This window comes from Salvia splendens, chromosome 3 (assembly GCF_004379255.2).
Source record: "Salvia splendens isolate huo1 chromosome 3, SspV2, whole genome shotgun sequence".
NCBI classification, from domain to species: domain Eukaryota; kingdom Viridiplantae; phylum Streptophyta; class Magnoliopsida; order Lamiales; family Lamiaceae; genus Salvia; species Salvia splendens.
Window position 1 is genome coordinate 3,648,098 of NC_056034.1, and position 72,089 is coordinate 3,720,186.

Genomic DNA, 72,089 nt, shown 5'->3' on the forward strand with positions numbered 1-72,089 from the left:
AATTTCTATTCTCATCAAAATATAATTTATATAATTAGAATAAATTTGAAATATAATAATTTTGGGTTTATGGGTACCCGATCAGTTGGATACGGGTACCCGCATCGGGTATTAGGGTACCCGAAATCACATACGGGTTGGGTATTGTATATGATATTTTTGAGATTTTGGGTTCGAGTACCCGAATTTTCGGGTTTGGATACCCGCGGGTACCTGAATTTGCAGGCCTAAGCCACACCCATTAAATGAAGAGAATAAAAAATGTACTAATAGATTAAATAAACCTATTTTAACACCCATTAAATGAAAGAGAATAAAAAATGTACTAATAGATTAAATAAACCTATTTTAGCATATTATTTAAAGTAGATATTCATATATGAGGGAGTGATCAATTGCTAACTAATTAGCGAACACAAATTAAGACTAAATCTCAGCCATTGTATTAGAAGATCTAGTGGTTGAAATAATGTCACATGGATTATATTTTAAATTAAAGAAAATATTAAATAAACTTAAAGGGTATTAATGTCAATTCTCTATCCCAAAATCATCTTAAAACTTTAAATTTACGTAGCTCTCTCGATTTAAATTATTATTCCGCAAAAAAATTATTCATTTAATGATAATTTTATAAGGATTCCAACGAGATCTCAATTGCATATGTTCCGACAATATTCGGCTGATGAAATTTGATAAATTATACTTCATTTGTCCGCCATTAGGAGTCTCATTTCTTGACGGCACGAGTTTTAAGAAATGTTAAAGAAAATGAGGGGAAAAAAGTTAGTGGAATAGGGGTCCCACTTATATATATTAATTTTAAATGAAATGTGAGTGAAATGAGTTAGTGGAAGGTGAGACTCTATTACCATTTATGGTAAAAGTGAACTGTGACTCCTATTTGCGGACGGACTAAAAAGAAAAAACGGGACTCCAATTCGCGGACGGAGGGAGTATTTCAATTTTCGTACATGTTGATAAGCAGGTTTTATCAACAAATGCAAAAAAAAATCTCAATATAGTCTATGCAAAATCTCAATATAATGTAGGTAAAATATCAATAAAACTGTGTTGATATTTTCTTGTGCTTCTATTGATATTCTCATGTCATATTGTTGATATTTGTAATACACTATGTTGATATAAAAAAACACCCATGAAAATTATCATATGATAACATAATGACGATATTACCCTTTTGTTGATATTTTGTCTACTATTTATTGAAATTTGTGAGTTTTAATCCATCCACTCATTTCAAAATCTAAAAATGTAGATTTAGTCTTAATTTTAGATTATGGTGTTATAAGCATTAGAAGAGGGCCATTCATATATATTCAAAGGGCGTACAGTATGATATGTTAAACATCAAGTCAAATTTACAAGCTTAGTAATAAACTAATAATGAGCAACAAATTACTAAAAACTTGATTCTTTTTTGTTAAGGTATCGTGAGTTTCGTAGGTAAAATAATTAATAAAAATACATTATGGGGAAGATAAATCTCAAAATTTGTTTCAAAAAATAATACTAGTACATATTTTTTGCTTTACACTAGTTATGTAAATACACAAAAATCAAACTCCATATTAATATGTATATATAGCAAAATGATATATGTATCCATTGTAGATCTTCACAGTTGAAGGGATAGAAATGATTGGTACTGTATTAACAACGAGAAGAATATCAATGTGAGCCTCTTTTTTTTTGGATGAATTCAAGACCTTTAACCTTAGCTATTAATCATTCTATTAATCATTCTATCACTAGATCAAGATACGCACGTAAATTTAAACCACAATCAATTTGTCAGTATAATACATGTACAATAATACAAACGGGGTAATAGATTACTTGATCTTATGGATTATGGAGAGATAGGGCAAGAATTTGACTAATTTGACTAAGCATTATTGTAAAGAGATTAGAGATGGAACCAGCTATATCTGAATCAAATCAGAAAAAAAAATGGTGGCCACATATGATTATATCGTTATCTTTTTATGTAATCCTTATCTTAAATTTTGTTTAAATAAAAGACCAGTACTATTTTAAGTTTTAACAGCAGAGTTGATTAGTTGTCATGTGTGTCGAATAGCAGGGTAGTAGAATTTATCTTGTACTTGACCAGATTCAAGATCCCATTTACTGGATGTTTACCTAAAATCATAAGAACATTTCATCGATTTCTTAAATACTTATTTAAAGCTCGTTTCTTAAAATACGAATTGGTGCACAAATCGGAGTATAACTAGATTATGGATATATTAACAGCTGCGATTTTGCTGGAAAAAATAAAATAAAATTCAAGGCTATATGAATTCTCTGTACAATTTGATTATATTCCTATTCAATTAAGACATATAACTGATTTTTAATATTTAATTTCTAATGGTAGCTAATCACCATAATCAGAGTATATAATACTGTCAATTACAATTAGAACCAATTATATGTGTGTTTTAGTAATTTTTATTACTTTTTAAAAATATTTACAGGAATATTAAATTTATCGTAAGACACATAAATATTGTCTGGAGCGTTAAGATTGATTAGCGTAATGAGTCTTTTTAATAATATGAAATTGAAAGGCAATTAATATAGTATACGTTAACACATAAGATAATGAACAGAAAAGGAGGACAAGAAAATTCGTATACAAATATTAAAATCACAACATATGTTACTTTATTTCTACCAATGGTTTGGGCACGTGAAGAAATATTATTTAAACCAAGTGACAAAGAAGAAGCCAAAACGCTTAAGGTGTCACAACACTTTATGATCATGACTTTAACCCTTTTTATGTTATATCTTGCTTTCTCCAATCACGTGAAATATTCAATTAGCAGTGTTAATTTATGTTATGCACCATATATTCTCTCTCTTCGGAGTGACATAGGAGTATAATTCATACTCATTCTTATTTAACTTATTGCCTAATCTCATTATTAAGTGAAGTGAAATTATAAGAACTTATCATCAAAACTAGCGACGGTTGATTTCAAAAAAAATTGCGGAGAAATAAAAAAATTATGTCAAGCTTGCTGATGTGAGTCTTGAATGTAGTCCCAAAAGGTCAACTTTTTCATGAATATAGTCTCTTCTCTAAAAAGGTCATTAATTATAATTTTCTGGATTTCTGTTAAAATATATAGTAAACTGCAATTCATTACATTAGAAGAGTTTATTTTTTCGAAAAAAAGCATAGCTACAAATACAATAGAAGAATATGCATAAGGCTCACCATTTTATTTATTAATAGTTGTGTTGTAATTATTTTATAGGCTATCGAAGCCTAAACGTCATTTAAACTAGGAGAACAAAGCCATACATATATAGATTTATTGAAAGATGGAATAAAAACATTCCAAATTGAATCCTTTATCTTTCTATTCCATGTAGGTCTTACAATTTCTCAAGCTATAAAATATTAAAGAAATTAGGCATGCCACTATTTCCATAATATACTAGGCTTTGTCTCTATTGTTCCCAATATTTTACTGACATATTTTGTGTCGTTTTCGCACTTAAAATTAAATTCACGGACCAAAAATTTAATAACTATCGATAGAATAATTTTTATTTGTTGAATATAAGAAGGGATTATATTACTTTAATTAATAAATAAATTAATACTTTTGTATTTAAGAATGTTAATCTATATTCGTAAATCTTACTTGGATCTTTGTGTTTCAACGGTTTTGGTTAATAGTTTAGGTCTTACAAACACAATACTAAAGATTACTATCTATTAAAATTTGTTTAGATTTGCTCTCTAAATAGAGGAGGTCTATATATATCAGAAAGAATTAAAAAGGACATAATATTGTAAACTACACATATATTGCAATTGTTACTTATTAAAAGTTACTCCATCCGTTCCTTATAATTTGTCACCATTTGAACCGACACAGATTTAATAAATATAAAAGAAAATGAGTTGAAAAAGTTAATAGCACATGAGTTCTACTTTTATATATCCGTTTATAATAAAATGTGAGTGAGAATGAATTAGTGGAATATGAGGTCCATTCCAAAAAAGGGTAAAAGTGAAAGGTGATAAATTTTTAGGGACAGACGAAAATGAAAATAAGCGATAAACTTTTAGGTACGGAATAAATATATATATTAGTATTAATATATAGTGCCCAGCTCATTATAAGTTACTATCACTTTCACGGAATCGCGGCATTCATATGTCTACATCAATATCCACCTTATGGGTACATTGAAGTAATTTTATTTTTTAATAAGAGTGTTATTCAGTGAGTTTCTTGTAAAAATAATGTCGAATTACAAAATTTATGATTGTTCAGTAATTGTTTATAGTTCTGATGATTTATTTTTTGTTATATTTTTAACAATAGTTAACATGTCTTATTGTGATAATATATGTGGCCCATGTCTTTAGGCCCAATACTCCAACCCAAGTACCGAAATCCAATAATTTTGGATTAGGTTTGGGTTGCACTTGAATTGGAATAACCTGCTAAAAACAATATTATTATTATTTTAATTATTTTAAAATGTTGTAATATCAAATTGTACTGATCAAGTTTTATTCTCTAAGTTCGTTTAACCAGGTTTGAATTGTGTAGATCAAGTTTAATGTTGTAATATCAAATTTCATTTATTTTATCAGATTTCATTCATGTAAACTAAGATTTAAAAATCAGGTCGGTTGTATAGAACATAATGGGGTCAGTTATAAATAAGGGCAGTGTTGTTATCGTGTTGTGTCAACTCATAATATTACGTGTCATAAACAGAAATCTATCGTGTACGAGTCGTGGCCGGGTTTGAATGTGACAGGTTGGGTCTCTGATCGAATAATAATATTCCTTAACTGATCAGGTTCAGATTTGGCTTATTAGATTAGATTACTATTAGGTTGACCCGATAATGACCCATCCGCACAATTTACCACTTCATCACATGTTAGTTGAGATGTTTCATTAGGCATAAGATAAATGAAAATTGACGTGTATAGATTAAAATGAAAATAGAATAAAATATGAAAAAAGAGTAAGTGGAATAGAAAATAAAAATTTTCTGTTATAAAGAGAAACGACTGAACAACTTTGAAATTACTCAAAAATAAATATGTCTCAACTAACTTAGAACATATAGAACATTAAATAGGCATAACGACCGGTCATACATATAAACAAATAAACAAATTTTTTAGAATTAATGCTTATTTTAGGATTATTTATCCTTATATTTGATATACTACTATCCTTTTGTAGTATTTAATACACCAGTGTAGTGATAGTCTTTAAGTTTTACTATTCACATCTCTAATACTTTACCTACTTTTATTTTCTATCTTTCTTATTTTATTCACTTTTTCTCATCGTCTCTCTTACTTTATCAATTTCACATTAAAATCTATGTCGTCCACCAATGAGATTATATTTTGTTGACAGAGGGAGTATATTTTATTATGTTTTAAATTGTTATAGTAGTTCATATATACCTATATATAGGTTTCATTTTCATTTTTATTTAATTTATATTTATTACATATTTAGTGGTGAATTCAACAATAATTTATGAAGTGTGATATTATAAATAGCCAACCAATATTATTATTTTATTATTGAATAATAACATAATTCAATAGTAATATTTAGTTATGATAATATGCATTGTCTTAAAATCTATTAACAGTTTATAAAATTTAATGTATCCTATATACTTCATTCGTCCTACAAGAGTATGCACTATTTTCTTTTTAGTCCATCTAACAAAAATATGCATTTTCTAATTTTAAAAATTATTTTTCTCTCTGTATCCATCCCTATACCAATATATAGTCCTCCACGTCAGCATATTATAGTACTACCTCTTCACCTGCACTAGGTGGACTATAGTCTGCCCTATAACCCGCCCTATCTTTTAACAACCATTTTGTATTTATTTTTATTTTTATGAATATAATAAAATAATAAAATATTCATAAATTTAAGACCACAATATGAAAACTTCATTTTAATAAAAAGCCGAAAAAGTACTAACACAAAATACTAAAAAAATTACAATTTCAACGGTTACATGACAAAATTTCTTTGATGAGAAGTGAATTGGGAAAAGAGATTGGAAAGCATGAGAAATGAAGATAAAATGTGGTGGATTTATAGAGTGCAAAATAAGATAGAAAATAAAAATAAAATAAAAAATTAAACACCATAGTCTGGGCTATAGTCCGGGTGCCCGCCAGTGGACAGACTATAGCCCGGACTATAGTTCGGACTATACATAACGCATGACCTTAGGGCGACCATCTGCAGTGGCGGACTATAGCCCGTACGATGCTATAGTCCGAGCTATCGTCCGCCCACTGCCAATGCCCTAATGAAGTGAGACACATTCTCCACTAACAATACTTTAATTACTAGACACTATCGCATGCTATAAGACATACTTTACCTACTTATCAAGCTGAACTATCATAATTACACACTATTAACGCATGCTATAATACAAGAGTAACACTTTACGATACCAAATTGAATTACTATAGTTAATCATCATATTATGATGAATAAATGAACCATGGATTAGTGTAATTTAAATTTGAATTACTAATACAGTTACATATTATATGTAAGTTATTTAAAAATCAATTAATTTAATTTCAGCATAAATAAATGTAATTATATTTATAATGATTGATTATTGGAAGTAATTAAACAAGCATGTCTAGTACTAAGGGCATATTTGATAAGCGATGTGAATATAGCTAGGTTGTTTAGTGACCAAGATTTAGGGCCAATAATATAAATATTATATTTTCTCTTTTCTTTTCAGTTTGTCCCACTAAAGATGTCACGTTTCCATTTTAAGAAAAAACTCTCTTTCACAATAATATAAATATTATATTTTCTCTTTCCACTTAACACACAAAATAAAACCTCCTAAAATCTCGTGCCGTCCCACAAGTGTGACATCTTTTGTGGGACGGAGGGAGTATATGATTTTAAAAACATATGTTTGATACCCTAGTTAATTTTTTTCTAATAAGCTCAATATGTTTGATAGGAAAGTTATGAAATCAGAAATAAATATGCAATGATAAATTTAACCTAATTAAATTCAATTATTTCCTAAATCGTCCTTGTGTATTGACCTAATCAAATCTTTTTTAATCCCAATGTAATCTAGATAGGAACAAAAATAATATCACATTTAGCTCTCTTTTTCCCTCCTTATTTCTCACGGCGGCTCACTCCATAACACTGTCACGTAAAATAGATTGTTGGGTGTATGAATTCAAAAACAAACAAAAATGATTGTAGAATAAGTAATGCTTTAATATTTGACAAAGAAATAGAAAAGTGTACAATTGTGTGAGAAGATAATGAGTTTACTTCAATTGTGGGAAGAAGATAATGTTTTGGTGATGTGGTGATGAATGAGCACCCAATAGAAATTTTGGCAGTCGACTTTGAATTTGGTTGTTTATTTGACGCAGATTTAATTGGAGGAAGAGTTGATACATATTTACTTGGAGGAAAAATTGACGCAAAATTTCTTGGAGTATATGGTTAAAGATTGACACAAGGGTATGAAAGATAAATTTTTTCTTTTCTGGATAAATAAATTGAGGGAGATATACTATCCGGCCAAAGTTGTGAGACATATATTGATGTATTTTGAGGGCAATCTGCAGGCTGGATGGGCCATGGAGATAAAACACAGACCGAGATAGTAGATTAAATATGATACCAAACACTTGGAAGTAGCCGCATAAGTATTTATACATAGACGTTACTAGCTTATCAAACGGGCCCTATTTGTCAATTTGTCTTAGTTTTATACCCGATTTAAATAATTTTTATTAATATTAATGGTCCCAATAAAAATGTTGCAACCATAATTATATGAATATTTATTACTCCAGTTAGTAAATACTGAAATATAAAAGTAAATAAATAAATTAGTAAATAGTAAATAGATTGTGATTTTTATTCTCGTAGGCACTACATATAGCGATTTTTACTATGTGATATGTTGAAACAATAATTATTGAATTAGACAAAAAATATAATAAGGCTCTCAAATATTTAGTGTTATTATCGTACATTTCTAAGGATAGTAAATCTGAGGAGTAGGCCTGGGGATTCGGTCGGTTCGGTCGGTTAACCGACTACCATTTTTTTCCAAAATCTAGAATCGAAACTTCTGACATATAGGTTCTTCGGTTCCACTGAAGGAACCGAAATCAATTGCAATTTTTAATTAAAAAAAGAAATTTTGTGTTTGCTAGATCTCGATCCTGGATGGAGGAGAACAAGGAATGATAGGTTACCAATTGCGCTAGAAACTGATTTTAACATAAATTAGGTAGAATATAAATTAATATATATATATTTCGTGTAATTGAAAAAAAAACACCCTACAATGAAAATGGATTAAAATGAAAAATTGTAGAGTAAAACAATGCATATATGCACAATTACCAAACTACGACAAATTATCCAAATAACATCTAAAAGATGTGATAGAAACTATGACAATATATCTATTACTCTCTCTGCATGAGCGAAAATAATGCAATTTAAATCAACTATAATTTTAGTTTTAAAATTAAATCCTAAACTATCGGTTCTTCGGTTCTCGGTTAGAACCGAGAACCGCCTAAATCCTAAACCCATTAACCGAAACCGAACCTTGACCTTATTTTTTCGGTTCTCGGTTAACCAAAAATCGAAAAATAAGGTTCGGTTCTCGGTTAACCGAGAACCGAAAACCGTTTCCCCACCCCTACTGAGGAGCTATGACTAGCTAGAAGATGGATTCATGACTTGGATAATTAAGAAAAATTTAAACTTAGTAATTAATATTTTGATTTTATATTTTATAAAATTGATCAATTTTTGATCAAAATTTAAGATATAAATGAATATCATCCTGTTATTAGCATAATAATGAAGGGAGATATATGTTTTAATGATGATTTACTTTTTTGAATGTTTTTGTTAGAATAAAAGATAATGAACATCCTTTATGAAGCAAAGAAAATACAAGGTGAGGTCTATTGAGCGGGTCCAACTACTAGTCAATCGGGCACGTTTAACTAATACTTTCATCTATTTTTATAGGTTAGTTGTAAAAAGAATTTATTTTAATTCTTTTTTTACATTTGATTATATATTAGTATTTGTAACATTATATCTTCTCCATAACCGTTCCCTGATTATGTAATCGATTGCCACGTGCTCCAGTTTCTAACGCGATGGTAATTTCAAACAAGAGTTTACTTACTAATGATATACTTATTTTATTTTTGGGAGGACTTTTAGTTCGTTGAACACATCAACTTTCTTGTGTTTACTTTGGTCCGCCCTGAGTGTTAGGGTAAGATAGTGTGGGAGCTAAAAACTAGTAAAAATCAATATCGCAAAAAATTTATTTTATTCTTCTGTCAAAAAAGTTTGTAGTACTGTATTTCCGTTTATAAACACCACTATACTATATAACAACCTTCAATTTATCAATGTATTCTTCAGTTATACTATAATATAGTATATACTACTTATTAATTATTCTATATATATACACTCGTATGTAGGCCTGTCAAATTGGGTACCCGCGGATATCCGATCCAAAATTTTCGGGTACCCCATCCCGAAATTCCCAAAATCCAATACTCGATACCCGACCCGAATTTGATGTTGGGTACCCGGATACCCGACTCGGGTATCCAGTCCCGATTGTGATTTTTAAAAAAAAATTAACTATAAACTTTTAGAAATTATTTAATATTATTTAATTCAAATTTATTACAAAGTTGAAGTAGTATTCAAGAGAAAATAACTACAAATTTTTAGAAACACAAAATTCTTGTAGTAGTTCGAATTTAAAAGAAAATAACTACAAGCTTTGAAAAATACAAAATTCATAAGTTATATTAACATCTTTCATCCATCCACAATAAGTCAATAACCATCAAAATTCATAAGTTCAAACATCCATCCCTTATAAACATCAGAATTAAAAAATTCTTAAGAATCAAGATCTAACAATAACATCATCAAAGATTCAAAATTTAAAATACCACATGTTAATAAAATTAAAATATATTTAAAAAATTAAATTACATATCTTATGCACTAACTATTAAGTATTAATTAAAATGTAGTTAAGAAATTAAATTATATTTAATTATAATAAAAATATAATTTATTAATTTTAGAAAACAAATTGGATAATTCGGGTATACTCGATCGGATATCGGGTAACCCGATACCCGATAATCCAAATTCTCACTACCCGACCCTGATCCGATATCCGAAAAATCGGATTTCGAGTATCCAATTATCCGACTTTTTTGGATTTGGATATCGGGTATTCAATACCCGACATCCATTTTGACCGACCTACCGTATGCATCCACAACATATCAACTTTTGATCAGAGTTTCGTATCACATTATATTGAGCCTAATTTACAGAGACGAATGGAGTAAAAAAAAATACTGAAATAAAAAAAGTTGGTTGTGATGAGAAATTTATAATTCTGAAAAAAAATTAGGGGTGCTGAAGATTCCCCTTAGGTTTCGATATTATTATAGTGGAGTAATTCAATTATGAATATATCACGGAGTATATGTGCATTATACTAAGTGTACAATATGTAGTAACTTATTTATATTTTTATTTAGAAAAAAAATATATAGCCAAGTGTAGTACTATCAATTATCATAGTATATACTACCTCCGTCCCATAATAATAGTCATATTTCACTTTTACCATAAATGGTAAGTATGCTCCACACTCCACAAGCTTATTCCACTAACATTTTATTATAAAGCTAATATATATAAAAGTACACTCATAGTCTACTAATTTATTCAACTTATTTTTCTTTACATTTCTTAAAAGTTAAAATCTATGCCCACACCGAATGTGACTCTTGATGGATGACACCGAATGCTACTCTTATCATGGAGGTAGTATGTATTTTTACAATATGTTTTTTTAACGTATTTGACATATATATAGTGAGAGAATTTTGATGCATGGCGTGTGCGACAAACTAGTTTGTAAAACTAAAATCTAATGCACCCCTATTGTGACGATAGGGTTTTAGGTTGACTAATTAGTTCAACCCAAAAATAAAATCTTGAATATGCTTAGCTACAACTTGACCGCGTTAAAATTAAGCTTCATTTGGTCAATAATATTAACGACATATATAATATTTGCTAAATTATACGCATGTAATTAGCTAGGGGTGTTTACACTACAATAATACAATGTCATTCATATTTCTATGTTTAAAGCCTTTTTGGTATTGTTTTCTTATTATTGTTTTTTAGTTACTTTTTATGGACAATTTATAAGTTTAAGTAAACATGATTTCTCCCACTCTCCCAAATCCCCACACACAGTATACCCCCTTTTCATGACCCTGCTGTTCCTTTTATTTTTAACCGATTAATGATTCGTGCTTCACACCAACAAAATTGAATACTTATTTTATTTGTAATGACAAAATATAATAAATGTTAGTACTAAAATAACTTAAAAAATATGGATCGGTCTGTAAACTAAAAATAAAATAGGCTTAATTTTGTAAGAACGAGTTATTTTTGGGCAGTTTTATAACAGTATGTATGTAGTAATTAATTTATTTGGAGTTAGATTTAGGATGAGTAAAAGGGAATTAAATTCCACTGAATTCAAACGTTGATTTTGGACCCAGTTCCAAATTTCTTTGAGAAGCTTCAGTCTTGAATGTTGAACACAAACATTTTCTCCCATAACATTGTTTGACCTTTTCCACCTTTTCACATGAATTTTAAAAAAGCGTGCCATTTATTTATTAAAAGTTGGCAGAAATTCAGCTCACCGTAATATATATACATATATATTTGTTCCAAACTGAGATCTCTCTATCTACTTCCCTTCTCCACAAAAATCTCAGTTTATTTTTTAAAATTTCAGAAATGGCTGATGCATTGACAGAGGAGCAAATTGCTGAGTTCCGTGAGGCTTTCTCTCTCATCGATAAAGATTCCGATGGTGAGTTTTCTCATAAAACTATGGATTCAAATTAATTAATATGTTGGAATTTTTATTTAAACATTATTTTCAATATTTATTTATTTATGAAGGGATGATCACAGTGGAAGAATTGGCAACAGTGATTCAATCTCTGAATGAACATCCAACAAAAGAAGAAATTCAAGAAATGATGAATGAGGTTGACGCAGATGGAGATGGCACTGTGGATTTTGAGGAATTTTTGGGTATTATGGCAAGAAAAATGAAGGTATTTAACTATGTCATTTTTATTTTCTATAACAACAGATTAGTATTATTGTAATTTTAGACTAAATTACAAAGTTTATTTCATAGGAAAATGTTGCAGAGGAACTGAAAGAAGCTTTCAAAGTTTTCGATCGAGATCAAGATGGATTCATATCAGCAATTGAGGTTGGTGTATTTTCCATGTGCTTTTGACTTTTTTTTTGCGTTGGATATCCTTCCAAATAGGTTATCTTATTGGGAATTTAGTTAATGATGTCTTAATCTAACATTTCAAAGTTGAGGTGCTAAGATTGATTATGAGCCGTTGATTCATCATAAAGCTTTCGCACATACTATTAGAAAAGATGAATGTGCGAATTGAAATGTTGGAGGCAAAGTTATGATTTAATTTGCAATAAACACTTATTTTTATTTGAAAATATTAGGAGGTCATGGAATGAAATGAGGTATAGTCATTTTTATATTGGCATAAATGTAGCTAGTTCATATTATGTTGATTTAGAGACTGACACTTAATTACCTTTCACTTTTAAGTAAAAAACAAATAGTAGTAATAATTTTTCACACTTTTTGCTCTCATAAATATGAATACCTCATTTTTCTTAATTTATAATTTGCAGTTGAGGAATGTGATGCTGAATTTAGGAGAAAGATTAAGTGACGAAGAAGCTGAACAAATGATAAGAGAAGCTGATTTAGATGGAGATGGGCTTGTTAGCTATGAAGAATTTGTGAGGATGATGATGGCTTCTGCAGCTAATTGCTAGTTAGATCATGTCTCCATTTTAATTTCTTTATTTATTTACCATCTAATTTGTTATATTTCAAGAATTTCGATAATTTGCTTACTATCTCAATTCTCAATAATGTAGAGACTATTAATAAGTTAATATGGCATGTGTAAGCCAGAATTACGATATGGCATTTATATTACTAGAATCCTAATATCGACCTTTATTTGTATATTCAAGTTTAATTAATCAACTAGAACCGACATATAGTAATTGCATAAAAAAAATCTAAAATTCGAGTAAATTTGGGGTTCATATATAAATGTACATAATTGCATCATCAGTCAACATCAAATTATCAAATTTAGATTGATTTAATTGAGCACCACATTTTTAAGTGTGAAATTAGCTACGGAGCAAATGAATTAAGTCAAAGGCGTGGTACATTATTACACGAGTTAAATAACATCCGATTTTGTATGATTAAGTTGAACTAACAAAGTCAAAGCTGGTTATCCATGTCTATTTTTGTGCTTATTTGTTACGGTGAATAGGATAGTGATATATACCTGTGACAATTTAACATCTAGTTCGATTTTAAAATTAAAATCATTTACGAAAAATAAATGTTCGACACTTTTTTTCAAAGAAAATATAATTTGAACCTTTTAATTTTCTAAAAAATGAAAAATATCATCACATGTTTCATATTTTGCCTCTGAAATGTATCTTTTTATTCTCTAATTATTTTAGGTTGAAGGAAGTTTTTCAATAAAATTTGTTTTCGATTATGAACAAAACAAATAAGATTTATTCTATACTCCATTTTATAATTAAAAATTATTTGAATATTTCTCACTTAAAGTTTAAATGATATTCTTTGAAATTAATTAGATATTTATTTTATTTAGAGCTATTTTTAGAAATAAATACTACTGGTGAATTTCAATTTTTAACTGAAAATTTTATTTTTACTTATATCATAAGTAATTGAATATAGCATGATTTTGTGTTTCTTATAAACGTAATAATTTTAAATAAATTTAAGTATAACTTAGATTATATTTATCTTTGAACAAAATTAGTATCGAATTAATTTCGAAAGAATTCAAAGTTTAAGTGATATAATATTTTAAACAATGTTATAATTATAAAATAAATCAAATATATTTCTTTATTCATGAACTCAAATCTTATTACGATCTTTAACTAAAATAATTAGTGAATAAAAATATGTTATTAACGAGTTCAAGGACCAAATAGGATAAAATAACTTGTAATTATAATTTTCATTTTCCATATGCTTATGATTATAATTTTCTTTTTTCTAATAACTTAATATATATATGCAAACCAAACTAAATTTGAAGTTTAATTTAAATGTATAAAATTTTTATTTTGGAACATATAGTTTAGAGATAATTGTCCTTTAAGTTTTTATTAAATTCTGCCAATTTTATAACTTTTTAAATTGAAATATTATCTACTATTAATTTTTTTAAATTATCTTAAAATGATTAAAATTGAAATCTATTATCAAAATAAAACAGGATATGACAACAAACTATGTCGTTTTTTAATGATATCATTATATTTGAGTATTAATTAAAAGCTCGACGTCTACAATGATTTTGTTATTATATTATATTTTTATTTTTATTTTACCATAATTTCAATTTTGACCAATGAAACAATTTTTGCAAAAAATTAATAATAAAAATATTATCTTTCAGTTTCATAAGTTTTGGAATTCATTAATATCAAGACATTAGTACTTTATAACCCCCCATTTTAACATATTAGTGACTTTTATATGGCTTAAACCTTGGGAATATTTTTTTTATTGTTTTAAGTTCAAATTAAAATGGCAATAAATACTGTAAAATTGTTACAAATGTAATTAATAATTTACAAATTTAATAAGTAGGATATTAATAAATACTAATATTGTTTTTTAACTATACATTTTACGTAATACCAACAAGTCTCAGTCTCAGTTAAAGATCGTTAATTGATGAATCCGCGAATTTCTGATGTTAGTGAATGCAGGAAGATGCAGATCACGACACAGAGATTTTACGTGGTTCGATTTACTGAGGTAAATCTACGTCCACGGGAAGAAATGAGGGCAGAGTTGTATTGCTTGATCTGTTTCTTACAGCTTACAATACAGACTTGCTATTTTGTATTTGATCTCTAGAAAGCGAGAGAGTCTAACCCTATCTATCTGATCTAGGTTCTATTTATACAAAGGACCAAGATCGTGGCATGCAGCACCATTTGCTAGGTAGTGGATGTCGTGGAGATCGTGGCGACCTTGCATGGGTCCACTATCCTGCATGAGTTAATGACTGCTTGACACCACTAAATAGATCGTGGGTGTAACGGAAGTCGTGGAGATCCTGCATGAGTCCACTATCTCCTAGTTCGGTCGAATACTGAGACCGAACTGCTGAATTATTGCCGAGCAGCTTTTGCCGATCTGAGAGTAGAGCTCGATGCCGACCTGAGAGCAGAGTTTGATTGGTTGGCTTTTACCGAGCTGTAGGCTGGAGCCGAACTCTTTGGTTGTGCCGAACTGAACTCTTTAGTCATGCCGGACTGATACTCTTTAGTCATGCCGAACTGATACTCTTTCTTGGGCTTTAGGCTGATGGGCTTTACTGCTGTTGGGCTTGTTTAGTACGTACTCCATCACTACCCCCCCCGGGAAGCGAAGTGAATTACTTCGGTATTCTGGATAAAGGTACGGGGTAAGTTGATGTTTGTCCTCGGTCTTATGAAGTGAACTCTTCTTTGACCGGACTTGTCTTTGGTCTGATGAAATAAACATCTTTGACCGGACTCGTCTTTGGTCTGATGAAATAAACATCTTTGACCGGACTTGTCTTTGGTCTGATGAAATAAACATCTTTGACCGGACTAAGCTTGTGTCCTAATTTGGCGAGTTTTATCGCTCGGATCGGACTTTCCGTTGTCCTAATTTGGGGATCGGACTTTCCCTTGTCCTAATTCGGCGAGTTTTATCGCGTGGATCGGACTTTCCCTTGTCCTAATTCAGGCAAGTTTTATCGCGAGAATCGGACTTTCGTTGCAGTTCGTTTCAGACGAAGTGCTTGATTCTTAAGCTGAATTGTGGTCTTGTATCCTCTTTAGAAGCTTGGACTTCACAATCGTTGGCTTATTGCAGTTCGTTTCAGACGAACTGCTTGTTTAAGCTGAATTGTGGCCTTGTATCTTCTTTAGAAGCTTTGACTTTACAATCGTTGGCTTATTGCAGCTCGTTTCAGACGAACTGCTTGTTTAAGCTGAATTGTGGCCTTGTATCTTCTTTAGAAGCTTTGACTTCACAATCGTTGGCTTATTGCAGCTCGTTTCAGACGAACTGCTTGTTTAAGCTGAATTGTGGCCTTGTATCTTCTTTAGAAGCTTTGACTTCACAATCGTTGGCTTATTGCAGCTCGTTTCAGACGAACTGCTTGTTTAAGCTGAATTGTGGTCTTGTATCTTCTGTAGAAGCTTTGACTCACAATCGTTGGCTTGTATATGTTCTAAGAAGGGGATCAGCCTTCGAAGAACAAGATACCTCAGTAACATTTGTAAGAGACGACACGCACAGAGACAGACAAAACACACAGACAAAACGCACAGAGACAAATAAAGACCAAGTAAATCAAATAAAGCACATTGACTGAACAGGACTCAAGACTGACTGACCGGACTGTCTCTTACAAATGGAACTTTTTGAGGTTGGAAATGTGCCATGTTCGGGGTACCTGTTCTCCTGACATGTGAGCCAATTTGTAAGACCCTTTGCCGAGGACTTCTGACACCCGATACGGACCTTCCCATGTGGGTTCGAGCTTGCCCAGCTTTTCTGCTCGGCTTACTTCGTTGTTTCTCAAGACGAGATCTCCCACTTGAAATTGCAGCTTCTTCACCCTTTGGTTGTAATACCGGGCTACTTGCTCCTTGTACTTGGCTGCTTTTATGCATGCCAATTCTCTTCTTTCTTCGGCAAGATCTAGCTCGGCTCTCAGTCCGTCGTCATTCATTTCTGCTGAGAAATTTAGAGTTCGGGGACTGGGTATGCCGATCTCCACCGGAATCACGGCTTCAGTGCCGTACACCAGACTGTACGGAGTTTCACCGTTGGAGGTTGTGGGTGTAGTTCGGTAGGACCATAGGACTTGAGGGAGATTTTCTACCCATTGTCCTTTGGCTTGTTCTAACCGAGCTTTTAACCCTTTCACCAGGATACGATTTGTTACCTCCGTTTGTCCGTTTGCTTGTGGATGAGAGACCGAAGTGAACCGCTGTTGAATATTCAGCTCTTGGCACCAATTCTTGAACGTCTTGTCGGTGAACTGAGTCCCGTTATCCGAGATGAGGATGTGGGGTATGCCAAATCGGCACACTATGTTCTTCCAGACGAAGTCCAATGCCTTTGAGCTCGTTATCGCAGCTAATGGTTCAGCTTCCACCCACTTCGTGAAGTAGTCCACGGCAACGATAAGGAATTTCATTTGCCGAGGAGCTTGAGGAAGTGGTCCCACTATGTCTATGCCCCATTGCATAAAAGGCCAAGGGCTTTGCATAGTGGATAGATCGGTCTGCGGCATCCTTGGGATATTTGCATGGATTTGGCACTTCGGGCAGGTCTTGACAAGCTGCACTGCTTCTTGTACCAAGGTTGGCCAATAATATCCCCATCTTAGAACTTTTTTAGCTAAAGTTCTAGCTCCGATGTGGCTGCCGCACGATCCTTCATGAACTTCTCTGAGGATGTAGTCCGTCTCTTCTGGTCCTACGCACCGCAATAACGGCTGGAGGTAAGACTTTCTAAAGAGGACTCCTTCATGAAGTTCGTACCGAAGTGCTCGGCACGTGATCTTCCGAGCTTCTCTCTTATCCTCGGGCAATTGTCCTTGATCCAGATACTGCAAGATCGGCGTCATCCAGTTCGGCGAGCTGGATACTGAATGTACCTCGGCTTCATCAATGCTTCGATGCATTAATTCTTCCGCCTTTGAGCTCGGATCTGAGGCCAACTTACTTAAGGTATCTGCTCGGCTATTTTCCGCTCTGGGAACGCGGATTATCCGAAAATAGGAGAAACTTCGGCTGATGCTTTGCGCTTTGTCCAAATACTTCTTCATTCTCTCGTCACGAGCTTCACTTGTACCCAACATGTGATTTACTATGACTTGTGAATCACAATGGACTTTGAGAGATTTGACGAGCAGACTTTGCGCTAACTGGAGTCCGGCAAGGAGGGCTTCGTATTCGGCTTCATTATTAGTAGTGGGGAATAGGAACCGAAGTGAGTAGGTTACCTCGTGTCCGTCGGGAGCGACAAGTAAAATACCAGCTCCACTTCCCATCTTGTTTGAAGCTCCATCTACGAATCCGCTCCAGCAGTCCGGCGGCTCTTCTTTGGATTCCAAGGGCTGTGCTAGTTCGGCATTGGCAGAATTTTTCTGTTCGGCAATGACAGGGATTGCTTGATCGAACTTGGCCTCTGCAAGAAAATCTGCCAAGGCTTGTCCCTTGATGGCTTTCCGAGGTAGGTACTCGATTGAGTGTTCTCCCAGCTCTATGGCCCATTTGGCGATTCTGCCTGATGCTTCTGGCTTGGTCAAAACTTGCCGAAGAGGCAGATCGGTTAAGACGCATACCTTGTGAGCATAGAAGTATGGCCGCAGTCTCCTTGCTGCATTTACTAACGCCAGAGCAATTTTTTCCAGAGGTTGATACCTTGTTTCTGGACCTCTTAATGCTCGGCTTGTAAAGTAGATGGGAAACTGCTTTAGGCCTTCTTCTCGTACAAGCACCGCGCTGATGGTTTGATCTGATGCCGCTAAGTATAAGAATATTACTTCGGCTTCGGTTGGAGCAGAGAGAATAGGAAGCTCGGCTAGATAACTTTTGAGCTCGTCAAAGGCCTTTTTCTGCTCGGCTCCCCACTCGAACTTTGGTGCCTTTTTCAACACCTTGAAGAACGGCAGTTGCTTTTCGGCTGCTTGGGAAAGGAATCGATTCAGTGCGGCTAGACATCCGGTTAGCCTTTGCACGTCATGTATGGACTTCGGCATTGCCATGTTCTGAACGACTTGAACTTTTGAGGGGTTTGCCTTGAGTCCGTCCTTTGAAACCCAACAACCCAGAAACTTTCCCGAATCTACCAAAAAGGTACACTTTTGGGGATTAAGTTTGAGGTTGGCTTTCTTGAGCACGTTGAGAGTGGACTTGAGGTTGTGCTCGTACTCCGAAGTGCTTTTGCTTTTGACGACTATATCGTCAACATACACTTCGACCTCCTTTCCAATCAGGTGCCGAAAAAGCTTGTCTACCATCCTTTGATAAGTGGCTCCGGCATTCTTTAAACCGAATGGCATCTTTTTATAAGCGAAAATGCCGAAATCGGTAATGAAAGCTGTTTTCGGAGCGTCACTCTCATCCATCAACACTTGGTGATATCCTTTGTATAAATCAAGAAAACAGAAAATTTCGAAGCCGATCAAAGCTTCTACTTTTTTATCTATATTCGGAAGGGGATAGCAATCTTTAGGACAATGCTTGTTTAGATCGGTAAAATCTATGCACATCCGCCATCCTCCTTCTTTTTTCTTGATCATCACAGGATTGGCCACCCAAGAAGGATATTTCACCTCGAATAGTACATCCGCTTTTAGCAATTGGCGGACTTCGTCATGGATGACTTGGCTTCTTTCTGCCGCAAAGAGTCTTTGCTTCTGTTTTACTGGCCGTATTGAAGGATCAATTTTTAACCGATGAGTGATTACCTCGGGGGGCACTCCGGTCATGTCCAACGGAGACCATGCAAAGACATCTTTGTACTCCTTGAGGAGCTGAATGGTCTTTTCCCGGAGTAGAGGCGTTCCTGCGAAGCCGATCTTGACCGTTCTGGATGGATTATCTTCGTATAACTGAACGGTCATTGAGTTCGGCTCTGAAGTGACTTCGGTCATCTCGCTTGCCTCTGACTCCGGTTGCTGTGATTGCTATGCTTGATGGTGCCGAACTGATTGCTCGGCACTTTTAAGCGCAATCTGCAGACATTCTTTTGCTCTCTTTTGATCACCTCGGATGACCGCTATCCCACCTTTAGTGGGGATCTTGATGGTGAGGTGATAAGTAGAGCAAACGGCCCGAACTGTGTTGAGCCAGTCTCTCCCCAGGATGATGTTGTACGGGGACCGAGCTTTCACCACAAAGAACTCGATCATCGTATTGGAGCTTGTAGGCGCTTTTCCCACCGTGATCGGAAGGCTGATAATACCTTCAGGGCGGGTGTCCTCCTGGGCGAAACTTTTCAGAGGAAGTGGAGCCGGACTGAGCCGAGCTGGATCCACTTCCATTTTATCGAAACATTCTTTAAAAAGAATGCTGACTGACGCTCCTGTATCCACAAATACTCTGTGGATCAGTTTGTTTGCCACTCCGGCTTGAATGACAATAGCGTCTTGGTGAGGAGAGATGGCTGGGACGGGATCGGCATCTGAAAATGTAATCACTTCGTCTTTCTTCAGCCTTTTATGTGTTGGCTCCTCTTGATTGGAACCTCTGCGTTCTGCTTTTAGGGACGACTTAGTCTTCCCGGCAGGGAGAGCATCAATAGTCAGGATTACTCCATCATATTGCGGCTCGTCGTCGTCTTCGGGATCCTCATGCCTTTTCGGATCCTGAGGATTGCAGTTCGCACCTCTCTGCCTTTTGTTCTTTTTCGGCTGCTTGCTTTGGTATTTTTTTAACGTTCCTGTTTTCACAAGAACATCAATACCTGCAGCCAAATTTCGGCACTCCTCGGTGTCGTGACCGTGGGTTTGATGGAAGGAGCAATATTGATCCTGAGGTCGCCGCGCGGCTGATTTCGTCATCCGCTTTGGTCTTTCGAACATATCGGAATGTAGTTCGAAAATTTCCGCTCTTGACTTGTTCAGCGGTACGAACTGAGCGGGCGGCTTCTCGGGATTGAGACGGGGTCCCAATCTGTCTTGCACCGGAGCCCTTTGAATTCTTTCAAATGGAGTCCGGCGAGGATACCCCTGATCGCTATGATCGGGCTTCCTTCTGTCTCCTCGGGACGATGAGCTGTCTAACGACCGTTTGCGACGGTCTGCCTCATCGGCCCGGGAGTACTGGTCCACAATGTCCCACATTTCCTGAGCTGTCTGCGGACCGCACTCAACGAGCTTCCTGTAGAGAGCTCCGGGCAGGATTCCATTTTGGAATGCCGAGATGACAAGCAGATCGTTGAGATCGTCTACTTGCAGGCATTCCTTGTGGAATCTTGTCATAAAGTCGCTGATTCTTTCGTCGCGACCTTGACGAATGGAAAGCAGCTGAGCCGAAGTGATTCGGACTTCCGCTTTCTGAAAGAACCTCCTGTGGAAAGCATCCATTAGATCTCGGTAGGATCTAATGCTGCCTTGAGGAAGGCTGTCGAACCACCTTCTGGCGTTCCCGATGAGCAGCTCGGGGAACAGCTTGCACATGTGGACCTCGTTGAGACCCTGGTTCGCCATGCTATATTGATAGCGTCCCAAGAAATCATGAGGATCCACGAGTCCGTCATAGGTTATCGACGGAGTTCGGTAGTTCCGCGGCAAAGGAGTTCGGGTGATATCGTCCGAGAACGGAGTCTTTAATGCTCCGTACATGGCGAACCCGACATCTCTTCGGTACGGAGGAGATGGAGTTCTCCTGTGGTTCCGGTACCGAGGAGGAACATGAACATGTCGAGGTTGAGGATTCTTTCTCCTGGAAGACACGTCACTACTGCGGTAGTGACTTTCATGCCTAGATGAGGAGGGAGAATCCGTCGTTGTCTTCTCCGGCTGTTGGCTCTTCTGCAGGAAGGTTAAGAACTCCTCCTGCTTCTCGGCCAAGAACAGCTTGACAGCTTCATTTAAATCGGGCTGCTGGGAAGACTCGGTGCGATGACTCCTGGAGTGGCTTGTTCCTTCTTCGTGAGAACCGGAGGTAGATGTCTCCCGAGGCCGTTTTTCAGACCTGCGAGCTGGACTAGCTTCCTCACGGTTATCACGAACGGTATTATGGGTGTTATGTGATCTGGTATGCATTTTTTTGGGGTGGAAAAAGGGTCAAAAATTCGCTTTATCACAAATTTGGTTCTCTGTTTCCCACAGACGGCGCCAGTGATGAATCCGCGAATTTCTGATGTTAGTGAATGCAGGAAGATGCAGATCACGACACAGAGATTTTACGTGGTTCGATTTACTGAGGTAAATCTACGTCCACGGGAAGAAATGATGGCAGAGTTGTATTGCTTGATCTGTTTCTTACAGCTTACAATACAGACTTGCTATTTTGTATTTGATCTCTAGAAAGCGAGAGAGTCTAACCCTATCTATCTGATCTAGGTTCTATTTATACAAAGGACCAAGATCGTGGCATGCAGCACCATTTGCTAGGTAGTGGATGTCGTGGAGATCGTGGCGACCTTGCATGGGTCCACTATCCTGCATGAGTTAATGACTGCTTGACACCACTAAATAGATCGTGGGTGTAACGGAAGTCGTGGAGATCCTGCATGAGTCCACTATCTCCTAGTTCGGTCGAATACTGAGACCGAACTGCTGAATTATTGCCGAGCAGCTTTTGCCGATCTGAGAGTAGAGCTCGATGCCGACCTGAGAGCAGAGTTTGATTGGTTGGCTTTTACCGAGCTGTAGGCTGGAGCCGAACTCTTTGGTTGTGCCGAACTGAACTCTTTAGTCATGCCGGACTGATACTCTTTAGTCATGCCGAACTGATACTCTTTCTTGGGCTTTAGGCTGATGGGCTTTACTGCTGTTGGACTTGTTTAGTACGTACTCCATCACTTGGAGCTGTGTTCTTGCACACTCATAAACATTTTCAAATCACCATCTTTCTCAACCGTAGTTGATTTCATCTCGTAATGTGAGAGAGAGGAGGTGATTGAATCTCCCCCCTCTACCACACCGATCGCCGTTTTTTATTGCATTTTTGGCCGGCGGGATCTCTGATCGGGTAATCCGAATTTCTGACTTTGTTATTGTTTCATGCTGGTAGATACCACGATTGAAAAATCGTGTTACCTTTTATTTTTATTTTATGTTTTGGATGAGGAATTAATTGCCGTATCGTTCATATTTCGACTGTTTGGTGTGTAGATTCGCTATAAAAACTGCTAATTAGATTGGTGAAGAAAGAGCAATCTGGTGTTGATTAATTGAGACATTTAATTTCATTCGCTCTTCCTTTTTTGTAGTATGAATTCAAGCATCTGAGCTGCTTCTTTAACTAGAAATAGTACCCTTTATGTTTGCTTATAATTTTGGTTTGAAGATAAAAAAAAATGGATAATCGGTCCTCACCCCATGGTTTAATGCAGCCTTTTGTGATTGCCAGGAAGTAAGTTATACTAATGGGGATGGAAAGTCCTAATCTTCCAAATCATTCATTTAGGCCTTCTTCTGCAGCATCGCCTTATTTATTTTCTGCTCCTGTGGCTGGATCGGAAGCATCAGTCTTTAGGCTTGCACCTCAAGCTCCCTCTCAGTTTCCAACACCTCCGCATTCCTCTGGACCTGTGGTTGGATCACAGGGTCCAGCATTTAGACCTCCCCCACCAGGCAGACCCAATGGACTAGTTAGGCCTACTCCACCACCAGTTTCATCATCATATGGTCCACCGGTTACAGGATTTCGAAATTCCCAAATGCACTCAACCGATCAAGCAGTATTACACACAGGTCAGCCTGTTGTACCTCTTGGTCCTCCTCCAACAGGAACCCCTGCAGGTCCGACGACATTAGCTCCTGTCCCTATTCTATCACAGCCTCAGCCACCTTCAATACCTATGAGATTTCCTGATAGCACCAAAACTGAACAAATCCACACAAATGGTCATCCCTCTCAACCATTTTCATTATCCAGGCCTAATGTCCAACCTTCCTCTGCATCAATGGGGCCATCATATGCCACTGGCAGAGATGCCTATCGACCGTCATTTCCAGGGGAGGCTAATGGGCAACGAAACTCTGTGTTGCAATATCCACCTATGCACACTCCATCCTTTTCCTTACAGCAGGGAGGCTATGGTCCACCAGCAGCTGCATCTCCCTTTCTTGCTCAACAAAGAAGTTATGGTCCACCTGTAACATCTATAGGCTATCCAGGGACCCAAATGCAGCATCATGGCATCCCTCCTCCTACTGCTAATGCACAGGGCTTGGCTGAAGATTTCAGTTCACTCTCTCTTGGATCTGCACCAGGATCATTTGATACAGGTCTTGATGCTGAAGCATTACCAAGGCCATTGGATTGTGATGTTGAACTTAAATCTTTTGCAGAGATGTACCCTATGAATTGTAGTTCTACATTTCTAAGACTGACAACAAGTGGCATACCAAATTCTCAGTCCTTGGCATCAAGGTGGCATTTGTCTCTTGGGGCTGTTGTTTGTCCTCTGGCAGAAGCTCCTGCTGGGGTCGGCCTCCATAACTAATAAGAGGATACATTTTAGTACCTGCACACACGCGCACACACACACACACACACATATATATATAGGAAAATGATCAATACAAAAATTGATTTCAATACAAAATCCAGACCAAATCCTGACCATGAGATTTGGCAATCTAATGGTCAATAATTAAATAAAAACACGGAGGGTCATTATAAAGTAGTTTTAGGTCATATTATAAAATTCAGGTTTGAGGTCATGTTAAGATCATTTTATGTCATCATTACTATAATGACGTAAAAATAAGCTTATGATGACTTAAAAATGACCTTTGTATGCTTGGTTCTGCATTTTTGTATTAAGAATGTGCTTTGCATAGATCAAAACCCCTATATATATATGTATATTGTATCATATCATGTGCTGATTGTCTAGTGTTTTTCATTCAGGAGGAAGTTCCAGTAGTTAATTTCGCCACCACAGGCATCATTCGCTGCAAGAGGTGTCGCACTTACGTAAACCCCTATGTGTCCTTTACGGACAATGGAAGAAAATGGAAGTGCAATATGTGTTCTTTACTCAACGATGGTGACCACTTATTCTGTCAAACGCTTTATGAACTTTATATCGAACATGCCATTATCTTATAAAAAAAATACATTTTCGCATAGTAACATCTAAACTTGTTGAATTAATTATATACTACTATATATATAAAACCCCAACTATATTCAGATACTAGATTTTGTTAAACACTAGAATATGGTGCCTCTATTTGATTAATTAAACTTGAATAAACATTTATATGTTGATCTTAACCAACAAATTAAAAAAGAGATTTAAGGCCATGCATTGATTCATTGACATATCTTGAACTTCTTATGTCCAGTTCAAAGTGATTACTTTGCACACTTGGATGCTAGTGGAAGAAGAGTTGACTTGGATCAACGGCCTGAGCTTTTGAAGGGTAGTATTGAGTTAATAGCTCCAGCAGAATATATGGTCCGCCCTCCAATGCCACCACTATTTTTGTTCCTCATCGATGTATCGGTATCAGCTGCTAAAAGTGGAGTGCTTGAGGTATCATAACTTGTAAATATTCTTTTTGGAAGATACTCACATTATAACTCGGATCCATGGATTGAAATGCTGGTTGCTGTGTTTTTATCGTCAGTATAAAACGTTAGAGTTAACATATGACTGAAAATTTATAAAGTATTTACTTTTTTATAAATAAAAACTTTAATGTGCTAAGTGTAGTAGAAGCTAAAATTCATAAATTAGAGTATGTGAAGTGTGAGAGGATTACATGGATTTCTTTATCTGTTAGAGAGTCCTATTTATGGTGTTTGATTTAGATTTGATCTTAAAATTTATGTCTCACACTCCCAGTAATGCATTTATTGTTCCAAAAATATTATTATCATTCAGATTATCTTCATCGGTGATAGACAAGATGCTATGACATAACAATTTATATTTTGAAAATCGAAAAAGTGAAGCAAATATTCTTTATAATTCATTTCAATTGTTTCATTGTTTCTGGTTATTTTATTTTAATAGATGAATATTCTTTTATACTCCACACGTCCCATTAGTCTTAGCTTGTTCCCCTTTTGGGGTTGTCCCAATAAGCTTGACCTGTTTCCTTTTTTTGAGTAATCACTTAACTTTACACTACATTAAATATGTGGACCAGATACATAACACTATAATCTCACTCTTCTGAATACTCGTGATGAAAAGAAACAGGCCAAGCTTAATGGGACGGAGGGAGTTTTGATTTGGAGAGGAGGAAAGGGAACAAAAGAGCGGTATGTCTTTTTAATAAATAAATAAGATAAAAATGTAGTCATGTTTGTGAGACGACGTTGGATTACCAAGACACCATAAAGAAAGGACATTACATTTTAAACTTAGTAGTGACCTCAAGCCCTCAACTTTCCCTATTCTGTCTCAGCTGCAGACTGCCCCTAGACAAAAAAAATCTACATTCATCACTGTTTATAGTCGAAAATATTTCTTAATATGTATTGCTATCATTTGTACTAAGCACTAACACAAAACCTCTAAAGAACATTATTTGTTTCTACGTGTTATCTTACCAAACCACCAACACATCTTTCCCAAAATGCTGGAAATAACACCAAACAAAGCCTTTAGTTTTTTTTTCTTCATCTGTGTGTAGAACTGCATAAGAAATATTGGATATCTATTTTGAGATTTTATTTCTTTCCAACCACTAAGCAGGTTTAATTATAGTTTCAGTACTGATATAACTGATGGCTAAGGAGAAAATACTTTGACTGGATTATACAACGTACTTATGGGACTCCTTAGTGCCTTTCCTCTATCCTTTCTTTAATCTTTTGAAACTATAGTATGAGCATCTAGTGATGTAACCATTGCTTCTTTCACACTTTCAGGTTAGCTGTTTTACATAGTACTAGCTGATATGGATGGTATTCTTAATGACATCAGAACTCATTAATAGTTTCCACATCTGTCATCAGCTACTCACTTTCTGTATTTGCAATCAGTGATTTTACATGATATAATGCAGGTTGTGGCACAGACTATTAAGTCGAGTTTGGATAACTTGCCTGGTTATCCTCGAACACAGATTGGCTTCATAACTTACAATAGTACAATACATTTCTATAATATGAAGGCAAGTGAGCTCGTTGTGTTATTTAATAAGTACCATTTACAATTTAGTTAAGTCGTTCGAGCACTTATATGTTTCTGCTGTACCAGTCATCTTTAATGCAGCCTCAGATGATGGTCATTTCTGATTTGGATGATGTATTTGTCCCACTACCAGATGATCTTCTGGTCAACCTATCAGAATCCAGAAATGTGGTGGAAGCATTTCTTGATAGTTTGCCCTCAATGTTCCAGGACAACATGAAATTAGAATCAGCATTTGGTCCAGCTCTTAAAGCTGCATTCACGGTTATGGTATGTTCGGTTTTTTAATTAATATTCCTAACTTTTCACTTTACAGTGCTTCATTAGGCTGTAAAGATAGCGGAGGATAGTAGTTGTTTATAAGTCCATTTCGTATCATATGATTGCTCAATGGGAATCAATATATCTTGTATGGAATCAATAGAACTTTCCTTTCTTCACCCTGGCAATATCAAAACCTCAAAAATTGTATTATAGTACTTCTAATTATTATCCATCATAAAATAATGATTTTTTTCATAGGAGTAAAAATTTGTACTCCATATTATATAAAGAATTCTATGTGAAATTGTAATGTGCTCACTGTAATTTTTTTCATAGAGTTCCTGCTTACCAATTAGGAGTCTGAAGTTGAGGAATGAGTGCATTGGCTTACCAGACCACAGGATATTTTGTGCTTCTACCGTCCATATTCAAAGACGAAAGTTCTACTTTTTCCTCCCTAATCTCATCAATCCACACCAGTCATTTTGTAGTTGTTCTCCACTGTCTTATTCATGTTTGATTTTGATTATTGGTACCAATTGATTCCTCTTGGTCACTCTCTGTGAAGTGTTATTCATTTTAGATTTGTGCTAATTTGCTGTTCATTCTGTTCATCTGTTTACAGAGTAAACTTGGAGGTAAAGTGTTGGTTTTCCAGAGTACATTGCCATCACTGGGTATAGGCCGATTGCGGTTGCGGGGAGATGATATTCGAGTTTATGGGACAGATAAGGAGCATTTATTGCGAGCACCTGAAGATCCTTTTTATAAACTGATGGCTGCTGATTTTACAAAATTTCAGATATCTGTGAACATATATGCTTTTAGTGACCAGTACACAGATATAGCATCATTAGGTATTTTTGCTTACGTATGGTAGCATATGATAATTACAGAATCTCGATGCAGAATTAGTGTAGTATTATAATTTACCCACGCACAGCAACATATTTTAATGCCTAAAAGTTCGGCTTGATGCGTCCTGATAAAGTGGATAAAACACAGCATAGCAGGCTATAGTGGCAATCCTTAGAGCTTACACATTTTGTTATCTCTTGGTTTAATGTCAAAGAAAGAAATGATGCTCTTAAAACTATGAAAATTCTCTCTCTGATTTCGTATATGATTGGGATTCTTTTCTACCATTCTATTTAGGAACACTGGCAAAATATTCTGGTGGTCAAGTGTACTATTGTCCAAGTTTCCAATCAAGTACTCATAAATATAAGTTGGCACATGAATTGACTAGAGATCTTACTAGGGAGACTGCTTGGGAGGCGGTGATGCGGATAAGATGTTCCAAAGGTAAATAATATTTTTGGTTGAAAGGATGAAAATCCATTAACTCTGCAGAAAATTTTAAGATAAATCAATCTGAAGATCTTTTTCTTTATAAATCTTTTGTTATATCTTTGATTAAATATATAAAGTACTGGTTACAAGCCTCATGTATTCTTTCCCCACCTTCTTTTTTTGCTTGTAGGAGTACGCTTTACTTCCTATCATGGAAACTTCATGCTAAGATCTACAGACTTACTAGCACTTCCTGCTGTTGATTGTGATAAAGCTTATGCAGCACAGTTATCTCTTGATGAGACTCTATTAACCACACAGACAGTGTATATCCAAGTGGCTCTGTTGTATCCTCATCTCATTTTAATCTTAATATATTTACATAGTCATACTTGGATGTGCTAGACTTTTGTGAATTTAGCTGATGTAATCTTCCGAATTTATGTTTGCACTTTGCCAGTTGTTGCTTCAAAGTGTTTCCTTTCTGGTAATTCGAAGTTATTAATATAACTACCCATTCACCTTTTTGAAGTTCTGGGTGTTCCACCTTCATCTTGTTAAGGTCTTTTGCAATTATCTGGAGTTCTGTCCTCACTTATCATCTTATAATATTATGTGCCATATGAAAAATTGGTAAGTCATTTGGTGGTGTGTTATTACCTCATGAAATTAAAGTTTTGAAGATAGTTGACAGAAGTTCCTTAACCTCTGCGAAGATACACATCCTCATCTGGAGAAAGGCGTATCAGGGTACATACCGCGGCAGCTCCAGTTGTTACTGATCTAGGAGAAATGTATCGCCTGGCTGACACAGGGGCAATTGTTTCTTTGTTTTCAAGGCTAGGTAAGAATTTCTTTTCTCCATATGTCTCAGCAATCGCCCCTCATCTGCTAGACTGCAAAGTAAAATGAGAAGATAGATCCGTCTTCCTTTAATTGATTTTAGTAGACTAATCTGGTTTCGAATTTAAAACAACCTGTTGCGCAGCAATTGAGAAGTCTTTGTCCTATAAGCTGGAAGATGCTCGAAATGCTGTTCAAATTAGGATTGTCAAAGCCCTCAGAGAATACAGAAATCTCTATGCTGTCCAGCATTGTTTGAGTGGAAGGATGATTTACCCTGAATCACTGAAATTCTTACCGTTGTATGGATTAGCATTATGTAAATCTACACCGCTACGTGGTGGATATGGTGATGTGCAACTGGATGAACGCTATGCGGCAGGTTTTACCATGTTGGCTTTACCTGTTAAAAAGTTGCTGAAACTTCTCTATCCAAACCTGGTTCGTGTGGATGATCTTCTTGTAAAAGTAAGTATCTTGCAATTATAGTTTTCTTCTTTGATGCCCGTCAGTTGTTTCTGAAGCAAATCTTGCCCATTCCCAGTCTTCTCCTCAAACCGATGAATCTGGCATCATCAAGATGAGGGTACCTCTTGCTGTGAAGAGCTTAGATGCCAGAGGTCTTTATATCTTTGATGATGGCTTCCGATTTGTTATATGGTTTGGTGGATCTATTTCACCTGATATTGGTAGAAAGTTGCTCGGGGAAGACTTTAGTGGCGACTATTCAAAGGTGGCTTCTTTTTTACCCTTGCATAGTGTCTCTTTCATTAATATTTTAGTACTTTAGGATATAGGCTAAGTAGTTCTGATGTCAAAATGGGTCATGTAGAGTAAACTGATTATTTGAATTGCGCTCTCAAGCTTGCTTGCTTTTGTAAGCTGCTAAAGTTCCTAGTAACACACTCAAATATTCCAAAAGCAAACAAGTAAAAAAAAAGAAAAACGAAAACTCTTTCAGAATACGTCGCACAAGTCTGTTATTCAAAGAACCAGATATTTATGTAATCTTAGAAGATGAAGGCTGCATATTTTCTTGGAATTATCACAAAATTCAATTATGCTGGAGAGGATTTAATTTGGTTTGATTTCAAAACAAGGACTACACTTCTTAACTCGTGATCGTGAAACACTTTAACCATGCCTTGACGTAATAGGGTGCTGATGGGTTCTAATCTATGAATAGTTAGTATCTTCATGACTTATTAAACTGTCTACTTCCTGGTGTTACTTGCTTTTGGCGTATCCAATAATTTGGTCTATTTTTTGCTGAGTCCAGGTTAGCCTTTCTCAACGAGACAATGATATGTCAATAAAACTATGGAAGATGCTTCACAAATTTAGGGAGAGCGACCCATCATATTTTCAGCTATGTCATCTTGTGAGACAAAATGAACAACCAAGAGAAGGTTTTTTCCTACTCATGAATCTAGTGGATGATCAGAATGCTGAGGGAAGTAGCTACGCCAACTGGATTATGCAGCTACACCGACAAGTGCAACAAAATGCATAAATGATAGGTATTGATAATTTTTATTTGGAAAATATCGTATTTTCTCCATATCAATGAAACCGTTTTTTATCCCATTTAGTTGAAGGAGTGATGAGAAAGGAATAATGTCATTAACCCTTGTCTCAGTCCTCTGGAGCTACAAGTTTATGCATAGATGTCGATTGGATAAGTGGCAGTATTTCTTACTCCCTTGTACTTTAATGCCCTTGGATCAACTTTATTTTTTCTTAAATTACATTTTCATGTAGATTTTGATGTTGGATGAGATTTTCACTATTTGTGAGCCATTCCTTTTATTCAGATTTCTGACCTCATGATATTCAGGGAATAGCTTGGTAAGGCTCATAAAACAACATCCATGTGAATAATGACTTTGCATAGGTTGTATCTTTTTGGATTCATTTTAGCAAAGACAATTCAGACTTTATCCTTCATGGATAAATAGGACGAGATCTTCATTATCGAACACCCTTCAATAATACTCAGTTACTATATGAATGTAGGAAAGATGGTATTCAACAATGGTGACAAGAACTGTTAATAATTGTCTGGATTTTGATATATTCAATCTATCTAGCCTTACATTTAGATTCTTAGACTGCATCCTATGACTCTGTTGCACAGCATTATATGTGTTTTAAGTCGAAAACTGCAAATTTTGAAGACTTTCTAGTTTCTGGAGGCACAAAAATAGCCTTAATCTCTATGTCATTATCCACATGATTTCAGTTTCTACTCTCCTGATGATCTTATACTACGGGCAGGCCTTCAGTATTCTGTTTATGCTTGCATTTTTGGAGCAAATGTGCCTTACTTTGTCATCCAGTTGAGAAGGCTTTACAGAATGCTATATTTCAAGTGCAAGGGGGCTCAATGAAATACTTTTGAGGAACCACTTGCTTCATCCATTTTAGCAGTGCCGGAACTCACCTATCACATGATTATAGGTGACGGGGTTAGAGAATCAATTTTTATCACAGATCTTCTATTTGAAGATCATGAGACATTCTTTTTGTTGGTTTTGAAGTTCTGATTCATCAGGAGAACTTCTATTCTAAACTATGACATTCTTTCTGGTTTCGATATTTTGGGTTCGTGGAGCAGAGTGGTGTTAGATAGTAGTAGTTCGTTCCTTCAACTGAATTAGACAGTCACAGAATATTGAAGAAATGCAATAATATTCACATGTTGATGCTTCAAATTTTCCGCTGAGTTCATTCAAGTTGCAATTGAGGTGTGGTTACTGTCTCTCTCAAGAAAGCTAAATTCGATTGTGTGACCAAGTTACGTAGAAGATGACACCTAGAAATTAACATGATTAATAAACCATAAGAGGAGAATCCCTTTTGAGCTGGTTTCATATCAATATTATAAACGAGGATAAGATAACATAATGAAATGATGATGGATAAAATGCAACCAAATTTGTGTTTGATTGGGAAGGCCAGAAAAAGGATCTCAAAAGCATCAAACATAGTTCTCAAGATACTTATCCTCACTTTTATCTTAATACTATATTGTAAGTTAAATCATCCAAGCTTAATACTCCACTATAATGTTTCACCTTCTTTGGAAATCAAGATAACTAAGGATCAATCTTCACGTTAGTTACTCCTCCATCTCCATAAAAACTAAAAATATATACTAATACACCTAAATTTGTGTCTCATAGCCATGTTTACTAATCTTGGAAGTGCCCTATCTAATCCATGGCCTGTTTTTAATCAACTATTCCTCTTCAATGTAACTAACTTCCAAGTATGCAGAGAGTGGGTGAAAATGTTTATACAAAGAATGCTTGGGGTGTGAAATGTATGGCGTGACTACCCTATTTCCACTGCTTGAGTCAACGCAAAATCTGCCATCAATACGGGGAGCGTAACGGTTGACGTTACATACATTTATCATGGAAGTGAGCTGGATCGATGTGTTTAGAGCTTAAACTTAAGACGGATGTATCTAAACATGTCAAGCTAGGTATACTTCTTTGCCACATTGTTTTGTTTCATGTGTTCAATGCATAATTCGACTATTTTCATTTTGTCCATTTCAGTGGTCCAAAAATCACTAAGTAGGGGTGGGTAGGTACGGTATACCTTACCGAAACCACTATGCCGTATACCTTACCGTAAATACGGTATGCGAAAAAATCATACCTTTACCTTACCAAAGTTTTCGGTATACCGAACTTCGGTATACCTTATTTTCGGTATGACGAATTTCCATACCGATACCGTACCTCATTTTCGGTATATCATACCGAAGTTCGGTATACCTTACTTTCAACATCAATTAAAATAGAAAATTAGAGTTTTTAGAATATTATTTATATTTTATAATTTTAAAAATAAATTAAATATAATTTATTCATAATTATATTTATATTTCACAATAGATTTTATAATTTAAAAATATATAAAATATATTTTATATATAATTGTGTTTATATTTTTGTGGTATATACCTTAGTTTACGGTATATACCTTAATTTATGGTATATACCGAATTTCGGTATGCAGCGGTATATCGCGGTATTTGAAAATCCATACCGTTATTTTTCGGTAAGGTATCATACCGTACCGAAAGTCACGGTATACCAAAAATTTGGTATTTTCGATATTTTTTTGGTACGATAAGGCTGGTATTTCGGTATTTCGGTATTTTTCCCCAGCCCTATCACTAAGGCCTCAACGGGGCTGGCGGGCGGTCAGTGTGTGGTCTTACAACCCATTTCATGTGCACATTAATAATTAAATGTAATAATTTAGCCATTTAAATACAAGACTTTTTTTTCTAATATGGGACTAATTAACCCACGTACTAACTAATCTCATAACTTCATATTATTGTGACAAACTTTAACCAATTATTTCTCAATCACCTGTAATCAGTTTAAAAGAAACAAATACTATATCACGGTCATCAACAGTGTAAATTTTTCATCATGGTCCTTAGTTTCAAGTTTCAACTTACATCAAAATCATTAACTAAAAGGAAATGAATGCCACATCCAAAAAAATTAAAAATGTTTAGATACCTCAATTTCGCAATAGCAGCATACGCGATTCACACAACTTTCGATATACTTACGTGGGCCCACATGCCGTACAAAGAGATTAAAATCCAAGCTAAAATCTCCATGCTTTAATACAATAGATTCTCAGTATAAATGTACCATAAAATGACTTATAAAATCTAAAAAAAAGAGATAATGATAAAAACTCGATAGCTTTTAGATTAGTAGACTTGCATACAAAATGTTTTTTCGTATAGTTATAGTATTATAGGAGTAAGTAATCAAGACTTAATTTATGACACCTAATTTCCTACTCTATATCCTTATTTGGTTTCAAGCGTATAATCCACCTAATTGTGTTTTATCCTTATGTAAGCTATAATCAATACTGTGATCTGCGATGAAGAAAAATTTAGAGTTAGTTAGTTCTTCCTCTTAAATTATTCAAAAAATATGAAATACTAATCCCATGAACACGACATCATTTCATGCCGGTTAAAATAGAAAAATCAAAATAAAAGAGAAAAGAAAAAAATAATATTTCTGTCGTGATCCCATTGATAGGTGAAACTGCCACATGATCTGATCTTGCCCGAGGCAAGTTAAGATCATGCTGGCAGCTTCAACTACAACTGGTCCACGTTTCGTAGCTTCTTCCGAGTAGTGAAGAAAAGAGAGACATACATATATAGAGAGAGATGAGGAGGACTTATGCATGAAGTTTCCATTTTGTATTATGGGAAAATTTGAAGGAGAATGGATGGATATATATAGACAGTGAGAAACAAAAGGATGGTTTTTTTCACTAAAAATTAAATTTGTTAATATAGTGGTGGCGTGTTTTATTAGTAGTCAAAAGCAAAGGGTCGAATAATTTAGACAAAGTTGAATATTGTCACGCCCACGCCACCACAACATGCGCCTTAAATAAAGCCTGTCAATACTTAATTTCATTTCATATTTTTCTAGTTTTATTAGGGCCTAGTTTCATTTTTTTTATATATTAAAATTAAAATGTGGTTTATAATATGCATTTATGCATGCGCCTAAATAAACCTTATGTATCAATTAGCATGCATGCGTTTTAAAATAAAACAAAAAATCATGTTTGACTTTTACTATTTCAGTATGACCTCCGTTTGGAAATAGTTTTAAAGTAATCGTAGAGATTTTATTTTATTTGCATTAGATGTGTATTACTATGTGATACAAAAGTAATAAATAATCTAAATTGTTTTTATTAAAATAGGGCATCATTCTCCCTAGCATAACACCATCCTCTCTCTCCCTCTTCCCATCCTGGGCCATATATAGTTACGTGGGGCATTCGAGTTTTACTTGTGTTGAAATGTAATCAATTGACAATAAAGAAAAAGAAAGAATCACAAAACTATGTGCTATGTATATTTTTATATTCAGGTCGGTGGGGTGGAACCCTAACAACTAGTCATTTATGAAAGTAAAAGTTAATCTTCGTCATAATTTAAAGTTTCATCCATCTCCTAAAAGATTTTTTCAATTCTTTTTGCCAATTTGTGTAGTGCCCTCAATTTGGATGGTCAGGTCTGAGTGACAAAACAATTGGTTTTAAATTTTAATTAACTAGTAGATAGTACTCCCTCCGTCCGCCAATTTGTGTAGGGGTCCCACTTGTATATATTAGTTTTAAATGAAATGTGAGTGGAATGAGTTAGTTGAAGGTGGGATCCTATTACCATTTATGGTAAAAGTGAACCGGGACTCCTATTTGCGGATGGACTAAAATGGAAAAACACGACTCATATTCGCGGACTGAGGGAGTATATAGTAGTACTCCCAAATTAATAAAGGAAAACGATATGGTTTGGAATAGTTGGTAATAGTACAAAATTTGTAATTTTACTTTGCAAGTACCAACTCAATCATGTCCTTTCAATCTTTTCTGCAAATTTGATCTTTCAACAAGTGTACTTGCTCTTCTTTAATCTTCTCACACTTGACTTTATAATTTTATAACAGTAATTTTAATGATTTCTCACCTTAATAATTGCTGAACTAAAACAACAGTAAAATTAAAGATGAAACCCTGGTATAGCTGATAGTCTTAGAGCATCCACATTCGTGCTCTTGCAAAAGAGCACGGATGTGGGTCCAAGCCCACTTTTATTACTTTTTTACTCTCTGCTCTTAGGCAAGAGCACAACACTCACATATATGCTCAAGAGTGCCACCATTCTATTATTCAATTTAAATTAAAATATTTCCACAATATTAAAATGCATTAAAAATATCCGGAATACTATTACAAATTACAAAAAAAATTAAAAATTACATAATTAAAATACTAAAAATTACATAATTAAAATACTAAAAATTTAAAATTACATAATTAAAATCCTAAAAAATAAAAAATACATAATTAAAGGCTAAAAAATACCCCCGGGGAAGACTATTCCTCTAGCCCTATCCCCAATGTTCTTTGGAGACCCCGTATCATTGACAAATGTGAATCAAGTTGCTCGGGGGTCATATTTGACCTATCGGCCAAATTGAGTTGGGCCAAAAGGGTCCACAACGAGTTGGTGGAGGGTTGAGGTGGCACAAATGGAGCGGGAGCGGGGGGCGGATGGAGTCGCGGCGCGACGGTGGTTGGTCGGCGCCTTCTTCCTTCTTTGCGGCCGGCGTTGGGAACTGCTCGGGCCGGCGTCGGGGCTACCCAAATTAGCTCCGGCGAGCTGGCTAGCCCCCTCATCCTCGCCGGCGTCGGATAGGGATACCGACCTCGACCGTTTGCTGGGGGAGCTGGAGGAGGATGATACGCCTCCTATACTTCGGATGCACACGCAACTCCTGCCAAGCGCTGAGGTACTTGAACGGTTTTTAATTTATGGATTGGTAGGTCGCCAAGGCGGCACTGATGATGTAGAGCTCGCTCCTACCGCTCCCCGCCGACCGCTCTTCCTGGAGGTAATACCCTGGAACTTTTGGATTTCTTCGTTGGCTCTGAATATGGCATTGCGCACCATACTCTTATTGCACTCGATGGTTCCAGCCGGGCGGTTTTCATTGTACCAGCGAGAGACGCGCCACCAAAACCTATCCCCCCTTTGGTTCGTGCCTATCTTCGGATCTTCGAAGATAATCAAATTGACTTTGAATAATTGATCCATATCCGCCGAAGTGTAAGGGGTGCGGATACCACGAGGAGTAGGAGTAGGAGTAGGAGTACCCACCCGTATCGCCCATCAGGGGCATCTTGGTCGTCCACCGGGTAAGGCCGGTAGCCACCCGGAACTTGAGAACCTTGTGTTTGAAGAGGGGCCGAAAATTGTGTTTCCGGACTAGGAAATGGTTGTGAGCCGAACCATTATTGGTTTCAACCGCGGGAGTCGGAGGGGTGATCGCCGGAGCCGGACATTTTTTTTTTGTAAGTAAGAGTGAAAGATTGAGAATTGATAAGAGAAGATGAGAGAATTTATATGAGAATTGTGTAGTGTGGTGTGAAATTTTTGGTGTGGAAGTGAGGGTATTTATAGATGAAAATGTGAATTTTGGGGAAAAAAATAAATTAAAAGTAGGGAGAAAACGAATATAATTTATTGGGAAGTGAGAAAACATTTTTTTATTTAATTCGGATTTTTAAAATTAAATCCGATTTTTAAAAAAAAAAAGAAAAAGAGAAATTGCCAACGGCATTGCCGTTGGCCAATCAGGCGCCGCCACGTCAGCTGCTCAACGGCACGGACGTGATCGATGCATCGAGCAGCGCCGTGCCAGCGGCAAGAGCACCGCGCCTAGCAGGGGTCAGCCGCGCCAGCGGCACGAACATCGTCCTTGTCAGCGAGCACCGTTGCAGATGCTCTTATACTCCACTTTCTTAAACTTGATTTTTGAATCTTATTGCTAAAAGATTTATTAGGCTCGTTTATTTATGATAAACAATAGCATCCTACCTAATTGGTTATGCTTTCTCAAGACACTTTGTACTACTTTCTAAAATCGATAATCTACATAGACCATTTTTTTAACAAGACGAAAATTGAAACAAACTCATAGACCTCAACCACCCCACCCCACACATCTAAGACTAAAATGCACAAATGATGAAAGCTGGTAACAAGATTTGTACCATGGATACCTTCACCAGTTTCCTAATAAGTGTTTATCCCACAGCCCAATGTAGACAACAACTTCTTTTTAAACATGGAATGCCATTTGTCAGATTCTTGCCATTCCCACATCCAATGTTGTCCAAAAAGCAATTCTTTAAAGACATCACTATGAATATAGTAACATACTCAACTCCAATCTATAAAGCCAAATATATACTCATCACATACAAACATGCAACACCCAACTATTTCTATTTGCTGTCATGACATTGACCCTTTCTCTCTCTCTCATGCTTTTTTTGTATATTTTTAATTTGATTCCTTTGGTTAGGTCCAGGCATAATGGATCCAATTGGTGTATGCAGAGTCATATGTATCAACAAAGTGGAAAACCCTTCATATTCTCATAAAAAGTTCCCACACATAATGGCCTGAAGAAGACTTTCACCAACAATTATGGGTTTTGTCCTAATTATCATGTCCATAACTATGATTAGAAGAAGCATTATAACTGTGATTATTCTAAACTAATCATCCCATTTCTTGCCAAATGGTTGTGGGAGGCTTGGGAAGGAAGTATATAAGTGATGTGTAATGATTGAAACTATGATGGTTTAATTATTTTACTTGCTGGGGTGTCACAGTTGGTATGTTAACCAATCTTATTAAGAATCTTCAATCATTTACACATAACTCAAACTCATTATAGTAAATGTCACATCCAATTCTGATTTTACTCAAACTATTTACATTAAACTCAAACTTAAAAGAATATGAAGTAGTACTTTTTTTACTCACAAAATTTCAAAAAGTGATTTATGTTTGTTTTAGTGTAAACCTAATATTTTACTCAAAAACAAAAAATAGGATTGCTTTTGAAGTAGCATTGAAACTAATTGTCTACTCCATTTTAGGGTTTAGTGTAACAAAAAATAGGATTCCTTTTGAAGTAGCATTGAAACTAATTGTCTACTCCATTTTAGGGTTTAGTGTAACGTTGAAGATGATCTTAGTGATCAGTATTGTGGGCTCGCATTCGTTGGATTGGTAAAGAACTTGCCTTGCAACGCCTTACTAATCTATCTCACATTTGGTGTGTTTCTTGTTCTTTGTAAGGGATGAAAAACTTAAATGGTCCTTGAACTATTGTTTACATGCTCACAAATGGTCCATGTGTCTTTCTTCAGTTTTTGACCTTGTAGGACGAAAATGCCCCCAAACACCTAAAAAGTACTATTAAGACTTCATGTAATAGCTCGATTATTGAATTTATTACTTATATTTCTGTCAAATACCTAATATGGTACTAATAAAAATATCTTATTGTTCTATTTTCGGAGAGTTAACACAAGCTGCCCAAATACTTGCCAGCTCATTTATTTAAATTTAAATAGATAGAAAAAATAGAATTAAATTTTCACGATATTGGAGATACTGATGGAGTTTAAATTTTAATATTATCTCTAGATCAAGTTTTAAGATTGATTAGAGTTTGTCATTATATATATTAGACATAAGAGCATCCACAATAACGGATGTCCTGGCGGACTTCGGACCGGCGTGCCGGACGTCCTCCATTAGGCAGCATGCATAAGGATACGGACGTCCGCTGCGGACACCGGAGTTCCGCGGCTTGCAGGGACGTCCGTCGGGATGTCCGCCATTGCGTTGACACGACGAACGTCCCGATTTTTTATTGTTTTTTGTAGATGTCCTTGGGGATGTCCGTCATTGTGTAGTAGAATGTCCTTATGACGTGGCAGTGCAGTGAGATGTCCTTATGACGTGGCAGGAGGTGTTTTTGGGAAGTCCGTCGGGATGTCCGCCGGGACATCCGTCCCATTGTGGATGCTCTAAGGATTGGTTTAATTTATTTAAATTTTCACGATATCTGGATTAGAGTTCTACTAAAATTAGCCTTGTATGCTCTGTTTTCCATGTAAACCCTGTCATTGATACTTTATGGGTGTTTATGTTTTTATGGGCAAAATTTGGACTCATTTACAATTACAAGTTATGGGCTTTGAATAAAGTATAGTCAAAATATTGATTTGGGCTTGGGCTTGGGCTTTAAATTTAAGTTCAAGTTGACTCGATACCAAATAAATGGGATCAGATCAATGCATAGTTAGGCGATTGAATTATAAACATTTTCTCTAATTGGGTATTCAAACACTGTAATATGAATCAGAAAGTGGTTATCAAAATTTATACTCTTCAATCGGGTCTTTATTTTAACTTTGTATTATGACTATGTTATGATTCATATTACAATGTTTACTAAACTATGCCACTTGTATCAAATTGGCCTCTAAATTTTAATTTGCTTACCCTAAATTCGTAATCCACATATAAGTATATACTGCATTTTCTCTAATCGGGTCTCCAAACAAATTAAAGTTTATTCTATTCCACGTATAAGTCTATAACTATACATATTTACTATTTACCTCAATTATATTTTAATTGAAACATTTATATAAGTATCTAACCAAACCAATTATCATACAAAAAGGTTGAAACCCCAACCCTAAGGGTCTCACACATCCCAGTCCGACAGTATTGTGAGGGGTATAAAATCAGAGTACGCAGTGATCCGCTAAGGGGGAGGGCCTAACCCACGGCTTACCAGAAGCCCACCTCCCAAGGCCTCACACTTGTGCCAAAGAGGACCTAAACCCTATTGTGAGGGGTATTAAATCAAGGTACGCAGTTACCCGCTAAGGGGGAGGGCCTAACCCACTGCCTACCAGAAGCCCACCTCCCAAGGCTTCACACTTGTGACAGAGTAGTGTTGCAACTACACGACAGTAGTGGGATTTGATCCTTGACCAATCATACAAATCTGTCCCTTCAGAACCAACTGTGCTCTACTCCTACGGACTAACCAAACACTTAATTCTCTAGGACTTGTTATACATAAACTAAGCTATAATATGTCTCAAAGCTCAAAGATCTACTCGCAGAAGAACGTCAAAATTGAAAACTAGTGTTTGCATTTCTTAATTAAAATAAATAAGTACGGGTTGAGTGTGAGCTTCGGGTTGTTCAGCAAAATTGACAATTATACTTAATAGAGTAAATGTGATATTTGGGATTAAAATAATTTGTCAATCACTTTCCTTCACTATAATGTTTGTAAAATTATGAATGTGCCTTCTAGATATCACACATTTCATTTATTTTGAAGCACGTGCAACTATGGCCAAGATGCATGTTCACTATTGAATCTACCTTTTTCAGGATTACCTATTTAATCTGAGATAAATTTTTATTAGAAATCTTGTGGAATATGATAATTGTTCTTTAGGAAAACACAAAATAGTGGAAAAGTAGCATAGAATGAAAATAACATCGTAAGTTTGGATATTACCAAACCATAAAACCTTGACAAAAATAAGTTAGTAGTCATTAAGAATATCATGTAAGGAGCTTCTAACAATCCGTTGTCGTCCAGCGGTTAGGATATCTGGCTTTCACCCAGGAGACCCGGGTTCGATTCCCGGCAACGGAAATTTTGTTTTCTCGATGTTTTTAGATTATTTTCTTAGTATTTTTTATTTTTTATTTTTTATTTACACATACACAATATATTCCTGCATATTTATTTAACTAGTTTTAATACGTGAGACATAGTTTTATTTAAATTCAAAACAATACTTCCATATACATAAATATATTCCCACATAGTTCATTTAGTTTTATTGTTTATATAATAAAAATGAGTTATAGTAAGATTTATAATAACAAGTGTACGCTATGATTGTTTTAAATATTAGCTGGGCATTAGTAGTGATAAACACATAACTATATGTTATACTATTAACTTTTTAAGGAGTAGCTAGGCATTATCTTTCCACATATAGACTAATATTTTTTAATCATGTTATACTACTAACCTTTTCAGGAATAGCTAGGTATTATCTCTTCTAGATTAATATTTTGAACTAAATTAACAATTTTAGTCTGTAAAATTGACACTGTCATTGATAAGTTGATGACTCTAAATGGTCGCCCACAGAATAGTGATCCAAAGAATGTAGGTATGGGGAAGAAGTTAGTCGTGATCAACATGGTAATGACAAACAAGAATGTATAGAATTATGTAACATAAACATCTTTTCAAAAAAAAAAACATAAACATATATTTTGAATATTATAAATAATAAAAGAATTTAATGATATATATATTTCAAATCCTGAAATAAGATATTTGAGAAACATAAAAGCACAATTGAAATGCATAAAAGAATGATATAAGAAAATTTAAACTATTATTTTTTTTAATTAAATTGTAGTAGGCATATTCAATACTTCCTCCGTTCCATAATAGTGGAGACATTTCTTTTCGGCACGGAGATTAAGAAAAATGTGTGTAATGTATTAAATAAAAAGTTAAAGTAGAAGAGAGGAAAAGTAGAGATAATAAAGTAAGAAAGATGGAAAATTAAGTGAGAAGAAAAATGTTGACTTTTATTAAAAATGGAAATGACTCCACTAATATGGAACGTACCAAAATAGCAAAATGACTCTACTACTATAGAACAGAGGAAAAACGCATCCTCACATTGCACACGTCCTCTTTCCCCCTCTCTCGTGCCAAATCACATTTGCCAAAAAGAAAAGAAGAAAATGGAGGGATCTTCATTTATTTGTTTAAATAAAAGTAGTGCTTTTCAAAGTGACGCATTCTCAATAAATCTAAGGCCACAATCATAATTTGAGAGCAATAGAACAATCCCTGGCCGCCAAAAAGATTATCACCGACAATGTCTTGACTGAAAAAAAATCAAATCAAATGGCAATTTTAGAAAATATCAAACCGACCAAATTCCTAGGTTTATTTTTTGTCGTTGTCCTCCACCCACTTTTATTTATTTTCAATGAAAATAGCTAAGATATATACCTAAGTTAAATAATATTCACAAGTTTCGTTGATTTTATTTCATGGAATCATGAGAAAGGAAAAAAATCTAGAGCTCTATCAACTCTTCATCAAATGAAAAATGGAACAACCTCGGCTTTATTTATTTATTTATTTATTTTTTTAATTTGAATATTTTTTTATTGATGTGGAATGCAGTTCCCAAATAAAAAGATACTCCTATACACGACCAGGCAAGATAACAAAGTACTAAAACACATTACAAGGTTCATTTATTCATGTTTTTATTTTATTTTATTTTATTTTATTTTATTTCTAAGTGGTCATTGAAATCATTATAGTTCAATGTAAATTTCTATACTTCAGTTCGATCATTTAGTTAAATAGGTGAATTTTCGAGTTCAATTCCCTCATGTCAACGACCTCACACTTTTTATGCCGTTTGAAACATCACCAGGTATATCGTTAATTTATACATACATGTGACAATTGAAAAAAGTTGTACAAATAAGATAAATATTCTTTCTTCAAATGTTACCAAATTTCATGATTTACATAATTATTATCTGTATAGTTTTTGTATATATTTATATATTATAAATATAGGATCCTTAATAATTAAAAATATGGATGTTCATTTTATTGTTAGCATTTAATCTGATTAGCCTCATGAGCTAATCCAAAACCTGAATTTTGGGGATCATCGTTCAAATCTTTTAATCTGATTATCTCATAATTCAAGTAAGTATATATTTTTCTTAAATAGATCAAACTTCAAGTACTTATTTTCCCGTTCACTTAAAAATGTCAGTTTCCCTTGCCTCTTGGAGTATCACAATAAAGGGAAATAATTACTCCATTCGTCACCTAAGAGTATGAATTTTGGATTCGACATGAGTTTTAATAAATAAAGGGAAAAGTAAGAGAGAGAAATAAAGTATTGTGAAAATAATGTCAGTGGAGAGTGGGGTCCACATTATTATAATGGTATAAGTGTTAATAGTAATGTTATAAGTTGTAAATAAAATGATGTGTAGGGGATAGTATGTTGTTTGAAATTTTCAAAATTAGAAAGTTCATACTCTTTAGGGACGGACGAAAAATGAAATAGTTCATACTCTTTGGGGACTGGAGGGAGTATGTTTTTAAATAATGGAAACAATCACAAGCACCTAAAATCTAGATTTTAGTAATACTACTCCTTCCATCCATAAAAATTAGTCTCATTTGTGACAGCACATATTTTAATAACTAGGAGAGGGAATAGAAAAAGTTAGCGAAAGAAAATAACAAAAATGTTGATAAAGTAAAAAAAAAACTTTCCACTATTTTTTTATAAATACTCTAAAATAGCAATATGAGACCATTTTTCGTGGACATAGAGCATGAAACAAGCGTTACCAAATAAAGAACAAACATTAGTATTATTGTATTAATACAACATGCAACAGAAATAACAACATCAACCGTAATAGTTATAACAATAAATCTGAAGAATCAAATTAACCACGAAATCTGTTTTCAAATCGCTCAATTCCCTCTAGGGGTGTCGAAACGGGTACCCGGAGAACCGGGTACCCGTACCTGTTTGTAGCCAAAATCTTTATCCCGTTACCCGACCCGCACAGTGACGGGTACCCGCCTTGTCGGGTACGGGTATCTCATACCCGACAGGCGGGTACCCGTACCTGACTCGTTTAAAATATATTCATCATGTTGGGGTTGCATGAAAAATTGCTGACAACCAACTCACCATGCACCAGCTTAATAAAAAATTAATTTACCAAATACTCATCCAGCACATAGGTTACGTGTTATAATTCTAAAACTCATCCCCAAATACTTGCCACCTAAATCTATATTTTAATGCATAAAGAGGTTGCATGAAAGAGTATGCAATATTTTGTAAACACATAACAAAATTTTGTTTCAGTTTTAATAATTTTCAACACAGTTTCTTAGAAATTGGGGCAGCAATCTGGAAGTTATTGACTTGAGCCCTTACCTTCTTCGTGGCAGGGGTCGGCGGCTGATGTGGGTGGTGGCGGGCGGCCGGTGCGGGTGGCGGCTGGTGGCGGCGCGGGTGTGAAGAGTAGACAATTTAGGGCAATGGACAAAAGACATCAGAGTTAATCTTAAAACGTGTATTAATTAAAATTACGGTAATGGACAAAAGACTTAAACGGATATTAATTACAAAATTTAATACAATATTTATATTTAAACGGGTAACCTGAAACTCAATACCCGTACCAGAACCCGTTCCCACTTATGTCGGGTAGCGGGTACCCGAAACCCGACGGGTAACGGTCGGGTGTGCGGTACCCAATACCCGCTACCCGTTTCGACACCCCTAATTCCCTCGATGATTATAACTAACCATAATCTCACTACAGAATTTCATCCAAATATTTTAAACCTAATGAGCCACATCACTACAATTAAACCCATTCCTATGCATCTTATCCATCTTCATCCCTCTTTTCCTCATCAAATTCCTGATCAAACAAATCCTTCCAAAATCCCTCGTCCAGCTCTCTATCGTAGTTCGCGAGCTGCTCGAAATTCGAACCCTCGCCATCGCTCGCCAGTTTCGCCTTCCCCAGACGCTGCATTTGCAGGGCGAGCGTCTCGAGCTCGGACATCTCAAATCCACCAACCTCGACCTTAACATCTTTATTCAGCCCTTTGTCATTTCGACTCGTCCCCATCCCTGCAATATCCTCAATCAGCCTCGACCGCTTAATAGAGACGTCCTGGTCCAGATCCTTCCCCTTGTCCCTCTGCTGCACCAACTGATTCATAAAATCAGGATTCTGCATTGCCTTGGACAAGAATCTCATCATCTGCTGCTGCTTCTTCTCTGTTCCTTCCAATCTCTGCTCCATTTGTTGAAGGTACAACCTGTTGCTCTGCTGCTGCTGCCTCAGCTTCACCAGCTCCATCGTCAGCACGTGCTTGTCTCGCCTCAGCCGGTCAGCCTCGCCGTCTTGCTCGACCGCCTCTGCCTTTTTTCTCCTAATGTTCTTCAAGAGATGCCTTTGGCCCCTCAAAAACTCCTCATTTGCGAACTCCCATTTCTCGGAATCGATCTTCTTGAACCCCTGCGCCAATAATGTATCAAATTCCACTCCTCTGAATGGAATTTCACTAATCAATTTGGATAAAATTAAATAACAGTAATCAAGCCTTTGCCTCTTTTCCATATTAAAACTAAGAAGAACTTACATATGTGTTGAGCTGTCTGACGAAGCTAGAGAAGTTGTTGTGCTTGAAGTAGGCAGGCAAGAGCAGAGATGCGAATGCGTTAGGATCCCAAACAACAAAGCTGTGGCCGCCTCTGCTCCAAGAAACGATGTTTGCGGTGGAGGAGTCGTCAACCATGTCGAAGGTCTTGGTCAGAAACGGCGGCGGCCCGGCTTCATGCAGCCCCTCCGTCGGTTGTGGAGGCTCTGGATCAGATGACTCAAACTCCTCCTTCACTCGGAATCTTGAGTTCATTATTACTATCAAGATTTTGCCAAAATTGAAAAAATGAAGAAATTAATTTTACTAGTTTGAGTAGTAGTATATAGTATGTTGTTGTTCAATATTTGTGCCGAAATTGCATAGAGGTGCGGAAAGTACATTACTTGTATATATATTTTCCGACAGTATTTGAGAATTGAGGGAGGAGCTTTCTTCTTTGGGAAGTACTTAGTTTGGATTGATAGGATGGTTGGGCTATTTTGTTGTGTTTAAATATAGAAATGAAGTATTAAGTGAATTATTTATTTGAAGAAGGTTTTTATTTTATTTTTAGAAACTTCTCGAGTTCTGGAAGATTCAGGTTTGCAGCAATTTAATTATTGTAGAGTAGGAGTATTTATTTATTTATTTTGGTTGTTTTGTCGTTGGATTCTTGTTTTGGCCATTGGCATTGGTCGGTATATCAATGGATATTTTTGGGAGAAGAGGGCATATTGCTTCCCGCGTGTCGATTAAGCATTCTCCGTTGTATATCAAAGTCAATAAATTTTATTGTAGTACTACTTTTTATTCTTTTCTGATGTCTATAAATCAAATAGTAACTAATGATTTAAGCTGATGATAAAAAAAATGAAATAAAATGAGAAGCTAAACATCATTTTTTGATAATTCTGTAAAGAACAATTTTTATATTAAAACTGAATACTTGTAGAAGTATATGGAGAGAGTATAATACTTATTGATTACAATTTTTATAGAGTAAATTGGAGTATATGTAATATTTAGGATAAATATGATGATAATCGTGATATGATTGACATAAAATATTTCTTTAATAAAGTAGTAGTATGATATTTAGGGATATTTATCTAAATTGAAATGCAAAATATTTGGATTATGGGGGTGGTAAGTTGGTCAAATTTACTTTTATTTATTACCAATAATAATTGGTAGTAAAAAAAACTTTGAACTGGCGGACAGTGGCAATTACTTTTATTAATAATTAGTTATAAAATGCTTATAGATATTAATTTTCAAATAATTTTATTAATGTTTAATTACAGTTTCTTAATTTATAGTTCAAATATAATAATTAAATTAAATTTAGTTAATAATATGTGTATTAATTAATTAAAAAGAAAATGAACGCCGCGAGTCTCAATTGAAGATTAGGGATCCAATAGAATCGAACCATTTCGCGGTAATTAACAGTATGATGTATTGTATTTATGGTATTTATGAGTATTATTTTACTATTTTTGATGGCATTGGATGAAAAAATTTGAGGGCAAGTATAGTGGCAGATAAGGCCACCCGCAACGCGTTACGCGGGTGGCTCGAAGCCCGTTCCTCCGTGTGACGAGACGCGCGTGGGACGCGTTGCAGCGTCCCGTCGCATCCCCAGCCTGCCGAGACACCCGTCTCTCCGAGACGTCTCGCCACGCGCGCGCCCGACGTGACGCGCTCCGGCGCCATGCGTGACGCCCACTCGCCGCCCCGTGAGTGGGTTTCGTCACGCTGACGCAATAAATCATTTTCTTAAAAAAATTTTGAATTTAATAAAAAAAAATTTAAATTCGAAAAACGGTAATATTACCGTTTTTTGACCGTTTTCCTATTTTTTTTACTCTATAAATACTCATATTTCATCTTCATTTCACACACAAACACACATCTATTCTTCTCAAATCATCTCTCTTTCAATTCCAATTTTCATCTCAAATCAACTCTTTTATTCTTCCCCCAAAGTTAATCGATCTAATGGATCCATATGAGCAAATGCGTCGAATAATGGAAGAATCACTTGAAGAAGATCGACGCTGGGAGGCGGAGTAAGCCGCGCCGCCCCAAAGACTCTCTCGGACTTACATCCATCGTAACCGGGAGGAAGCTGCAGCAAGGTTAGTCCGCGACTACTTCTGCGATAACCCGGTTTGGGGAGATACATACTTCCGTCGACGTTTCTGCATGCGGAAACCTCTATTTCTCCACATCGCAAATACATTGGCAGCCCGGGAAGAGTTCTTCCAAGAAAGGCTCGACGCCATCTGCCGTCCCAGCCACACGACTAAAGGTGAGCAAAAAAACCTGAAACCGAATATCCGAACTGAACCAAACCGAATTTTGAAATTCAGTTCGGTTATTTCGGTTTTTCGGTTCGGTTCGGTTTTGAAAATAAAAAAATTTCGGTTTTTCGGTTTGGGCGAAGAAAAAAACCGAATAACCGAATAACCGAATTTATTCAATTATTTATTTTATTATATATATGTTACTATTATTTAATTATAACTAAAAGTAAAAGCCGTAATTGGAAACTCACGTTTCTGAATTCTAAAAGTAAATGCCCTAATTCTGATTTATTTTGATGTAATGTGTTGAAACTATTGAAGACATTTTGGTTGATGTTTTTTATTGTGGAATGTTGATCGCTTATTTGTATTTGTTGGTTAATGCCTTTAATGGATTAGGGATGTTATCATTTTTATCATGTTATGTTTTGTAGGTTGAAAATTTCTAAGTTTTTGTACTGTTTTCTTTCTCTCCAGATTTTGGTTTTTAATTTGGTTTTCGGTTTAAGATTTTTTGATTTTTCAGTTTTTTATATAATTTCAGTTTTTCGGTTTAGTTTGGGTTTTTAAGTTCGGTTTTCGATTTTCGGTTTTTTGGTTTTCGGTTTCGGTTCGGTTTTAGTTTTAGGCGAAATTCGGTTTCGGGTTCGGTTCGGTTTTAGTTTTAGTTTTAGGCAAAACCCGAATGCACACCCCTATACACGACGCTGCAGAAATATACTGCAGCAATCCGTCAATTTGCGACTGGACAAACGGCGGATGTATTCGACGAATACCTCCACATTGGAGAAAGCACTGGGAGAATGTGCTTGATCCAATTCTGCAAAGGCGTCCGGGCAGCCTTCACCGACGAATTTTTCCAGAGGCCAAGCACGACAGATTATCTGTTTCTGCTCCACCTTCACGAAGAAGTACACGGATTCCCCGGGTTTCTTGGCAGCGTCGATTGAATGCACTAGCAATGGAAGAATTGCCCTGTGGCATGAAGGGGGTCGTACACTAGCGGCCACAAAGGCACCCACCCCACCGTTATACTCGAGGCCGTTGCCGACTACCGGCTATGGATCTGACATGCGTACTTTGGGGTCCCCGGATCAAACAACGACATAAACGTGTTCCACCAATCCGACCTCTTCGCCGAAGTTTTGGATGGTAAAGCGTCGGCCATCAACTTCATCGCTAACAACCGGCTGTATAAAATTGGGTACTATCTTGCCGACGGCATCTACTAGAAGTGGTCACCCTTCATGAAGACGTGCAACAGGCCTGTGAACGCAAAGCATGCTCTTTTTGCTCAGAAGCAGGAGGCTGCTCGCAAGGATGTGGAGAAGGCGTTCGGGGTTCTCCAAGCGCACTTCAACATAATCAAAGCCTCGGCTCGTACGTGGTTCATGGAGAGTATGGTCGACATCATGTATACGTGCATAATCTTGCACAACATGATTGTCCAAGACGAAGGACCTGAGGCGGGAAATTGGTTCGACCCTGAAGCCCCCGGAAGCTCTACTGCAAGTAGTCCGCCTCGCAGTGGAGTGTATCCGTCTATACAAGAACGGTTGTCTATTCGGGCAAGGACACGTGACTCTACCGCCCACGCCCAATTCCAAGATGATCCAATGGAGCACATTTGGGCAAAATTTGGCGGATGAAATTATTAAATTATGTATTTTTAATTTTTTTAGGATTTTACGAATTTTATGTTGTAATTTTATTTTATTTAATGAAGTGTGTTTTTATTAAATGAATTTGTTGGAAATAAAAATAAAAAATGAAATTGAATGAATAGTAATTTAAGATACGGTTAAAGGCCGGATAAGAGACGGAGGGTTGCAGGTTTTGTCCCTTAGTTAAGAGATGAAGTAAAAGAGTACAATGGAGCCCATGAATAGTAATTTAAGAGACGATTAAGAGACGGATAAGAGACAGCATTGCAGATGGCCTTATGAGATGCCATAACATTTTCCTCAGTTAAAATACATCGATTATGTGTTATGCATTGCGCTAGGCCATTTGGATTAATTTTTCTGTGTCACAATAGGTCTAATGAGATTTAGTCTTACCATTTACAAACAGATTATCATTATATCAGTTTTTGAATCATAACTATATTTTGAATAGTCATTTATTACTTTTTTTCATGTCAACTCAATAATATTAGAATCATGTGCTAGGAAAACCTAACCATTATGTAGGGGGCCAAATAATACTTGTGTAGAAATAATATGTCAAAATGTTAAATACTAGGTGTAATTCATACAAAATTTATTGGTTCTATTTTTAGAAATGAAAACGACTCACTCTTGCTCTTTAAATAATTAAATACACCATATCCTAGGATTCTGGAAAATACCTCGCCCTGTTTCCATCTGTCCTAAAATTGTTTTGTTCGAGAATCCTAGTAGCCATATTCTAGAATAGTCATTTTTTTTGTTTTCGAATTTGCAATTTTAGTAGAACCAATCGACATGGATCAACTAGAGATTAATCCAAGAACACCGTTGGGGTGAAGTAATTCTTTAGAGTTTATTGTTCTCCAAGAGGGAGAACGAATTGGGGCAAAAATTAGAAAAGCAGAGAGAATGAGAAAAATGAGTACTAGAATTTGGATTATAAATTAGAGAAGCAGAGAGAATAAGAAGCTTATCTTAATTTTTATCTCATGACAACATATCTTCCCTTAACTATATTTAGGGCTGGTAATTTTGACACGACACGATAACACGACTTGAACCGGCACGAAAATAATGGGTTTGGGTCAGAGCTTATTGGGTTTGTGTCCTTATCGGGTCGACCCGTTAAGGACACGAAAATTTCGTGTCGTGTTCGTGTCGTGTTTGTGTTATCCGTTAACAATACGTGTTCGTGTCGTGTTCGTGTCGTGTTCGTGTTATCTGTTAACAAATAATATTTTAATAGGTTTAACCGTTATCAGGCCGTGTTGTTATCGAGTCGTTATCGTGTCATCTCGTGTACGTGTTGTTATCGTGTCGTGTTGACCCGAATTGATTCGTGTCGTTAATGGGTTCGTGTCGTGTTCGTGTCTGAGGGTTTCGTGTCGTGTTCGTGTCTGAGGGTTTCGTGTCGTGTTCGTGTTCGTGTTTGGGGTTTTCTTAACGGGTCGTGTTCGTGTTTGTTGTTATCGTGTTCGTGTCGTTATCGTGTCGACACGATAACGACCCGACACGCACGATTTGCCACCCCTAACTGTCTATATTACTCTATCTTTATCATCCTATTATAAAGATTATTTTTTCAGTAGTGACTAACCAGTTGATAAATATGAAGGCCAGAAGAAATTCATATTTTGGGCTACATTTTATTGCCCAAATATTGAGAAGAAAAAATGAACCTCTACTTTGCTGCTGGGAGACAGTTTTATTAGCCCAACTAAATTTTGTAAATAAAAATCAAATCGAAACAGTTGAGCAACCGATTTATTTAACTTAATTATTGGGTAAGGCAAAGCTCCAATGATAATCTTGTAACACAAGAGCTATTTTCACACATTGTTATACTGCTTGTCCGATTCATGAGACTTCATTTGTTGGGTACAACTATGAAGCATGTAATTGCATGCTCCAACAGCCTCTCCCACTGTCAGAAATATCCATTCTTCTCCTATTGTTTCTAAGATTTTCGACTTGTTTAGCTTCTTCATCACCTCTGCTCCAGGATTCACCATCATCAACTACACAAGATTCAATATTAGTATATAGACTATAGGAGGAAATTAAAAGGGAAGAAAAAAGATTAAAAAAAAACACCCTGACCTTTAGCCCTCTTCGATCAACGATCTTCTTGACCTCATCGAGCATGCTGATCCCACTCGTATCAATGTTCCCAACGGCTGCAGATAAGTTAACCATTTCAAGCATTGCAGATAAGATAACCATTTCAAGCATATCATAATTAAAACACTAATAACTATTGACATTTTTGCACACTACACAATGAATAAGTATACAAAATTGTTAGACCTTTCAATAAGTCATAGTAGTATCTTAGATAGTAAAATGCTCACCACTCATGTCAAGTACAACATACTGCAAGCTTGTTTCTTTAAGTGATTTCAATCTTTCTTCCTCGTCAATAATCCATCTTAAAATTCTAGAAAAAACAATTAAAAAAAGAAATTTAACAACAAAATTTATTTAAATTAATTCCATGGTGATGATAAATAAAAAAGAAAACAATAGTTACCTTTCCCTCAAATAGTTGGAATTCGCAAAGTAGATTGGAGAATCAATCTCAAGAATGATAACTCCAGGAACATTTCTTGCATTTTGATAGTGATCAATATTCCTAAAAACCTTTGAATCTGGAATATTACCCAAAAGTAATGTTTTGGGCCTTGCAACAAACAATAGTATTCTCATAATAGATAGTCCAATCTGCATATATAAGAGTGATGCGTTAAATTTGTGGCAGATTCATATACATAAAGGTATTTCAGACATATAAATATACCGCTAGGACAAGGGCGACTTCGATGCTGGAGAAGACGACGCCAACATAGGCAGTGATGCAGACGAAGAAGTCAAATTTGTCGACGTGCCATAGATGGATTGCTGCCTGGTAGTCAATGAGGCCGAGCATGGCAGCGATGATGATGGAGGATAGGACGACGATAGGCGTGTAGTGGAACAATGGAGTTAGGAATAATAATGTGATCATTACAGCCAAGGCCATCACTATATTTGAGACTGCAGTTTTGCAGCCGGCGTTGAAGTTGACCGCGGATCTTGAAAATGGGCCTGCGGTGAGGTAACAAGAAGTGCAAGAGCCGGCGATGTTCATCATCCCGAAAGCAATCATCTCTTTGTTGCCATCGATATGGTAGTTCTTGAACATGGCAAAGCTTCTCCCTACTGCTATTCCTTCCTGACCATTTAACAATTTTTACTATGGCTCAGAAAAGTAAATCACACAACATTTTGACATGATTGAATTACTGATTTTTCCCTCGAGTTGATTAATTTAATTAGAGTAAATTTGTACATATATATTCAACAAAAGTGCCTATGTTAAACGGCAATATGAATGTATGCACTACTTTTCGCAAACTACCACATGATATAATAATAGAACCGTATCAAACAAATCTCTCCTTACATGGAAGATTCGAAATAATTTGGTATTACATAGTACTACCAAATTTAATAGAAGTAGAGAAATCAGCCAAAACAACACATGTGCATGAGCCGTGCATAATTTGTGCTCAATATAATCATGTAAATGTTTAATAATCAATAATGAAATAAATAATATATTCGTCCCCACAAAATAAATAATGAAATAGTAATACTCCTAACATAATACTACATATCAAATAAACAATATTGCTTCCAAATTAATGAAAAAAATTCTTACAGCGAGAGCTATGATGCCTGTGACTATGCCTGTTTTGATTGCTACCGGTAGGTATTTCGAATCGAAGTTCAAATCCATCACTGAAGATGGATTAATCCCCTTTTTTAGCTCTCCGATCTGAATATTTTATAATAAAAAAAAATATTTGTAATCCACATCAGATAGTACTGTAAAGCTAATTCGATCAATAATTAAAGTCTTCAATTATTCGGGATTTGCATGCTAATGGAAGTTACTTGTCAACAAAAAACAAAAGAAAATTATTATTGGACAATGTTGGAAAACAACATGCAACCTTAATAATGCTATTTTGTGCACACTAAATGTATATAAAAATATCAAGAAGTGGTGCAATAATGTTTCTGATTTTTATGTGGTGACAAAAATAAATAAAATATAAATAAAGGCTCACCACTTGGACACCATGTTTCTCTACATGGGTGAAGTACACAAAAATAGTTGCCATTATCACCGATGTTAATGGAGCCATTGCTGATATCCAAAATAACTTTGCCTTCTTTTTGCTCTACACACCAATAATTCAGTATTAATTCTTTCTTTGATATAGTAAAAAAAGTTATCACAAACCTAGAGAATTGTGATCTCTTATACTACAATTGAATAACGCTATATATTAAGTTAGACATTAGCTAGCTAAACTGTAATGGACAATAGTTCAAAAATAATTAAATAGTTTGACTTACAAAGTATCTAGCAAGCATGAGGTAGAAAAGGAAAACTAATCCCAGCGCAGCACTTTCCCATCTCCACTGCCAAATCATAAATAGCAAAAAGTAAATAAATGTTAAATCACAAATTTTTTTGCTTCATCAACGTCGATTAACAACTGATTAATGTTTGGTACTAACCAAACTTAAATAATTATCACGAAACATCCGTGCCAGACTATATTACTCACCGGATATTTGATCACAAAAATAGTACTAATGTCAAAATATCTTTTGATTATAAATATCTTTTGGATTAGAAAAAGTAGTTCAAAATTTTCGTTTTTCAAGGGCAAAAGTATGTGACATGTAATAGAACTGACCTACTCGAGATCGAAAGAGATTCTTGAAAAATGATATGAGGGATTAAAAAGAGTAAATCAATACTTGCTTGTTTGTCATCTACGAATTGTACAAAATGTCCACATAATTGAAGAAGGAAAACGTACACTCGAGGGCCATATTTTTTCTTAGATGAAGCAGCTAAGAATTTGATGGCTGACAATACCCCAAATTTTTGAATGTATATGATCCAAACCTAAAGTTGGTCGCCACCTAATAATTAATTGTACATTTCAATTTGAATGAAAAGAGTAATGAGCCTAGCTGGTGGATGGCGAGGTTTTTTCACAACGATTCACACAACACAATATAGTAGTAGTAATGATTTTATAAGTATAAATAAGTAATCTTAAAATAGTACTATTAATTAGGAAAAAGATTAAGTTTGGTTAGTTACCTTATGAGTTTGAGTAAAAACAGAACGCATGACAGATAAAACATCAGTGGCGTGGGTGAAATGGTCAAGCCCGAGCAGGCCTTTGAGCTGTTGAAGGCACACCACCGTCGCGGCTCCGCTCATGAATCCTACTATCGTTGCATGGGATAGGAAATCCACTATAAACCCTAGCCTGCATATCTTCCTTTCTTTCAGTATCTTATTTTAATTAAGCTTAATGCATGTAGAGTATAATTCTTCCTTTTTAAAATGAGCATGACATGTGCAATTAGGCAAATTGAAAAATAGTTGTTCCATCTTTAGCATAATTTTACAAAATCCGTTACTATTACCTTACAATTTATTTAACAAAAAAGGAAATAATAACCTTATTTATATATATAGATAATTCTTTTAGAAACTAAATCAAGAATAAATCCCCTTATTTACACAAAGTAACTGCAGCAAAAATAATAGTACTACATAGTATCATTTTAATTTACCTGAAAATGCCTAAGGCAGCTTCAAATAGGCCAGCAACAAATGTGGCAGTGAAAGCAAGATGAAGATAGAGCTTAGGCACTTCACTAGCATTCACCACCGTTCCTAACATCGAACCCATCAGCAACGATCCGACGGCTACGGTTCCGACTGCCAAATCCCTCGAGCTCCCCATCACAGCATAAATCAAAGGCGGGACGAAGCTCGAATCTTTAAAAAAAATATATATTTTTAAAATGTACTAAGTCATTATGTATAAAAAATGGTGTTATTTAATTAGGTTTGTAACTAAGTACTCCCTCCGGCCTCCGTCCCTTAAATTTTATCATAGTTTGATCGGGCATGAGTTTTAAGAAATGTAATGGAAAGTGTGTTGAAAAAGTTAGTAGGTAGTGGGTCCTACTTTTAAAATATTAGTTTTATAGTAATAAAATGTGAGTGAAAATGAGTTCAGTGAAATGTGAGGTCCATTACCAAAATGGTAAAAAGTGAAATCTGAACAAATTTGTAGGACGGACGGAAATAAAAAAATGTGACAAATTTTTAGGGATAGAGGGAGTATGAGACAATATTAATTAATTTACTTACATAGGCCAAGGATAGGGGGTAAGTTGGCAAGCTTGGCGTAACTTATCCCCTGCGGTATGGCTAGGCTAGCTATGGTGATCCCGGCTATGAGGTCGGACTTGAACGAGTCCAACGTGTAACGTGGGCCCCACTCGAGGATCGGGAAGAAGTACTGCAGGCCGAGGACGACCTTCCTCCGTGCTGGCTGGTTCTTGAACTGCCGGAGGGGGTCGTCCGGGAAGAGAGTCTCCTTTAAAGTGTTCCTCAGCGACGTCACGAACGGCTGTGGCGGAGGGTGGGCCACGCGGTGGCTGGCCGCGGAGCCGTACTCGCCATTATCGGCGTTGCCCATTTTTTAGAATGTTTTTTTTAATAAGAAGGGTTTTGTAGTATATGATGATTTTATTTCTTGATAAGCATATATGTGAGTAGGTGTATTTGAGCATGTAATTGGTATTTTGTGGTAAGAGCTAAGAATGAATGGGGATTTATAGTGCATGTTTGGGTGCGTTTGTGGGGCCAAAAATAAACACAATCTCACATGTAGATTGTTGGTATTAATTTGGAATTTTAGCCCTTTTCTTTGTGCCTAGCTAGCTGCTTCATTCATTGGGAGCTGGTTTAATTAGTAGAGGTCATTTAATTTTATCGCAGCATAAAGTGCGCTCCGCAAGCGCAAAAAAACATCACAGTTAATGTGCATTTAATGAAAACATAATCAGCTTAATTAGAATTTTAATGATCCTAATTGATGATTCCGCGAATTTTTGGCGATGATAAATGCTCGTAAAAATAAATTACGACACAGAGAATTTTACGTGGTTCGATTTACTGAGGTAAATCTACGTCCACGGGGAGAAATGGGGGCAGGTTTGTATTGCTTGATCTGCGAATTACAGCTTACAACACAGACTTGCTATATGATTATTTCTCTAGAGAGATTCTACCCTCTTCTATCAGATCTAAGTTCTATTTATATAATGAACTCAGATCATGGCTTGCATCACCACCCCAAGTCGTGGATGTCGTGTAGGTTATGGCCTAAGATCGTGGGTGAAGCGTAGGTCATGGCCTACGATCGTGGCCTGAACTGACATCACGTGGTAGTGGGTGTGTTGGACATCCTGTATGGGTCCACTAACTCCTTGTTCGGTCGAATACTGAGACCGAACTGCTTTGGTTGCCGATCTGAGAGTAGAGCTTGATGCCGACCTGAGAGCAGAGCTTGATTGGTTGGCTTTTACCGAGCTGTAGGCTGAGGCCGAACTCTTTGGTAATGCCGAACTCATCCGAACTCTTTGGTCATGCCGAACTCATACTCTTCCTTGGGCTTCGGGCTGATGGGCCGTCATTGCTGTTGGGCTTGTTTAGTCCGTACCCCATCACTACCCCCCCCGAAAGACGAAGTGAATCACTTAGGCGAAGCGAGTCACTTCGGCATTCTGGATAAAGGTACGGGGGAGGCTGACGTCAGGGGACGTGCCTTGCATGTGACTGCATTAAATGCGACAGTAAAATCCGGCCGTTGAATCCTGAAAAGGTGGGATTCGAAACGGTGCGACGATTTTGAAATCTTCGCCGAATCTGATAAATATGCTCTTTCTTCCTCATTTGAACACCTTTGCTGTTGCGTCTTCTATACTCTCTCTTTCTCGAGAAATTTTCTTCCGCTTTCAAGAGCTTCTTCAGACTTTCTTCACTTTCAAAAAGTAAGAAAAATGTCTTCTTCTTCTTCTTCGGTGTCGGGTAGCGGTAGGAAAGGGGATAAGGGGTCTTCTAGCCGGAAAGAATCCGGGGAGAAGACCGTAGAGTATTTTCACAGTATCTTGAGTAAGGATACTGTGATATCCCTTCACGAGAAATATTTTTTACCTGGGGGGAAGGCGGTGGTTCCCGACGATGATCATAGGGCTAACGACCCGCCGGAGGGTTATGCCACCGTTTACGAAGCCTGCTTAGAATGCGGGCTTCGTTTTCCTCTTCCCCCACCTTTTGTAGAGCTTCTTGATTTTTTTCAACTCCCTTTAGGTCAGGTGACTCCGAACTCTTGGAGGCACTTATCGGCTTTTGCTGCCGAACTGCGTAGGCTAGATAAGGATCTGTCTCTGAGGGCAATCCTTAATTTTTTCCAGTTTAAAAGGAAGGGATCTTGGTTTTACTTGATCCCCTTACAGCCTTTTAGGGCCTTCTGCAAAACCAAGTGGCCGAAATGGCAAAACCGTTTCTTTTTTTATAATAAGACTTCGGCTCCGGGCTTTCCTTGGAGAAGGCCGAAGTCCGTGATTCCCCATCCTCGGTTAGAACCGTTGGCCGAGCTCGAGGGCGAGCTCAATAAGATTCCTATGATTAGGAAACAGTATTCGGAAACTGAGCTCGTCAAGGGCGACCTCGTGTTCAATATCTCGTCTTCGGACGAAGAGGCCGAGGGTGAGGATTTCTCTTTATCTTTATGCTCTACTGCTTTAACGAAGAAAACTAACCTTGTTTTCTTGCTTTTTGGCAGTGTTCATGCTGAATAAGGCTATCCGAAAGTCCTCCGAGCTTGAGGAGCCGGAGAAAGAGAAGGCTACCAGCTCGGCGCCTGATGCCGAGAAGAATCCGAAGAGGCAAAAGACCTCTTCGGGTCCAAAGAAGCCGGAGTCGACTTCGGCAAGTAGGAAGGGGAGGACCCAGAAGCCCCCGAGAGCGCCAGAGAAAGACGTGGTCTTGGCGCCTCCTTCGGAGCATATCTGTGAGCCATTTTTATGGCCCACGGACTTCGCCGAGGTGAATTGTCTTCTTGATTCTTTGGCCTGGCTTCTGTCCTGTATTTTTGGTGCCCTCTGTTGACTTTTTTTCCTTATCCATTTTCAGAGGAACGATATGCTCTCCAAGCTCGTCGCCGTCGAACTCTCCAAAGCGTCCAATGACTATGCCGAGATGCAGAGGAAGTTGGCGGCTGCTTGTCATCGGGCCGAACAGGCTGAGGCTAAATTTGAGAAGGCCAGAGCTGCTAGGATTTCGGCCCAGGATGAAGCTCAGTTTGCCAAAAACCAGCTCGTCATCCAGCGAGAGCAGGCGAAGCGGAGCGATGCTGCTGCCGTGGTTGCCCAAGGGGAGGCTCTCCGTGTTTACACGGAGAAACTCTTTTTGAGCAGCCAGTTCTCGGCCTTTGTCGGTAGCCTGGTAAGGCTAATTGCCGATAAGGGCGAGCAGGGGGCCGACGTCGTGCTGCCTCTGTACAGCCGAGAGATAGCAGCTCGGCTTCAGAATCTGCCGCTCCTTGAGGAGCTCGCTTCATCTTCGGTCCTGCTTTCTGCAGACCGAGTCCGGAGTTGTCGAGCTGATCGGGACGAGAACCTGGAGGCTATCTTTGCCTCCGTGGGACCCGTTTCACCCGCTTCGACTTACAACGGAGAGGGTGAGGCCGAGCCGCTGGAGCGGGAGGCCGAAGTCGATCAGGCCGGGCATCCGGAGAAGGAGGCCGATCAGGAGGCGGAGGCGAGGCCGGCAGGAGGCGAGGCCGAGGCTGAGGTAGCCCAGGAGAAGGAAGCTGTACCAGACCGAGGAGCCGGAGACGAAGCAGGCGGAGTATGATTTCGTCTCCCTTCTCTTAGTCTAGTTTCTTCCTTGTAAAATGGCCTTGAAGCCCTAGTGTAAAAAATTTTCCTTGTGAATGAAAAATTCTCTACATTTGTCTTCGTATAGCTTTTCGTACTCGCCTTTATTCCTGTTGTATTTTACTATCTGCTCGGTATAGCTGCCGAACTAATATAGCTGCTTTGTACCCAAGGAGATGGAGATACTTCACTGGAAACGGCTGTACTCTTCGGCTTTGGACGAAGCTGAGAGAAGAGCTATAGCCGATCAGACGAAGAATGACGAGCTTCTGGCTCGTTTAGTGAAGCTGGAGGCCGATATCAAGGACTTAGAGTCCGATAAGAAAGATCTGGAGGCCGAGCTGAATACGGCCATTGCTGAGAGGACTGCGTATGAGGATTACATCCGTGTGCGCGGGGGAATGACCATATCAGAAGTTCAGGAACGAGTTGACGAACTGTGGGAGGAGTATAATGTACTCCGGAGGAACAATGCGCTGGAGCGCTCGGCTTGCCAACAAGTCGTGACATCATTGCGGCGCTGGGCTTCTCGGTACAACATTGTTCTTTCTCGGCGCCCCTCCATAGAAAGATTCCTTCGGCATATCGCGCCAACAGATGCTCGCACTCCAGATCAAACCTCTGGTTCCCTTGTTCAAAATCCTACTCCCAGCCAACAACGAACTCCGGAACAGCCGGAAACGTCAAGACGAGAACGGGCTCAGGAGCAACCGGAATCGTCAAGACAGGGACGGACTGAAATTCGCCGAGGAGTTGTGACTATGAGCGAGCAAGATCAGCAGATGCTTATTGCAGAGACTCTTCATCGCCGAGGTGTTAGGACTTCTCGAGCTCGGGGAAGAGGCGTTGGGTCGAGGATAGCATCTCGTCGACCTGCTTATTCTTCATCTGCTCGGAACAACCGAAATCGGCTTCCAGAGGATTTTGCAGATAGGTGGCTTAACTTCAGCAACCCTGGACAGTAGAATAGTCCTTTGTAATAGCGTAACGCCATTTTGTAGGGTAGCGGAGTTGTGTGCCGAACAAGATTTGAAAATGAAATTTTGTTTTTGTTTTCGCTTCTAACACTGTGTATTTACAGCTTAGCGAAAAAATTTCATCGTACTTGTCCTCGGTCTTATGAAGTAAACTTCTTTGACCGGACTTGTCTTTGGTCTGATGAAATAAACATCTTTGACCGGACTCGTCTTTGGTCTGATGAAATAAACATCTTTGACCGGACTCGTCTTTGGTCTGATGAAATAAACATCTTTGACCGGACTCGTCTTTGGTCTGATGAAATAAACATCTTTGACCGGACTCGTCTTTGGTCTGATGAAATAAACATCTTTGACCGGACTCGTCTTTGGTCTGATGAAATAAACATCTTTGACCGGACTCGTCTTTGGTCTGATGAAATAAACATCTTTGACCGGACTCGTCTTTGGTCTGATGAAATAAACATCTTTGACCGGACTCGTCTTTGGTCTGATGAAATAAACATCTTTGACCGGACTCGTCTTTGGTCTGATGAAATAAACATCTTTGACCGGACTCGTCTTTGTGTTCTAATTTGGCGATTTTCGTCGCCGGGATCGAACTTTCCCTTGTCCTAATTCGGCGAGTTTTATCGCGTGGATCGGACTTTCCCAGTTAACCGAAGTGGTCTTATGCAGTAAACCTCTTTGACTAGACATGGTCGTCCTCGGTCTTATGAGGTAAACTGCTTTGACCGAACTTGGTCGTCCTAATTCGGCGAGTTTTATCGCGTGGATTGGACTTTCCCTTGTCCTAATTCAGGCAAGTTTTATCGCGAGAATCGGACTTTTGTTGCAGTTCGTTTCAGACGAAGTGCTTGATTCTTAAGCAGAATTGTGGTCTTGTATCCTCTTTAGAAGCTTTGACACACAATCGTGGGCTTGTTGCAGCTCGTTTCAGACGAACTGCTTGTTTAAGCTGAATTGTGGTCTTGTATCCTCTTTAGAAGCTTTGACACACAATCGTGGGCTTGTTGCAGCTCGTTTCAGACGAACTGCTTGTTTAAGCTGAATTGTGGTCTTGTATCCTCTTTAGAAGCTTTGACGCACAATCGTTGGCTTGTATGTTCTAAAAAGGGGATCAGCCTTTGAAGAACGAGATACCTCAGTTTTATTTGTAAGAGACGACACTCACATAGACAGACACAACGCACATAGAGACAAGAACAAGTAAAAAACAAAGAAAACACATAAGACTGACTGACCGGACTGTCTCTTACAAATGGAACTTCTTGAGGTTGGAAACGTACCATGTTCGGGGTACTTGTGCTCCTGACGCGTGAGTCAATTTTTAAGACCCTTTGCCGAGGACTTCTGACACCCGATATGGACCTTCCTATGTGGGCTCGAGTTCGCCCAGCTTTTCTGCTCGGCTTACTTCGTTGTTTCTCAAGACGAGATCTCCCACTTGAAATTGCAGCTTCTTCACCCTTTGGTTGTAATACCGGGCTACTTGCTCCTTGTACTTGGCTGCTTTTATGCAGGCCAATTCTCTTCTTTCTTCGGCCAGATGTAGTTCGGCTCCGGTGTGACTTCAGTCATTTCGCCGGCCTCTGATTCCGGCTGCTGTGATTGCTATGCTTGATGGTGCCGAACTGATTGCTCGGCACTTTTAAGCGCAATCTGCGAACACACTTGCTCTTTTTCGATCACCTCGGATGACCGCTATCTCTCCTTTAGTGGAGAAGGTGTTCGGCGAGGATGCCTCTGATCGCTATGACCGGGCTTCTTTTTGTCTTCTCTAGATGAGCTGTCTAAAGACCGTTTTCGACGGTCTGCCTCATCGGCACGAGAAAACTTGTCCGCAAGGTCCCACATCTCTTGAGCTGTTTGCGGACCGCACTCCACGAGCTTTCTGTAGAGAGCTCCGGGCAGGATTCCATTTTGGAATGCCGAAATGACAAGTAGATCATTGAGATTATCTACCTGTAGGCATTCCTTATGGAATCTCGTCAGGAAGTCGCTGATCTTTTCGTCGCGACCTTGACGTATAGAAAGCAGCTGAGCCGAAGTATTTCGGGCTTCCGCTTTCTGAAAGAACCTCCTGTGGAAAGCATCCATCAGATCTCGGTAGGATCTAATGCTGCCTTGAGGAAGGCTGTCGAACCACCTTCTGGCGTTCCCGATGAGCAGCTCGGGGAACAGCTTGCACATATGGACCTCATTGAGACCTTGGTTCGCCATATTATACTGATAGCGTCCCAGGAAGTCATGAGGATCCACGAGTCCGTCATAGGTTATCGACGGAGTTCGGTAGTTCTGTGGAAGGGGAGTTCGGGTAATATCGTCCGAGAACGGAGTCCTCAATACTCCGTACATGGCGAACCCGACATTTCTTCGGTATGGAGGAGATGGAGTTCTCCTGTGATTCCGGTACCGAGGATTCTTTCTTCTGGAAGACATGACACTACTGCGGTAGTGACTGTCTCGTATGGAGGGAGAGGGAGAATCCGCCGTTTTTGTCCCCGGCTGCTTTTGGCTTTTTTGCAGGAAGGTTAAGAATTCCTCCTGCTTTTCCGCCAAAAACAGCTTGACAGCCTCGTTCAAATCGGGCTGCTGGGAAGACTCGGTGTGACGGCTTTTGGAGCGGCTTGTTCCTCCACCATGAGAACTGGTGGTGGATTTATCCCTAGGCTGTTTTCCCGACCTATGGGATGGATTGGCTTCCTCCTGGTTCTCACGGGCAGGAATACGGGTACTCTGCGATCTGGTATGCATTTTTTGGGTGGAAAAAATGGATCAAAAATTCGCTTTATCACAAATTTTGTTCTCTGTTTCCCACAGACGGCGCCAGTGATGATTCCGCGAATTTTTGGCGATGATAAATGCTCGTAAAAATAAATTACGACACAGAGAATTTTACGTGGTTCGATTTACTGAGGTAAATCTACGTCCACGGGGAGAAATGGGGGCAGGTTTGTATTGCTTGATCTGCGAATTACAGCTTACAACACAGACTTGCTATATGATTATTTCTCTAGAGAGATTCTACCCTCTTCTATCAGATCTAAGTTCTATTTATATAATGAACTCAGATCATGGCTTGCATCACCACCCCAAGTCGTGGATGTCGTGTAGGTTATGGCCTAAGATCGTGGGTGAAGCGTAGGTCATGGCCTACGATCGTGGCCTGAACTGACATCACGTGGTAGTGGGTGTGTTGGACATCCTGTATGGGTCCACTAACTCCTTGTTCGGTCGAATACTGAGACCGAACTGCTTTGGTTGCCGATCTGAGAGTAGAGCTTGATGCCGACCTGAGAGCAGAGCTTGATTGGTTGGCTTTTACCGAGCTGTAGGCTGAGGCCGAACTCTTTGGTAATGCCGAACTCATCCGAACTCTTTGGTCATGCCGAACTCATACTCTTCCTTGGGCTTCGGGCTGATGGGCCGTCATTGCTGTTGGGCTTGTTTAGTCCGTACCCCATCACTAATCAATATTACAAAACCTGCAATTAGTTTCGGTCCATCTATCAAAACAAAATCCACTTCTATATTTTAGAAAATAAAATTCATCATAGATTACATTACTAATAATGTAGGTCCAATATTGACTAATATTATATTGATATAGTGTATTACATAATATCAACATAATAATGTATTATAATATCAACCTAACACATTAGAATATCAACACAATTTTATTGACATTGTAAATGTATTATATTGAAATTTTTTAATGCATTTATTGATATAAAATCTGATTATCAACATATACGAAAATTGAAATAAAAATATAAACTTTCATCCTTCGATCATCGTCGGAATATATACAATTGAGATTCGTTAGAATCCTTATAAAAATACCTTTACTTTGATATGTTTTTTACGAAAAAATTATTTTAAATCAATTAAATTTTTTTTTACTCTCTCAATTTTTAAAAAATTATAAAAAAATATCTAATTAAAGGTAATTTTATAAGGATTTTAACGAGATCTCAATTGCATATATTCTGACAATGATCGGATGATGAAATTTTATAATTTTTATTTCAATTTCTGTGTATGTTGATAAGCAGATTTTATATCAATAAACGTATAAAAATTTTCAATATAATGCATGTACAATATCAATAAAATTGTGTTGATATTTTCAGTTACTTGTGTTGATATTCTCATGTTATTGTGTTGATATTTATGGATTCTACTTTAACGATTTTGCATTAGTATCAGTGTCTTCTCTTGCCTCTATTTATAAGAGACAAAGTAAGGTCATGCTTGGTAACGTCCTGCTCGTCCTTTACTCGATGTTGTCCGACTCGACCTCATCTCGGTGTCATCCCGCTCATCCTTTGCCCAACGCTATATGGGCCCCTGTAATAGATTAAAAACTTTCTATATCCAAACATTGACAAATTTTGAGAGACGACCCAAAATAGTAAAATCAGTCTATTTTAAGGACAGAGGGAGTATTATTTTTAATTTTTCCAACGGAATTCTGGAATAATTATTTTAATGAAGAACTTTAATAGCGTGACATCTTCTATTTTGATTTTGTTTGGTGTTGATGCGAGAAATGAAGTATAAAAAATATTTTTATAATTGATAGAAAATTGTAAGTATATACTACTTCCCCGTCCCATAATAATTGTCACTCTTTTCTATTTTGGTCCGTCCCACAATAATTGTCACATTTCATTTTTACGATAAATGGTAAGTAGGTCTCATATTCCACTAACTCACTTCACTCATATTTTATTATAAATGGTAAGTATGTCTCACGTTCCACTAACTCACTTCACTCACATTTTATTATAAAACCAATATAAAAAAGTGGGTCTCACATTCCACTAACTTTTCCAACCAACTTTTCTTTACATTCCTTAAAACTCGTGCCAACACCAAGAGTGACAATTATTATGGGACGAAGGGAGTATAATGGTATGAATTATTCAAATTCAAGTCATGCATATCAAACGTGCATGCGTCCAGCCTCAACAATGAGTTGATATATGATAGACCAATTCAGAATTTCAGATCATCATTCATACCAACATACTACTACCAAGACCGGGTGCACCAAAGGTCATTTGTTACCTTAAGGAAGTGCTCAAAAACAAAATTATAGTATATGTTAAATTCGGCCCAGTGGAATGAATATTATGTCGATAAATAGACAGTAGCGAAGCCACGTTGGGGCCAGGGGCCCATGGTTCCCCACCAATTTTAGTATTTAGTATATTATATATAGGGGTGCGTTAAAATGCTAACTTTTTTTTAAATTGCTAACTTGGTAACTTATCAATGCAATGTATTAAAAATATCAATACGGTCACATTAAAATGTCAACATATATTTGTGTTGACATTTTAATAAACTGTGTTGACATTTAAATATTAATGTCAACATAATACATTAAAATATCAACTTAAGTTTATATTGATATTTCAGTATCATTGTGTTGACATTTTTAATACATTGCGTTAATGAGTTAGCAAGTTAGCAATTTAAGAAAAGTTAGTAATGGATTACACCCCTTATATATAGATATTAAAATTACGTAATAAAGATGTAGCGTAGCTGGTCCCCTTAGGCCATCTGCAACGTTGTCTCTTATCCGTCCCTTAAATTACTATTCATGGGCCCCCACTGTACTTTTTTACTCCATCTCTTAACTAAGGGACGGAACCTGCAACCCTCCATCTCTTATCTGTCCCTTAACCGTCTCTTAAATTACTATTCATTCAATTTCATTTTTTATTTTTATTTCCAACAAATTCAATTAATGAAAACACACTTCATTAAATAAAAATACAACTTAAAATTAAAATAAAAATAAAAATTACATAATTTAAAATACAATTTTATAGAAAATAAAAAAAAACTACTCTGTCGGCGAATCATCCCCCGAAGGCGGTGGAGGTGCACTGAAGCCACCTGGAGGCGGAATACCAAGTTGTCTTGCCATAAACTCAATTCCGGCAAGATAGGTTTGGTATTGGGGATGCGTCATGCGAGAAGTGTCTGCCATTGTGGCTGTCATGTACATGGACATTAGGGAGTTCGAGGGTGCCCCTAGCCCGAGCTCGCCTGGCTTGATTCGGCTCGGCCCCTCCTCCCTCAAGCCGCCTTCGCCGCATTTCTCCCTTGCGGCCGACGGCGCCCACGGGAGGACCCCCCTGCATCGTCTGTCGTGCCCTCAACCTCGTGCGAAGCAAACTCTTGTGCAGCGCTGCCCGAACCGCCCTCACTAGACGAGTATTGGCCACCCGCCGTGTGCTTCGTGCGCTTCGAGGTCGAGCCCGAGCTGGACCGGACACCGCTGGCCCACCTTTCCTCGTCTTTGACGACCTCCCAAACATCGACATGTTTGGATTGATTGGCGGTGTCGTCGAAGTAGACTCGCAAAGCCTACCTTAGAATGTCGGCTCCCGTGGCTCCGCTTTGGTAATGAGCCGCTTCACTCTTGTAGATGGCGCAGAATTTTTTGACCTCTCTGTCGACTCGGTCAAAGTGAGCACGGAGCATCTTATATGTGCGGCGGTGGGACCCCTTCGGCTTAATCTCGTGGTAGGCCTCGATGATCTTTTCCCAGAAGCACTTCCGGGATCGTTGATTTCCGACGATGGGATCGTACGAGACGCTGATCCAGGCGTTGTACACCGCCAGCGTTTCTTTCGGGCTGTACGGATGTCGGCCTAGATCCTCCTCCTCCTCGTCCGCCTCCGCCCTGGAGCTTCCACCGCCTCGGCCTCCTCCACCGCCTCGGCCTTCTTCCGGAGTGGGTTCAACGGAATAATCCTCTCGAATCTGGGATAATCCCTGCGAATACCTCGGGGCGGAGGGACGGGCGTATGCATCCACATCAAAATGGGGTGGTTGGTGTAGAAATCATGGAATAAAATATGCCCGGTCAATGGATTTTGACCAAATAATAAAAGTGACGAGACATCTAATTTTGTGAAATTAAATGATATAGCGTCGATCTACATTTTACGTAGATAAATCTAGTATATTCACATTCTCAAATCCGATTTCCGGTGAGTGAGAAATAGTGAATTAAAGTTGGACATAATTAGCTTTTAATTAAAGCTTGGAGTTTGAGCTTAGGGAATAATTAACTAGTATTAATTATCCCACATATGAGAAGTGACACATCTTTTAATGTGCTTAAATTAAATGACTTTATGTTATTTAATAATTATAGTGGACCAAGATGGGTGAAAGAGCCCACACGCGCGCGCCGCCTGCCCTCCCGAGCTCGAGCCCGGGCTCGGTCTCGAACTTGGACTTGGACTTGGATATTGGCAATTGGTCTTTGGGTGGTCTTTGGGCTCGGGTCTGGACCCGTAGTAATCTTTTTAGACCACCGCTGAGTCAGCAATCCAAGTGGCTTGACACATCGTCAAGCGTGGCACAGTCAAAGCTGCCACGTGAGAAATCCACACGCGAAAGGCACACTCCTGCCACAAGCTTGTAACCGCCGACGGTTACGAATGCGCCATGATGAGCCTTCATGGCTTGGTTGACCTTGCATGGTGGCTTGGCCTATAAATAGGCTAGCCATTCCACTGCATTTCACACACTGAATATTCATCACAAGCGTACTTGGATATCCATCACACACCGAACGCGTTGATGCCGAACCCGCCGGAGCCGGCACCGCCAGAGTTTCAGTCGTCGGACATTTTGTGATAAGAGGTTAGATGAAAATTGGAGAGGAAATGGAGATGATTTGGGAAAAATAGATGTGTATTTGTGTGTGAAATGAGGATGGATTAGTAGTATTTATGGAGTAAAAAAATATATAAAAAAAAAGAAAAAACGGTAATATTAACGATAATATTACCGTTTTTCATTTTTTTAATTTTTTTTAATTCGAATTTTTTTAATAAAATGATTTATTGCGTCAGCGTACCGATGCCCACTTGCAGGCCGGCGAGTGGGCGTCACGCATGGCGCCGGAGCGCGCCACGTCGCGCTGGCGCTTGGCGAGACGTCTCGCCATCCGTCTCGGCGGGACGGAACGCTCGGCGGGCTGGGGACGAGACGGGGCCATGCAACGCGTCACGCCGCCGTCTTGTCCCGGCGTGACGGATTACGGGCCACCCGCGTGACGCTTTGCGAGTGACCTTATGCGTCTAAGGCCCTCTTTTCTTGGACAACCTGAGATCGAATCCACTCGACAGCAGAATTGTTGTTTTGACTTGTTACTCTAATTTTTTGTTTCTTCCATGAAATTACCGTATTCAATGAGTAAATGTAGCATATAATAAAATTGTACTTAAGAATTCTGCTCCTTATTTTTGAAAAAATAAATTCTTTAATTTATTTTGTTATCATATCACTAGTTTCTATTGATCATGCTCTAGTTATTTCACTTATATACTTATGCAACTTCTGGCGACGACACCATTGAAAATACCAATTACCGTTAATATTAATTTGAGCCCCTAGTATTAATTTTCTGGCTTCGTCACTGTTAATAGATCAAATACTAGTACTTTTTTTTAGTGTAATTAAACTCACCTCTGTAGTGTGATTGTAACTATTGGAGAAATCCCACTTAACCTAAGCTCAAGACGTGCTGGTATTTCCGTTAATACTATTTTTAGCATTCTAATTAATCATTTTAAGTAAATTTATGTGGCTGGATGTTTCCTGATGAAGTGGCCAATGATCTAACTGAATAAGCAAGTGTAACTGCATTAATTCCACTTGATCAAATTATTTGATAAAAAAATTGATAGGTAACTACCCATGCCAAACCAATATGATACTTCTGAATCAGAGCAAGACAGACAAATACAAAAAAACAAATATGCAAGTTTTAAGGAATACGACTTAAAATTAATTTTTAATGTTGAAGTGGGCAAAAACATAGACGGTGCGGATCCTTGTTTTTGTTTCTAATTTATATTTGAACTTTATTAATTAAAATCATATTTAATTAAATTAAAATTTGAAATTTAATTATGAATAATTATTTAAATAAAGTTTAAAATTGGTCTCGTACATTACCCAAAAAGAAAATTGGTCATATATATTAATTGTGTTAGCTTTTGGTCCTAAACAATATGTTTTGGTCTGTGTTTAATGGTTCTGTTAAAAATTAACGATCAACTGCGTTTTGATCTAATTGACGAGTTTAAATATGAATCTAAACATATTGTCTAGGACTAAATCTAACAAATAGTTTTTTTGTGCACATGTATGAGACTAATTTTGGACTTTAAAACATGATTGATTGTTAATGTTTACTGAACCGTTAAATATGGATCAAAACATATTGTTTATAATCAAAAGCTAACACTAAATGTGTAGCTAGGACCACATTTTTTTAACAAATGTACTAGACCAATTATGAACTTTAATTTAGTCTTGTTAAAGAAAATGTATGAGACCAATTATGAACTTTAGTCTTATATTTTATGATAAGTCTTATATTTAATCTCTTGTACCAATTACGAACTTTAGTCTTATATTTAATCTCTCGTACCAAATATAGTAGACACCACTCAATATCGCATAAGAAAACGGAGGTGCCCCACGAACCTTAGCAACCATCACCCACCAAGCCGAAGTGACTGACTAGGTAGAATTTCTTATACTATTCATAATTATATTCTTACTAAAACACGATGGTATTACATAGGCATGCACACGGTTCAAAAACCGCCGGTTCCGATCGGAACCGGCGGTTCACGGTTTAAAATTTTGTTGAACCTGAACCGGCCCACCAAGGTTATAGGCGGTTCCGGTTCAAAAAACCGGCGTTTTATGGGGCGATTCAAAACCGCCGATTTTCAGCCAAAACCGCCAGTTCCTGGCCGGTTTGGTGGTTAATTTTTTTATTTTTTTCCCCTTTTAGTGTTTATTTCTGCGAGACTATAAGTCATAACTTATAAGTGGGGTACAATTTACACTTAATGTTGGACTTGAGGTGAAAGAGAGTGTATTGGATGATTCTTTTTTATAGTTACATGTTCTTGGATATGTTGCTCTTTCTTTCAATGTGGGATAAAAGTCATTATTTATAACTTCATGATAGATTTACATCATCTTTGTTTATATTAGTTTATATCTTGACTATCTTCTATTACTATAATTTAACAACAAATATTATTACATAAAATATTATTCTTTAATTCTTTATCATTATTGATTCGTTAGTGTATAAGTTTATGTATATGTTAACTAATAAATACCATTATACACACTAAGAGAATAATTATTTATCTATATACAAATCATATTACTCAATAATTGTTTATTCTTATCTATCAAGAATATATTCACAAATAATAATTTTATTTATATAAATTATACTACCTCTATTAGATTAATAGCTATTATACAAAATCATACTATTAGTCTACTACTAATATATAAACTATATAAATCTAACGATAACTATTATACAAATAATTATTTTTCTATGTACAAATCATATTTCTCAATAATTGTTTATGTTTATCTATCAAGAATATACTCAAATAATAATTTTGTTTATATATATGATACTAAAAATGAAGAAAAGTAGAAGACAAAAGAATGTTTTGTATCCCACATTGGAAAAAGATAGAATGAATGATCTAAACATGTAGTTATAAAAGAAAATACTTCAACATAATTTTGTCCCACATTGAAAGTGAAACATAAAACATTTAAGGAAGTCTCTATAAAAGAGAAATAACCAAGAATGGTTTCATAGTATTCATAAGCCCATCAAATATACATGGGCTATTATAAATTTCTTGTGTTCATTTATTTGTAAATTTTGATTTTTACAAATTTTATAAATAAAAATATATTTTTTTAAAATTTTAATTGAATCGTCGGTTTAACTGTTGAACCGGCGGTTCTGGTTTCACATTTCGTTGAACCTGAACCGGCCCACATGAACCGCCGAACCATCTTCCGGTTCGAACCGCCGCTGCTGGTTCAGGTTCCAGTTTGTGAACTGGCGGTTCCGAACCGTCGGTTGCAGTTCAGTTCAATTTGTGCATGCCT

At 37.0% G+C, this 72,089-nt stretch overlaps 4 protein-coding genes and 1 non-coding gene across 6 annotated transcripts; 3 read left to right on the forward strand and 2 right to left on the reverse strand.

Moving 5' to 3' along the window:
* Positions 1 to 11,914: 11,914 nt before the first annotated feature.
* On the forward strand, positions 11,915 to 13,181 carry LOC121793858 (calmodulin-like). The gene is made up of 4 exons (XM_042191887.1): positions 11,915 to 12,042; positions 12,135 to 12,292; positions 12,379 to 12,456; positions 12,912 to 13,181. The coding sequence occupies exons 1-4, from the start codon at positions 11,967 to 11,969 to the stop codon at positions 13,056 to 13,058; spliced, it is 459 nt and encodes a 152-aa protein (XP_042047821.1). The 5' UTR covers positions 11,915 to 11,966; the 3' UTR covers positions 13,059 to 13,181.
* Positions 13,182 to 22,940: 9,759 nt separating this feature from the next.
* On the forward strand, positions 22,941 to 32,306 carry LOC121794430 (protein transport protein Sec24-like At3g07100). Its single transcript, XM_042192587.1, has 14 exons — positions 22,941 to 23,060; positions 23,425 to 24,522; positions 24,951 to 25,089; positions 25,391 to 25,581; positions 27,065 to 27,172; positions 27,259 to 27,462; positions 28,082 to 28,313; positions 28,612 to 28,761; positions 28,940 to 29,096; positions 29,466 to 29,593; positions 29,738 to 30,060; positions 30,137 to 30,325; positions 30,872 to 31,112; positions 31,870 to 32,306. The coding sequence occupies exons 2-13, from the start codon at positions 23,458 to 23,460 to the stop codon at positions 31,103 to 31,105; spliced, it is 3,120 nt and encodes a 1,039-aa protein (XP_042048521.1). The 5' UTR covers positions 22,941 to 23,060; positions 23,425 to 23,457; the 3' UTR covers positions 31,106 to 31,112; positions 31,870 to 32,306.
* Positions 32,307 to 41,654: 9,348 nt separating this feature from the next.
* On the forward strand, positions 41,655 to 41,726 carry TRNAE-UUC. The gene has a single exon. It is a non-coding gene; the product is annotated as a tRNA-Glu (tRNA).
* Positions 41,727 to 45,454: 3,728 nt separating this feature from the next.
* Positions 45,455 to 46,820, reverse strand: LOC121794197 (heat stress transcription factor A-7a-like). 2 transcript variants are annotated; one of them, XM_042192258.1, is made up of 3 exons: positions 46,730 to 46,820; positions 46,326 to 46,603; positions 45,455 to 46,201 (listed from the first exon to the last, which is right to left on the reverse strand). In XM_042192258.1, exons 2-3 carry the CDS (start codon positions 46,596 to 46,598, stop codon positions 45,560 to 45,562), a joined length of 915 nt encoding a protein of 304 aa, XP_042048192.1. In that variant the 5' UTR covers positions 46,599 to 46,603; positions 46,730 to 46,820; the 3' UTR covers positions 45,455 to 45,559. The 2 variants fall into 2 exon arrangements, with proteins under 2 accessions (XP_042048192.1, XP_042048191.1); XM_042192257.1 differs by having other exon boundaries at positions 46,326 to 46,767.
* Positions 46,821 to 52,012: 5,192 nt separating this feature from the next.
* Positions 52,013 to 56,980, reverse strand: LOC121794431 (sulfate transporter 3.1-like). Its single transcript, XM_042192588.1, has 11 exons — positions 56,540 to 56,980; positions 55,954 to 56,161; positions 55,472 to 55,643; positions 54,709 to 54,774; positions 54,417 to 54,530; positions 54,005 to 54,121; positions 53,102 to 53,515; positions 52,835 to 53,025; positions 52,656 to 52,741; positions 52,405 to 52,481; positions 52,013 to 52,322 (listed from the first exon to the last, which is right to left on the reverse strand). The coding sequence occupies exons 1-11, from the start codon at positions 56,868 to 56,870 to the stop codon at positions 52,134 to 52,136; spliced, it is 1,965 nt and encodes a 654-aa protein (XP_042048522.1). The 5' UTR covers positions 56,871 to 56,980; the 3' UTR covers positions 52,013 to 52,133.
* Positions 56,981 to 72,089: the final 15,109 nt, after the last annotated feature.

What these genes read in the sequence shown, in the direction of transcription:
- LOC121794430 (XM_042192587.1), top strand. Translation starts at nt 23,458, where the DNA reads ATGGGGATGGAAAGTCCTAATCTTCCAAATCATTCATTTAGGCCTTCT. An exon ending in GTGTTCTTTACTCAACGATG is followed by an intron (nt 25,090 to 25,390) that starts GTGACCACTTAT and finishes TCTTATGTCCAG; the next exon opens with TTCAAAGTGATTACTTTGCA. An exon ending in GCGGATAAGATGTTCCAAAG is followed by an intron (nt 28,762 to 28,939) that starts GTAAATAATATT and finishes TTTTGCTTGTAG; the next exon opens with GAGTACGCTTTACTTCCTAT.
- LOC121794431 (XM_042192588.1), bottom strand. Translation starts at nt 56,870, where the DNA reads ATGGGCAACGCCGATAATGGCGAGTACGGCTCCGCGGCCAGCCACCGC. An exon ending in ACCCCCTATCCTTGGCCTAT is followed by an intron (nt 56,162 to 56,539) that starts GTAAGTAAATTA and finishes TTTTTTTTAAAG; the next exon opens with ATTCGAGCTTCGTCCCGCCT. An exon ending in AGAAACATGGTGTCCAAGTG is followed by an intron (nt 54,122 to 54,416) that starts GTGAGCCTTTAT and finishes TAAAATATTCAG; the next exon opens with ATCGGAGAGCTAAAAAAGGG.
- LOC121794197 (XM_042192258.1), bottom strand. Translation starts at nt 46,598, where the DNA reads ATGAACTCAAGATTCCGAGTGAAGGAGGAGTTTGAGTCATCTGATCCA. An exon ending in TCAGACAGCTCAACACATAT is followed by an intron (nt 46,202 to 46,325) that starts GTAAGTTCTTCT and finishes TTATTGGCGCAG; the next exon opens with GGGTTCAAGAAGATCGATTC.
- LOC121793858 (XM_042191887.1), top strand. Translation starts at nt 11,967, where the DNA reads ATGGCTGATGCATTGACAGAGGAGCAAATTGCTGAGTTCCGTGAGGCT. An exon ending in CATCGATAAAGATTCCGATG is followed by an intron (nt 12,043 to 12,134) that starts GTGAGTTTTCTC and finishes TTATTTATGAAG; the next exon opens with GGATGATCACAGTGGAAGAA. An exon ending in TTATGGCAAGAAAAATGAAG is followed by an intron (nt 12,293 to 12,378) that starts GTATTTAACTAT and finishes TTTATTTCATAG; the next exon opens with GAAAATGTTGCAGAGGAACT.